Below are 65,787 nucleotides of genomic sequence, written 5' to 3' on the forward strand. Positions count from 1 at the left end.
CTGCGCATGCGTTATGGACGCAGCGCAGCACAGATGTTGAAACCAGTTTTCCCCCCAACGCTGGGGGAAATTTAGTGAAACGTTTGAACTCCGATTTCGCGGGCTTTTTTTTCATCGCGTTTTTTTTCAACTTTATAGGTTGAATTGGCATTTTATGATTTGTTTTTGGAAGTGCATACCAAAAGGTACCAGAATCTGCAAAGTTGTGTTTTACGTTGCATGTGACCTCTAAGTAATGGTTTAAAAAATCGTGAAAAATATGCATCGCTATTTTGACATAATAAAGAACATAGACAGAAGATAGACTAAGATTCAATACACACGTGTGTTTGTTTCCATAACGGCTGGCGTGTTTTCAGTTGAGTTGTTCCTCTAACGATATCACGCGCATGCTTTGGAGATTTGACGTGTGCTTTCAGACATACGTCAGCGCGATGTATTTATCACTTATTCATGACACATAATATACATTGCTGCTTTTAAAAAAACAAATAAACAAAATTAAAAGCGTACAATCGCGATTCAAAAGTGTTATATTTTGTACTTGGGCTTACTTTCCCCCGAAACGAAGCCCTCGGGAGACCGAACCCAGTCAAAGCGGGTGGATATGCACTCAAGTGTAACGACGGCTTCCGATTGGCTGTTTCATTTGCTGATATGCTGAGGGTTCATTGTGTGTACAGAAAGATGATCTGTTTGATGGGCATTTTAGAAGTATAGCCAGTCACAAGACAGTAAGATTCTTTATGGATAACAACTTCTTTTTGTATACTTGATGCGTTGTTTCAGTATGGATTCATATACTGTTGTCAAACAAAATCATATACACTAAAAGAAATCGTTATCCATGAAGAATGTATATAGAGATGTTGGGTTTGGAAAATACATGATCTCTGAATTTGCGCTCGATCCAATCAAAAATCAAGTCAGTAGAGATGGTAAACTACTGCGTGGCTGGAATCTGTCATTCGTCCAAGTACAAAGCAGGACTTGAAAGTGACAAGAATTTGCACCAGTTTCCGTCAGATCCAGTCATCCGAAAAAAATTAATGTAGTTTGTTTGCAACAGACATAAAAACATGTCATGTGTATCACACCTGCCTAATTACATAATGTGGCAGACACGGGACTCGGGTGCACGAGTCATAAATCAACTTATTTTCTCTATGTCGTATAGTCTGATAGGTGTTAAGTTCAAATTGCATGTGGTCAATGATTGAGGCTGTGTATTGCATGACAGGCAGGCAGACATATGTGTGTGAATAAACCAGACATTGAGCTTTCTCTGTGACAGAGGCTGCTTACCACAATTACGTATTTTTTTCGTAACGAGTAGATTATATACTTGTTTGTGTACACACTCAAGGTTAGACTACTGCTCACGACCTCTGACGCTGGGTTGTTTCTAGCTCCGCGAACCTATTCACTGCGCATGCGTTATGGACGCAGCGCAGCACAGATGTTGAAACCAGTTTTCCCCCCAACGCTGGGGGAAATTTAGTGAAACGTTTGAACTCCGATTTCGCGGGCTTTTTTTTCATCGCGTTTTTTTTCAACTTTATAGGTTGAATTGGCATTTTTATGATTTGTTTTTGGAAGTGCATACCAAAAGGTACCAGAATCTGCAAAGTTGTGTTTTACGTTGCATGTGACCTCTAAGTAATGGTTTAAAAAATCGTGAAAAATATGCATCGCTATTTTGACATAATAAAGAACATAGACAGAAGATAGACTAAGATTCAATACACACGTGTGTTTGTTTCCATAACGGCTGGCGTGTTTTCAGTTGAGTTGTTCCTCTAACGATATCACGCGCATGCTTTGGAGATTTGACGTGTGCTTTCAGACATACGTCAGCGCGATGTATTTATTGAATAACACACTGATATCACTGAATATCCGATGTTCCACCGTGACATGGATGGTACGGGTGATACAGGTGATACGGCCATGTCACTGATAGAAACCTTTGCAAAAACACATACAACACGCGTTTTTGTAAAATGTGTAATCTTGTTATATGGCAGAGGGTGTATATCATTTTGTTAGCAAAATATCAGAAAAGACAACGAAATATAACAAGTTTATTTGAATTGTTGAAAATACAGATCTTGCATGTTCATGTCAACTTGAAGCCCCCGGGTGCCTAAGAATGTATACACAGGGACATGGTCGATCTGTGCTACAGGTGTGGCATTATCTACGATATGTCAATCCTATACTACTGAGGTATGTACATAGGCACTTCAGGTCTAGGTTCTATCGGTACTGTATTGATTGACTGAGTTTAGTTTTACTCCCCTTTCAGCAATATCCCAGCAATATGACGGTGGGGGGTAGGGGGTGGGGGTGGCATACACTAAACGCCAAAAGACACGTTACCTCCCTATACTTACTGAGTTACTTCAAACTGTCAAAGATATGTTAGAAGGTATTAGTTTATATGAAAGCCTACAACACAGCTTTATGCAAACAGCGGAAAAAAATTATCAAATGCATAGGTGAAATGCATCTTTTGCAGAAGTTTTAATGTTCTATTTTCGACCATGCTGAAATAAACCAATAAAAGTGATTTGTATGCCCCAAAAACGTTGAAATAAAATTTTGCTTTCAGACAAAGATGAACCCTTTTCAAAGTCACCGTTTTTCAACTATTAGTAGAAACAACTGTAGTGGAGTGGGTACAATTGTAAAATCTTTCGTGTAAATTCAATCATGAACATTTTCTGCTGATTTGCATTCTGTGCATTTACACAAACACAACGTGCCTTTGATTTTGTGAAAAAGCGGTGAGGAACATCAAATGTTATTTTTGTTAACATTTTACTTGCAAAGCAACATTGTTTCATTTTGTTTTTACACATAGCAATATCTGTTTTTCTTTTTGCAAAACTGTCATGACAAACTGAACTCTATCACAGGCGTATAGGCAAGTATTGCCTCCTTTTGGCACGGACTTTTGGTAGAAGCAATAGCGGTAAGTTTATGTCCTAATAAATCTAATATCATGTAACATAACACCATAACATATAATGAGTTATTGAATAAAATATTGAATCTCTGTAACAATGTAACAGTAGCTATATAACTGTAAATAAACAAAACATTGCGAATAAACAGGACTCAAATGTCACAGTCAACCTATTCAAGTGCAAATTTCAATTTAAGGAAAATATCACATCATGAAGAAATGTAAAAGAAATAATGCTAGTAATGCTGTTCCTTCCGGGCAATACCGTGACAAAACGACTGGCGCGTCACATACATCAGTCTCCTCTGCAAGAAATGCTCGATGAGATTACAATGTTAAAACTGAAAACAAAAACACACTCACAAGATTATTCAATGTTAAAACTGAAAAAAACACATTCACAAGATTATTTATATAGGCATTGTCAATATGTAGACACGTCTGATTACAATGCTCCGATTATATAACTCCGCAGACGCAAAGACACGCACGCACCTGCCCGTGCTCACACATTCATACATGTACATACAAACATGCGATACTATATATACACGCTGCCTGGTTAATCGGTTTGACGAAAAGTACTTTCAGTATTTGTATCTTCCAAAATCAGTCCCAGATTTGCTGAAGCTCGGAATCAACTCAAACTGTGTCTGCACTCAAATGGCCGCCGAAAGGTTTTACAGTTTCATCAACCGATTCCTCATTAATCACCACTGGCAACCTGGGAGGACTCGATTCAACCTGATGTAACAGTTGTAACCTAGGACAGTACTAGAACTGTCACCTTGTACCCGGATTTTAAAACCTTTAACTGACATGAGGTTGGGCCGAGTTGGTTTATAAATTCAAAGTGACTTACACATGATTTTATACCCAGATTCTTATGCAAACTGCAGTAGCAGTTTGTTAAACACAAAGTAAACAGGTCATTAGAAAACGCGTTTTCATAAGATGCAGTTCCTTAGTTTGACCCAAATCGATGAAAAAATCTTAGCGAAGGCAATCTGTGTCACCTTGGGTGTTACCTTGGAAACATCAGGAGATTACAAAGCTGAGTTACTCAAGATGGGTTGACAAGTGTTTGGTGCTTGTCACAGCTTGGTTGACTCAGGCACTTGTTTTGACAACGATTGCCGCATTTCATAAAAACAATACACTAGCTCTATATATAGTCTGGTTCATAATTATTGAGAATTTTTCTTCTTACTTTGAGCTATCCTAACACCTCAACTGATTCACTGATACTTAAAACTAAGTAATGGTATAAGGGAGGTAACTCATCTTGGCCTACTGAGTATAGTACAATTAGAGTTACCTCCCCTGAATTTGTAGCAGACGTCATTTTCCTCAGCACTGTCAACAATGTCTGCTGAAGATAAAAGAAGGTTGATTTTTGAGTTGTGTAATCAAGGAATTGATGATGTAAATACACTGGCAGAGAGAACAGGAACTCCTCTTTCTACTGTGTATAGGATTAGGAAGAATTTTAAAGAGTGAAAGGATTTTGGGCATCAGAAAGGAGCAGGGAGACCCAGAAAATTGGACTTCTCAGATCGCGTCCGGCTGGGAATTTTAGCGTCTAAAAAGCAAAGGGCAAGCATCTCCAACATCAGGTATGAAATGATAGAAAGGGGATCAACAGTTGTATCAAAATCTACAGTTAGAAGAAATTTGATTGATCTTGGATGGGAGAAAAAGACTGGAATTCTTTCTCCTCTCATGAAACAAGAACATAAAGACAGGCGTGTTGAGTGGTGTTTGGCACATGAAAACTTTGACTGGGAAAATGTGATTTTTACTGATGAAAGCTCAATATGGGTATATCCCAATAATGTGAAAATATTGACAAAGTCTGCGTCAGCACCGTTGTATCGCCGACCTAAATACAGCCCAAAGTTTCATGTATGGGGAGGGATATCCTTATTAGGAACGACCCCACTGTGTGTGTTTGAGGGAAATCTGACAAGTCAACGCTACACTAACATATTAGATAATTTTCTGCTTCCAAGTGCACATGTGTTTTATGGAAATGACTGGATTTTGCAGCAAGATAATGATCCTAAACACACCGCAAAACATGCCAAGCAGTGGTTTCAGGAGAAAAATGTGACTGCATTACCATTTCCTGCATATAGTCCTGACTTAAATCCCATTGAGAACATTTGGGGGATGATGAAGGAATGTGTGAATCAAAAGGGGTTGACAAAAACTGAAGACATGAAGAGAGAAGTGGTCCGATACTGGGACAGCATAACTCACGAGACACTAACCTCTCTGATAGGAAGTATGCCTACCCGTCTTAGACTGTGCCGTGAAGCTCAAGGAGACTTGATAAAATATTAAATTGTTACCTACACAACATGAAAAGGTCAGTTCACTTTCACAATACATTCAATTTTATCTGATTTGTTCTCGTTTAATAATATGAAATGCTTTAGCTATTCTCAATAATTTTGAACCATACTGTAAATAAATGAAATCATGTATCTCCGAGGTAACATAAAAAATACATCGCCAAAATACTGAACTCGAGATACACATACCAAATGTTTTCATTGAAATTACTACAAACCTGAACCTTACTGAAAGTACTGACTCATAAACATGTTTTCTACCTCGGACACGACCTTGGCCTCTCGACCAGTTGCGTATGCAACGTCAGTGGTGGATCAGGGAACATTGTGATGCATTTCCTTCTGCCGTAGTCTGTGTCATCCTTCGTGAACTCGAGGTCACGCAACAGCAAGGCCAAGGTCACTTTCATCTCCATCATGGCGTACTTGTAGCCAAGGCACATCTTCTTTCCGGCTCCAAACGGACGCCATTTCTGGTTTTTCTCTGGACTATTATCCTGGAGTAAGAACCTTTCGGGCTGGAACTCATCAGGATCCTCCCAGTTGTCGGGGTTTCTGAAAAATACAAAATCACACACACACACAAAAATAAAAATGGAAGTCAAATCAGCATCGTAAGTTGGTCGTTGGGATTGATTTACATAAACAAACAACTGTCCAGAAACTTTGGGGCAGAAATACCAACATCGATGTAAAACTGAGATGCGAAAGTAGTACAATTTCTTCGGTGACGTCTGCGATAGGACATAAATTTCGAACCACATACGTGAAATGTTCAATGTGTCTACTTTTAATTTGCATTATGCAATCTATTTATTTTCTGTAAGTAATTTAAGTCAAATAATGTCATAACGACTAAAGCAATCTTGAGTGGTAGCCAAGCGCTGACTCATTTATTCATTCATTCTTTCACACACAGACCAGGACACAGACACAGGCACGGCAGATAGAACAGCTTTGGTGAAAATACATTTTGGAATTCTTTTAGACTATTGATGTTTATGATGATATTTGACGGCAGATTTAGTTTCTTGCCTTAGATGTGCTACCTAGACATCAAATAAATTGGAAATGCATATTTAATATCCAAAGTCAGGCTTCAAATGAAAACAAAAAAATTCAACATTTTAGAAATTGACAGAAATGCCTGAACATGGCTGGTATAACGTTTAATCATTGCCTCCGTAGTCACAGCGTAGGAACCCACCTATGTAGTGCCTCCACACATAGAGTGACGATGGTGCCAGCAGGAATGCTGTATCCGTTGATGGTGTCGTCTTTGACGGCCTGTTTGTTGTAGTTGGTGATGACAGGGTGGAACCTGGCAAAAACAGCGCCGACATTGTTACTTCTGTCACGTGACGTTGATCACGAGTGGTGGTCAGTAAGCTGTGGTAGGGTCAACGTAATAAGTATGGGAGTATCCTAATACAAATTGTGGTCATACTGCACGATGGACCCATGGAGGTCGTTACTAAACAGGCCTTGCTGTTAGTATCTGATGACTTGGATCACAGACCTCCTAATTTTGTTGGGTCACAGACCCTGCACCAATCTTGGAACACAGATCCTCTTGTGATGTTAGACTATAGGCTACCTGTCGCAGTATGATTGCAGACCTCTGCTAATGTGGTGTCACAGACCCTGTATCAATGTTTGTGTATAATTTGTCGATCATTAATCATATACTACACATCGATGTTAACTTGTAGACTAATCATCCAAATATGATGACAAACTATCATTTGCTGTCTGTAGCAATCTTTGATCAAAACCACTCCGCCAGTCTTGTATTACTGATTCTCTGACGTTTGATCACAGTATCTCTACCTATCGTGCATCAAAGATACTTTATCAAGTACATGACTGACTCACCTAAAACGTTTAACGCTGAGATAAAAGTACAGGAAGTTTGTAAAGAGTTATCGTTCTTCTCAGCAGTGTTGAGTATGAAAAAGGGTGAAACAAGAGACCATATAATCTGTGAAACCGATATCACCATTATTTCTTCCCAAAACACATTCAACCCCCACTGGCATATCATTATTTTTGCTTTCTCTTTGCTTTATAAGGGATCGCCTTACTCAGTTTTCCTACCTTCGCCTGCAACCCGTCGGCTATATAAAGCGTCAAGAAATGTCCGTAATTCTCACCTTAATGTCTCTCTAATTACACAGTCCAGATACTTCATCTCGTGAAGATGGGCGTCTATGATTGGCTCTCCTCTGGGAGGCAAGTGCTTGGTGACCTCTGACCTGACTCGTTCCTGTATTTCCGGTCTTGTGGCCAGTGCCAAGAGACACCAGGACATGCAAGTAGCTGTATTCTGGGTAAAAAATGGGAGGGGTTGTAGTTGTAACCTCAGTTATCGTATTGTTATTAATATTTAAAAGTCTATCAACAAAACGTTCATCCTCGATGATATCTAGGGTATGTGTTCCAATAAATCTCCACTAGAACACCGTATGCATCTACGGCTCGGCCCGATAAATGTATTATCTCCCTTTGTTAGAAGGCAATCAGATAAGCAGCTAACGTGCCAGTGTCAACAAAGATGGCGGCTACAGCCCCGAACGCTTATAGCTCTGCGACTCAGAAAAAGGTCACATATACTCTAATAGGGTACAAATGCAACATCACTTGCTGACATCGTTATAAATGAAACCCAGTCATTAAAAATGCTCATTTCGACATTTAATTACCTTAAATCGAACCTTTTTCTCAACAGTGCACAATTCTCAGCCGCAAACGAAATTTCAACCAATCTCCGTGGCGTAATAGTGGGTATAGAAATGAGGGTCTGTGCAGTAGTCATCTACATTTCAGGGGTAAAGTATTTTGTTTACAGGTTTGTACAAACCTGAAATCGCGAAAGCTGTTGAGAAAAATGAAAGCTGTATGTTCTCACAATCTACTATCATTTAGTTTTGTCTCCTGCTTTGCCTAGTTTTCGAGTTACAACCCTTGTTTTTATAGACGATTCTGTCAAAATCACTTGGTGTCGCTAGGCTGTAATCCGCGTTAGGTGGTATAAACCTACACGTTATTTGTTATCATTCACTTGATGCTCAGTTAATGAATTTATAACCGGTATAATTAGTGTTAACGCCACTTAGATTACCCGACAAAGGCCCCCATTTGGCATTTCTTTTGTCTGGATCGATCAAAGGATTAACCGATAACACGCTGATTGATTAATTAGTTTTATGGGGATTAAAATGGGGGATTTGTCAAAAGGTAGAGTTTATGTATGTACAATTACGAATCTATACTGAATACACTCTGTCGTGTCCGTGTCTATGTAAAACAACACCCTTCTTTCAAAGGATTAACCGCCGCTAACTAAATAACTTTCTTAAAAGAATGCCACACATTATGCAATTAGTTGCCAGGTGAACTATCTTGGGTAACCAGTGAAACTATACAGCAATGTGAAAAACCTGAAACGATACATCACGTTTTCGTATATTAGACTGTTAAAAGACACATCTGTTGGGAAATCTGTAGATGAATTATATATAACTTGTTTTTGTGGATATTGATGGATACATTCCTCGATGAAGGTAATAGCCTGACATTGCCCCTATGACTTTAATTTAAATATTTGCATATTTGTTTTTAATACGTTGTCGTAGCTTTCAACAGAATCATTGTTTTCTTCGTTAAGTGTAATGATGCAGACGACATACACTAGGGCGTGCGTGCGAATTATGATTCATATAGGAAAACTATGAAATCTCTACATATTACATTCCTGTTATACATTCGCAGATCGCTTCTTTTTGTTAAGTTTCAAAATGCATACAAGTATGATTATAAAGTAATTGGGATTAAGTATAAAGTATAAAGACGTATATTGAGTGAACGTTACAAACCAAGTAAATTTAGTCAGTGAAGAAATTTATCTCGCAGTATTTTGACTTCGACCCCGACCTCGCCTAGGTTATGTTACAGGTTGTGTCATGCAAACTCCTTTTAGTAATGATTCAAATACATAATTATGTAGTTTTGATTTTCTCACTTTATGAGAACAAACCATACATAATCGCATTAATTCAAATGGACTTGACTTCACGATTCTCAAAAATGGCGGAGCCCTGTCTTGGGATGAATGCTAGCTATTTAAGCTTGTTTTCACCGACTTACAAAAGGCCAGTTACTTTCTACTGGTAGTAAACTATGTACTTTATTGATGGACAGTAGGAGTTTGCATGACATTGCTTATAACATAACAATTTCAATCTTGGAAGTGAGGTGGAGGTCAATATAACATTGCTTGCAATATAAATGTCACTTCGACCCCCCACCTTGCTTCCTTGGAAAAAGTCCTTATGTTAAATGTTGTGTCATTCAAAATCCCTTTGGCCATGATTCAAATGCATCTTTAACTACCAGTAAAAAGTAGTTTTGATTTTCAAACTTGATGAGAACAAATCATAATCTCAATAATTCTAACGGACTTTAGCCCGTGACTTCACGTTTCAAAAATGGCGGCGCCTTGTGTGAGGATGAATGCTCATTTAAGTTTGTTTTCACCGACTTCCAAAATCAAAGTTACTTTCTACTGGTAGTAAAATATGTATTTTATTGATGGACATTAGGATTTTACATGACATTGCTTAATATTGTTAATACATAACAATTTCACTCTTGGAAGCGGTGAATATAAGGAGTCAATATAATATTGCTTACGATGATATTGTCACTTCGACCAAAACCTCGTTTCCGAGGAAGAAAGCGTTATATCCATACAAAATCCTTTTGGTCAACAATGTGTAGTATGCAGTCTTGATTTTATTAACTCGATGAAACTTAAACTCCATTTTCTATCCTGGGAGCGTGGCAGGGGGCGAACCATCCGATTTAGTATATACCACAGGCTTCCACAACGCTCACTTCGCACACACTAACAACCAATTTAAGCACAAACTACGGAGTCTGGTGGAAATCTGTGCATAGTGACACCATCACCCGATCCCAAGGAACAATTGACGGCAACACAACAAATCGACATGTCTTTGGTGGCGGGCGTTTGCGGGCGAGAGAGAAGCAAACGGCTTTTTAGCAACTTTTAAACGCTTGGTATTAATTAACCACAAGTTTTTTTAGAAAAAAAATGGTGTTTCGTTTATGACTAACCATAAGTCTTTCATATGCAGTGATAAAAAGAATACCAAAAAAATGAGTTTAGTGGTCCTTTAAGAGAAAATCAAGCTGACAGGTCTGAAACCTTAGAAAATATATGCGTGAGAACTCCTTCCACGGCTAAACATTTCTGTTTACCAGAGAACCTGAAATGAACCTGGTGAATATTACACTCAGCAATCCAGCGTTGACACCTGATGGATGAAGGTCAGCAATGGGAGGTATTACAATTAACGGGACGAACCGTAGATGCATCGAGGTTACTTATCGGAACGTATTCCAGTCCCTGGAGATTATCAAAGATGCAAACATTTCTCTAAGGTGGAAATGTTTTCTATGACAAGAACAAACAAATAAATATAACCGATTTAAAGCCGAATGAGTAGCGTACACAATTTAGAGCTATTATAATTTCGTTATATACTCCTGATTTTCCAACACATTACGTTTATCTTTATTCTACCATAACCGCATTAATCAGATTTTAAACAAATTCATAATGTGCTGGAAAATCAGAGGTACATAACCTTATTATATACCTCTCAATGACTTTGACTAACCAATCACAATCAAGTATTTGCTTAAGTCATGGTAGAATTAGTATTATAACTTGCATTCACTATTGCGCCCCCCGAACTTAAGTTTATATGCACCAGTAATTTACCTGAATCCCGGCAGCAAAGAAAAACATGGCGTGATCACGGAGCTGTTTCCTGGAGAGTGTTTGTCCCGTAACCTCATCCCTGGCGAGCATCAGGACACTCAGGATGTCCTTCAGACTACCCTCCTCCACTGGGGAGAAATCACTCACACTTCAATACATTTCGAACGTTTTGATAACTTTAGACTTACAACGGTCTTCGAAACAATGTGAACATATAGTCCACACTCAGCTCTAATTCGTGTATTAAATACATCACAATCGAATAAAGGTCATTATGTTTCATGTTTCAGCATGATGTGAGTATGTTGTGTGTTGTATATATGTGTAAATAGCAGGAAAAATGACGTCATCAAACACCTGAGTGACCTCATTTCACGGAAGTCGATAACCGCGTACCCACAGTGGGAATCGGTATCACACATCACACCATCACATCACGCCATTCATTTGGACCAATCACTGTACAGTATCGAACTCACTCAGGCGCTCAATGACCTAATTAAACACCTGGCTAGGCTGCATTTAAGCATGTGGTGACCCACATTGCTCTATCGAGGAGGGGCTATCATGTTTCTGTCGACTGTTACATTGGCGACAGACAGCATTGAGTGTATACGTACGAATCCGCTCATAGTGTTACTAGAACGGAATTATGAATTTGCTCTGGCTAAATAGGATTGAATGAGTGCCTCCCGATAACACATATTAAAACATACATAAATGAATAACTTGAATATGCTCATATACTAATGTATAGCTTTTGTTCTAACTTTACTCTGTCCTATAGCTGCTGTGTGCGTGCGCTTCCTTAGACTTCCATTAGAAAAGTGTCAGACAACGCATCAGTATAATTGGTGTAAATAGTTGTATGTTCCCATGCTCAATGGACAACTCTCTGGGGATCATCCACTTGGCACACACTTTGTGACTAATGGTGGGTACCACACATTAAGAAACATAAAAGATATATAGATTTCTGTTAATATTCCTTGTGTCTTTGGGCCCCACTGCATATGGTACCAACAAGTAATAAAGCGAGCACACGTCTCCTTAAACACGATCCAGGTTATTTTTTTTCAGTCTGGTTTGATTACGTCCTCACTAAAACCTCTCTTCGTATACAGCTGGCGTTTCTCATCCAGTACATCTCTATTCAGCTCACGTGTACGTGAATACATTTGCCGGATACCTTGCTCTTCGAGATAAGCCATCCTACTTTTCCTTTTGTTGACATTCCGTAATGATTCATCATCATCACAATCATCCTGTTCCATTTCAGGACACTTCTTGTCGTGTAAATGTCGTTGTAAGTTCTGGTTACTGCTAAACACTTGACCACAATAGTCACATTCTGACAGAGGACGTGGTTATTATTTTGAAATTTAGTTGAATTTAGTTTGTAGTTTATGAATAGGGAACAGAAGAGTTTGAATAATATTTTGAAATTTAGTTGAATTTTGTTAAATTTAGTGTGTGATCAGGTTATTATTGACATTATGGCTGAATCAGTGTCAGGGACACATAAAATGGAACCTCCAAAAGAAGGTCAAGTACTGGACCAACATATTCGCAGCCTTAAACAGGAAAAAGCAAAAGCTAAATGTGCCTTCACCAAAGGAAAACATAAGCTGAATACTCTAATTTAACAAAATATGTCAACACGAAATGCAATTAGGGAAGGTATTGACCAAGTTAGTTCACTACAGGTGAAAGCCATGGATATTATGGTCAAGCTTACACAAGTTTACACAAGCTTACACAAGCTTACACAGGCTTACACAAGCTTACACAAGCTTACACAAGCTTACACAGGCTTACACAGGCTTACACAGGCTTACACAAGCTTACACAAGCTTACACAGGCTTACACAAGCTTACACAGGCTTACACAAGCTTACACAAGCTTACACAAGCTTACACAGGCTTACACAGGCTTACACAAGCTTACACAAGCTTACACATGCTTACACAGGCTTACACAAGCTTACACAAGCTTACACAGATGCGCATGATATAGATAATGTGAAGAAGGTTGATGCTGAAATATCAAAACTTGAAGCTGAAACTTCTGAAGTGATAGAACTAGCACAGGATTACTCAGAGAGTGGTACAAGCACGTGCTCACTCTCTAGCCATAGATTGTCCATGTTTTTTAAAGGTGATGACAAGCCTGAAACCCCAAAAGGTCAAACTGTAGTTACTGATAAAAGAGACGAATGTCCAATAGAAATATGAAGGTAACAAGAGAGCAGAAATATAATTGTAAGAAAGGGTATTCTATGAAACAATTCCAAGTATGTGGAAATATGGGAAGTGCCGAGGCTTTGTGTGACACTGAAGATCAATATGAGTTTCCAAATCCCAATGAAGGTAGGTATGAAAATAGAGGAAATCAAAACATTGCAGTTGGTAATGACATGTGTAAACAGCTAAAACGTGTTTCAATACCAATGTTTCATGGGTATGTGAAAACATATGAAAGTTGGAAGGCCGCTTTCATGACGTGTACATCAGTCTCCAGCAACTTTGGTATATAAGCTTCTGCAGTTGGGACAGTATCTAGCAGGTGAAGCACTGTAGGTGTTTGAAAGTTTAGGCCTTAGTGCGGTTGCCTATGATGTTGCACTTGATAGGTTAGAGAGAAAACATGGTGGTAAAAGACGTCAGATAGCTATTCATATGGAAGAGTTGAACAATTTCAAACCTATTCGTGAAGGTGTTGCTAGAGATGTTGAACGGTTTGCAGACATCTTAGATGTTGCTGTTGTCAACCTGAGAGAAAATGACAGAATTGAAGAGTTGGGAAATGGTTTGTTCTACACTAGTCTCCTTAAGATGATGATGGAATCAATGGTTGCACGTTATCAGAGATGGGTTTTTGAAAATGACAGACAAGAGTCTGTGGGAGCTTTGAGAACGTGGGTTATACAGGAAGCAGAATTCCTCACCATCGCTTCAGAATCAATTCGTGGTGTTGTTAAAAAAAAGGTAAGTCAGAACCAAAGGTTCACCAGTCAGATCAAAAGAAAACGTTGTCATGTACATTCGTTAGTTCAAACATAGAATCAAGTAACACATCCCAGAGCAAGGAAAGAAGCTGTAGTCTTTGTAAAGAACATCATGAAATCTGGAGATGTAATATCTCTAGAGCCATGGACATTACTGACAGATGGGATGCTGCAAAGAAAGCAAACCTTTGCTTCCGCTGTCTGGGTAGAAACCATAGTAGTAAAACATGTAAACGGATGTTACAATGTGGAATTGGTGGATATAAGAACTACCACAACAGCTTGCTTCACAGCAAAAAAGGTGACACATATGGTAGGAATGACAAAATGTCAAAAGGGTCTAGGATAGAAAATGAATGCCCTGAGAATGTCAGTGATACTGAGGATGTTCAAAAGGATCAAAGTGAAAGGTCCCACACCACTTTACCAAATGTAGAGGGCAGCAATGGCACTTCGCACTGCACTAGTGATACTGTCAAGTGGCAACAAACGTGTCACTGTTAATGCCTTCTAGATGACACTAGTACACGATCTTACATAAATGCAGATGTAGCTGCAGAGTTAGGTCTGCAAGGACAGTTACAGAGAATATCTGTGAATGTATTGAATGGAAAAATGGAAACTTTTGAAACTAAACCTGTAGAAGTTAGACTTCAAAGTATGGATAGTTCTGTAAATACAACTCTAACAGCATTGACAACAACAAAGGTCACAGGGAACATGACAATCAGACAATCAGACAATCATTGATAGGGAAAAGTATAAGAACAAATGGCGTCATTTACAGCACACTGAATTCCCAAACAAAGGGAAAAATCCATCTGTTGATTTCTGCTGATTGATAGGTACTGACCACTTAGACTTGCATTGCTCATATGAAGAGGTTAAAGGAAACCCGGGAGAGCCAGTTGCAAGAAGGACTCCTTTAGGATGGGCATGTATTGGCACTATTGAGACAGGAAAGAATCCTCATACTGAGGTAGAAGTAGATCAAGATGTTGTTTTGAGATCTCTTGCAAATAGATGAGTAAAATGTTTCTTTAATCCTCCACACTCACCTCATTTTGGAGGGATATTTGAGACAATGATAAAAGCAGCAAAGCGGGCCATCTATGCCATCCTCAGCAAGGGTGATGTAACAAATGAGGATTTGATAACAGCATTGGCAGGAATAGAAGCTCTCATAAATTACAGGCCTCTCTCATACGAGTCAGCTCACCCTCAAGATGAACAACCACTGACACCAAACCACTTCATTCATGGACAAGCTGGGGGAATATTTGCCCCTGATTGTGTAGATACACCCGACTTCAACCCAAGAAGACGCTGGAGGAGGATTCAAGAACTTGTGCGACATTTCTGGAAAAGATGGATGCGGGTATGTTTGCCGAAGTGGAATAAACAAGGTCGAAACTTGCAAGAAAAAGATGTTGTACTGGTCATTTCAACAAACACTCCTGGAGGACAATGGAAGCTCGGGACAATAGTGAAGACCTACCCAGGACCTGATGCATATGTCAGAGTAATTCATGTCTGCTCCAAAATGTAATAACTAGGTCAATAAAAACATATGTCCACTGGAATGGAATGACGCAGATTGAGACTCGAAGGATTACAACACGGAATTCAAGGACGTGTAATTCAGGGATTTGTAATTCAGGGATCAAGCATTCTGGGATCAAGAACTGTGTCAGGAATAATCAAGAACGGTGTGAACTGTATTCATGGATTTATATCAAGAGGAACCAAGCACAAGACATGTTTGAAAGTGATAAAAATCATAACTTCATTGACACTCACCCGTGAAGGTTCCGGGGTAGAATAGGCCTTCAGCAACCCATGCTTACCATAAAAGGTGACTATGTCGTAAGAGGCGACTAGCGGGATCGACGCCATATAACTGGAATATTGCTGAGTGCGGCGTAAAACTAAACTCACTCATTGATAGGCTATAGACTATCAAGGAGGGGGGAAATGGACACGAGAACTGTTGACCAAACGCAGCAGAGAGAACTCTGCGCAAATACGCACCCAGAGACAAACTTTGCTTTTCATGTGCACAGAGAACGGCACACGTCAGTTCTTGTATGTCTTGAGTTAGCTGAGACTTTTATTTTCAAGGTAGCAACAGGTAATTCCATTAGCGGAATTTGTAGCAGAAACGTTACGTAAAAAGCAACATAGTAGTTTACTACTTAAAGAGAACGTCAAAGTATGTGTATACAAATAGTAAGAGTAAACTGTGTAGTTCAAAAGCTTTAATAAAATGTGAATTTGGCTTAGAGCTAATTGTGTTTTACATATTTGGAGTATCTTCACTCCAGACACATTTAGCCTTTTGTCTCTGTTTAAAAATCTGTTTTCATTCGTTTTGTGGGCACTGTTTCCATGGTGTTTTCCCTTTGGACGACACTTTTTTCCCTTCAAATTGGCTTTCGCCTGTTGAACGACTTGTTGGGTGGGAGACGTGAGAGCAAACGTGTCTGTAGCAGTGGGTAGGTCCATCTTGGCCCCTTGTTTCTTGTACTAGATCACATAATCGTCTACATTCGCAAAGGGACTGGGATAGCCCTTGGCCTGCAAGTAGTAATATTTGGTCCATTTCTTAGGATCGTCCAGATAGGGTCTCCAGTATCTCCTGTTCATTTTCTTGTTGCAGTTGAATACTGGCAGTTGCAGATGAAGTGTCACTTTTACAGGTCCATGGCTAAATGAAGCTAGATTGCCCTCGTAGCCCTTTATATAGAACTCCCCTCGTGTTCAAAAAGGAGCAGATCGTGGTTTCGATCCAAGGTCCTCTGGGTTATGAGCCCAGTGTGCTTCCACAGCGCCACTCTGCTGTACTTGCCTCTACCTTGTGTTAGGACCAGGGCCAGGTACGGACAGTTTGGAGACCATTTTTCATGTTCACTCCAAGTATTATCCTCTACGTCCTAATTCTTGAGAATGACACCACACTGAACACACTTGAAAGCATCTCCTCTGAGCATGTACACAAATCCTGCCCGTGCCATTTCTCAATAATCTCAGCTTTCATGAAGGTGGTAAGCACTCCAAACTGTGCCAGTCTGTCGACCACCTCTTCTACTCTTTGTATCGCTTGCACGAGGCCAGAATAATTCTTCCTAAGATGATCACGGTGAAGGGCTTCCATTTTCAAGAGGGAGAGAGAGACCTGAATGTGTTGTGTAATGAGGAATGAAACTGATGCATGATCCAAAATGAAAGGGGTTTCTATACAGGTAAAACATGAAACCGGATGAAACCAGTTGGTCTGTCTGTTTGGTTGCTATGCGTCTGACCTGAAAATACACCCATGACCGCGAGGACCGCTCAAGGTCGCGGTGAAAATGGGATCACCTGCATAGTGTTTTCCAAGGTCATTGACTTCCGCGAAATGAGGTCACGCAGGTGTTTGATGATTTTTTTCTGCTATTTCAACATACATACAACAGTTGTGTCTTCTACTAGGTAGTTTATGCGAGACACCAGTCAGCAATATATTCCGATCTGTGACGGACATTGGAATAATATTAATGTCGTTAAACATACATTTACACGGTATATTTATTAAATATGTTGTCAATCATATCACCTTAATGCCGAGTGACTGACATGGGCGGAACACGGCATTGAATATTATTCGAGTTTTAAATAAAGCGAGTCAGCTTAAAGCCCATTCATAGTCTTTAAGGCCTTAGATTTTTACCATGAAGGTTCGAACCGTGATGAGAAGATACGGACACGGTAAACTGGCGCAACTCTGACCATTGGGACCCTTGACGTCAGCTAGCTGACAAGATTCCACACTCTTGTTGTATACAAACCTGATTTTGTATCAATGGCGGCCTGTTTCATGCGCATGGCTTCTTCAATTATCTGGTCGCAAACTTTAAGATTTCTTGAATACGTCTTGTTTGCTTTAGTTGGCAATATCATCGCGAGCTTGGCCCAGACGAACCTCAGTTTCCTGTAGCAGATTGTTCCTTGTTAACATCGGGAACAAACTCGCTATTCAAGACAGACTACAAGTTTCATCAATATCACATAATTTTCTTTTACAATGTCGAGAAACTTACGTGCATATGACCTACCGCGCTTGTAGAGTTGATACCGTGAATGTCTTGTTGCTTGGTTGGTGTGTAATGCTGTACTAAGCCATATTCCAGCGTTATGACGGCGGTCTATGAATAATCGAGCTCTGGGCCATACAATCCAGTGATCAACCGCATGGTCATCAATTTGTGCAACTGAGATAATTGTCTACCAAGTCAGCGAGCATGACTACTAGATTCCGTTAGCGTCTTACAAAAACAGCAAGGGTTGCCATGTCTAAGGGGCATTGTTACCGTTACATTGAGTGAGTGACTTGATGCTGAAGACCTGCCTTCGACTCCTCACATGACCCATACCGTATATATACAGAGACGCGTACCCTGGCTTATATTTGGAAACACCGTTGAAAGCTCTTGCAACGTCTTCATGAGATACTGAGAGGTCACGCATTTCCATCCCGAACCCACACTGCGCAATGTTCTCCGTCGTCTGAAGGAGGGAGAGAATTATGAACAGTACTGTAATGTCCCTTCATATAATTAGACTGACCATGTAGTCAGGTTACAGTATTAGTACAGGGGTATGAAGCTCTGACTGCAGACATGATATTGACATCCAACGCCTAGCTATGGTAATATACGTACAGGAAGGTACTGAGCGTACTGTTTCATTAACCAACAGACATTCAAACAATCAATCTGTTCATGAGTGTAATGTTGAAAAAACAAGCTCTGTAACGCTAGTCACACTCGAGGATCAATTGTGTTAGACATATTCAAACCCGACAAAAATTATATTTTACGACAAAAGACACTATCAAACAATATCCGAAGAAATAATTACGTGTCATGCCAAAGATTTGCTTGCCAGTGATCTGAAGGGGTATAAAGCCATATTCCGGCTATATGGCGGCAGTCTGTAAATGACGGAGGCTGGACTAGACAATCAACAGCATGAGCATCGACCTACACATCTGGGATGACATGTGTCATCCAGTGAGCCTGACCACCCCGTTAGTCGCCATTGCGAAAAGCATGGGTTGCTGAAGAGCGATTCTAACCCGGATCTTCACAGGTCTCAGTGGAACGAATAACATAGTCCTTCTAGTAAGTGTTAATACCTTTTTTCACAGGAAGCATATTACTCACCAGTTTACTCAGATCCTCGGCCACTTCCACCAACCCGTTACTTTTATTCCTAGCCTTCTTTGTCCATGTGTCAACCAGTTCTTCCCCGTGTGCCTGCATAGCTGGGATCATGCCTTTATTACAAAACAACCGAGTCATTACAGTAGTCAGTCCATCACTAAAAATGCCTTACCAAGTACATTTCGGTTTGATACTATACATTATAGCAACAAAATTATAGCAACACTCATGATTTGTAACTCCCATATAGCCCTTCATATTCATCGATTGTATGGTTGTTTGTATTATTGAGACACTTCGTTGCGGCATACAGCGGTTTTAGACATACACATGCTCCGATCAAAGGTGACCATCACGTGTAATTATATGCATGTTACTACTATGCGAAATTCTGTCATCTGGGGCTACTGTAAGAGAATTGTAGGCCAGAATCTTTCAATTGACCGCATATATGTTCGCAATACAAAAATATTTAGCAAATGAGTGTGCCAGGCCTTTGTGATGCCGGCTTCAGTGAAAAGATTTCCCTGGTTCGAAACTGAGGTTTGGTAAAAGTTCCTGTGCTGTTGCTAACGGTAACATGTACTATGAAAATTAATGGGTGTTCCGGTACTTTTTTCCAAGTGTTTATGTGTGATCGTAAAATCGAGGTTCTTAATTTTCAATAATCTAACTATGGTTACCGATTAGTATGTTTCCTGTAGACCATTTATGCATAAGGATGTTCGGAAGGGAATCTAAGATAATTCAGAGACGACAGACGAGGAGAGCCTACATGAACCTACAACGATAACGTAGATTCTATAAAGAGTCTCTACCAGTATTTAGGACTTACTCTGTAGAACCTTCGTCTTGAACGCCTGGCCACACAGTCGGCGGTGAACCGAATGCTCCTCGTCGTTCATAAACAGCAGACTCATACCTATCCCGGGCTCCAGAACGCTGGAAATAAATCATGACTGTGACAACTGGTTATGCAAGACATACGCCTGATGACCAGAAAGTAGCTCAAGAGACATGACGGTATCCAATCAAGCCACATTCATAAATCAATATCAGGGATGGATCTGGGTTGCTTATTTGTTCCAACTAAGGTTCCCTTTCCTTCAATGAAAATACGAAAATACAGGCCAGTAACACACGCTGCCACCTTCGTATACACTCGTGAGGATGTCCGGTTGCAAGAACTTAAGTATGATTTTATGCCGCCTGTAGCAATATTCAAACAATAACATGATCAGGAACATCAGCAATGACCATCACACACTGTACCCATGGAGTCAAACGGTTCATCGGAAGGACGAGCGAGCACTTAAAGCACACGGTTACTCCACCACCTCTCAAGAACTTTGGATGGGCAGGGCATATTCCTTACCAGGACAGGAAGTGAACTCACGTTTTGACATAGCTGGGTCTGACGTAGTTAGTGCTGTTTGTGTACTGGATGTGGTACATGGCCTTGGGGTCAGCTATCATCACCCGCTGTTCGCCCATGCAGTGGAAGTAGCGGATGACGCCGGTCCCCATTTCTCGCATCCACCTGAAACAGTTCCACCACTGCATATATCCACACTTGCACCTCAAACTTCCACCTGAAACAGTTCCACCACTGCATGTATCCACACTTGCACCTCAAACTTCCACCTGAAACAGTTCCACCACTGCATGTATCCACACTTGCACCTCAAACTTCCATCTGAAACAGTTCCACCACTGCATGTATCCACACTTGCACCTCAAACTTCCATCTGAAACAGTTCCACCACTGCATGTATCCACACTTGCACCTCAAACTTCCACCTGAAACAGTTCCACCACTGCATGTATCCACACTTGCACCTCAAACTTCCACCTGAAACAGTTCCACCACTGCATGTATCCACACTTGCACCTCAAACTTCCATCTGAAACAGTTCCACCACTGCATGTATCCACACTTGCACCTCAAACTTCCACCTGAAACAGTTCCACCACTGCATGTATCCACACTTGCACCTCAAACTTCCATCTGAAACAGTTCCACCACTGCATGTATCCACACTTGCACCTCAAACTTCCATCTGAAACAGTTCCACCACTGCATGTATCCACACTTGCACCTCAAACTTCCATCTGAAACAGTTCCACCACTGCATGTATCCACACTTGCACCTCAAACTTCCACCTGAAACAGTTCCACCACTGCATGTATCCACACTTGCACCTCAAACTTCCATCTGAAACAGTTCCACCACTGCATGTATCCACACTTGCACCTCAAACTTCCATCTGAAACAGTTCCACCACTGCATGTATCCACACTTGCACCTCAAACTTCCATCTGAAACAGTTCCACCACTGCATGTATCCACACTTGCACCTCAAACTTCCATCTGAAACAGTTCCACCACTGCATGTATCCACACTTGCACCTCAAACTTCCACCTGAAACAGTTCCACCACTGCATGTATCCACACTTGCACCTCAAACTTCCACCTGAAACAGTTCCACCACTGCATGTATCCACACTTGCACCCCAAACTTCCACCTGAAACAGTTCCACCACTGCATGTATCCACACTTGCACCTCAAACTTCCATCTGAAACAGTTCCACCACTGCATGTATCCACACTTGCACCTCAAACTTCCATCTGAAACAGTTCCACCACTGCATGTATCCACACTTGCACCTCAAACTTCCACCTGAAACAGTTCCACCACTGCATGTATCCACACTTGCACCTCAAACTTCCATCTGAAACAGTTCCACCACTGCATGTATCCACACTTGCACCTCAAACTTCCACCTGAAACAGTTCCACCACTGCATGTATCCACACTTGCACCTCAAACTTCCATCTGAAACAGTTCCACCACTGCATGTATCCACACTTGCACCTCAAACTTCCATCTGAAACAGTTCCACCACTGCATGTATCCACACTTGCACCTCAAACTTCCATCTGAAACAGTTCCACCACTGCATGTATCCACACTTGCACCTCAAACTTCCATCTGAAACAGTTCCACCACTGCATGTATCCACACTTGCACCTCAAACTTCCACCTAAAGCACTTCCAACTATACACCTGACTCTGACAATTCCACTTGAATCGGTTCAAAATATACACTTGACTCTCGTCAAGCACCTCTGAAGTACTTCCAGCTATACACCCGATTGTCACACTCACACCTGCAACACCTTCAACTATACACCTCTTCCACCTGAAACACTTCCATCTAACTACACCTGGGTCTCTATTTCATTTACGTACTTGCATGTTTTTAGAAGAGAACATGATTTGGCTTCGATTTGGGAGCACTGGGCCGGCTACTTAATGTCCGGCTGCAAACAGATCGCATATACTCTAGTAGGGTACAAATACAAAATCACTTGCTCACATCGCTATAGATGAAACCCCGCCATTAAAACTATTCATTTCGACATCTAATCAAATCAAATCGACCGTTTGGTCAACAGTGAACAATTCTCGGTCGCAAACGAAATTTCAACCAATCAGAGCGGCGTCTCCGTGAAGTAATTGTAGGTATAGAAATGAGGGTCTGTGCAGTATTCATCTTCATTTCAGGGGTTAAACTATTTCGTTTACAGGTTTGTACAAACCTGAAATCGCGAAAGCTGTTGTGAAAAATAAAAGCTATATGTTTTCACAATCTACTATCATTTAGTTTTGTCTCCTGCTTTGCCTAGTTTTCGAGTTACAGCCCTTGTTTTCATAGACGATTCTGTCAAAATCACTTGTGTCGCTAGGTTGTAATCCGCGTTAGGTGGTATAAACCTACACGTTATCTGTCATCATTCACTTGATGCTCAGTTAATGAATTTATAACCGGTATAATTAGTGGTGACGCCACTAGATTACCCGACAAAGACCCCCATTTGGCATTTCTTGTGTCTGGATCGATCAAAGGATTAACCGATAACACGAGGATTGATTAATTAGTTTTATGGGGAATACACTCTGTCGAGTCTGGGCACCCGTGGCGAGCCACCTCCTCGTGGTGGGTGCTGGGTCACGCTAAGAGCTCGCCGACACCCCCGCAGTGGATCCGGGGGGATATTTGGTCCACCAACCCGTTTGCCGTGGGTTGCGGCCTGTGTCGGCTGAGGAGGGGATCCTGGTGGTTGAGGGCAATAGGGGCCTGCAATCGTGTTCCTGTTGCTCAATACACCACTTTGGCCCTGACTTCGCCTAGACGGGTGGTCGAATAGGCCCGGTTCGACCAATCGGCTGGTCACGCCAAGCCCTGTGCTACATTTGTTTACTGTTGTGAGAAAATTACGAAATTATAACATGTCTAAAGACTTGGCGAATGTTTTGATCTTAATGTTGTTTGTTTTTGCCTAGAGTCGTATGCCAGAAGGCGGTGGCTCATGGGCCAATCTGGTGGAACTATTAATCTTTTAATTTTTCTGCTGGAGTATATCATCCGGGTATCCTTGGTGCTGCAAGCTGGAGATCCGCTTGTTTTTAGCATTGTCCTTGTGATACTCCGTGGTGGGTGGGGAGCTCGGATGATGAAATCTCAACCCTAAATATGGCTTATGAAATCCCCACAAAAAAAACCAAACGTCCTCTTGAAAATGATGTTGATGATACTGACCTTCGACCGTCCAGATCAATTGAGTTTTGGCCACGCTTTATTGTGATCGAATCTGCTGATAAAACGCCTCTAAAATTGAACCCGTTCGCAGTTGCCAAAGGTATTCAAGGTATTGCCAGGGAAGTTAAGAACATTAAACGGCTACGTTCAGGTGCACTGCAGGTTGAGTGTGGGAAACGGCAGCAGTCAGTCAATTTGATGAGCATAGAATCGTTTGTTGGAATTCCGGTTACTGTATCTGCTCATAAGACGTTAAACACGAGCAAAGGAATCATCAGAGACCGTGATCGGTTGTTTTCTGACATGACAGAACTTGACATCATGACTGAAATGAAAGATCAAGGTGTGCTCGATGTCAAACGCTTTTCAGTCCGCAAAAACAATGAAAGTGTTCCAACCAATACTTATCTGTTCTCCTTTTCATCTCCGACAGCTCCAAAATCACTGAAGGCTGGTTACTGCAACATCAAGGTTGACGTGTACATTCCGAACCCGCTCAGATGTTTTAAATGTCAGAAGTACGGCCATGGTGTAAATACTTGTACATTGTCCGTTGTGTGTGCCCACTGTGGTGAGAAGACACACACAACGGAAGATTGTACCAGTGATTTTAAAAAATGCACCAACTGCTCAGGCGACCATTCCTCATTTTCTAAACAATGTCCTGTTTGGAAAGAACAAATGGAAATAAATAGAATCAAATTCACTTAAAATATCTCTTTTTCCGAGGCCAAAAATATAGTAAAAAGATCTGATCTTCCAGAAAGCTATGCTGCAGTAGCAAAAACAACATTGGAGTCATGCTCTAAAATAACAAAATCATCCACAGGCTGCCAAACTACCTTGACTTGGGTAAATTGCGATTCTCCACAGCTTTTGTACCCTGCTATATCATCACAGACTGAGGAACCACTCCCTAGTAGCTCAAAGTCGTCTTCTGATCACAAATCATCATCATCTCAGTCACATTCAAGGTCTCAATCAACATCTGATAGTCAGCAAACGGTGAAAAGTAAACCAAAGCCAAAGCCTGATGCTTTAAAACAACACAGTAGCTGAGCTCCTAAGGGGTCACAAAATAAAATTCAATTGTACAATAAATATGGGTCTCTTGAAGATATGGACGTTTCTGAAAACGTCCATTCTAGGGCACATAGCTTGTCGCCCTCCAAAAGAGTGCGGGGTAGATCCCCAATAAATCCCCCCAAAAGATAGTTTATTCCAATAATATTGTACAGTGGAACTGCAGAGGATTGAGGACTAATTTACATGAATTACAGCTATTAGTCCAAGATTTTATACCTTCAACGATATGTCTCCAAGAGACATATTTAAAACAAACAGATACATTTAATTTTCGTCAGTTTAATGCATATCATTGTTTTGCACCTCCGGGTGATCGGGCCACTGGCGGATCATCCATTCTAGTCAAACAAAACGTTATTCAAAGCCCTGTTTCACTTAATACTAATATGCAGACTGTTGCAGTGAGAATTACGTTACATGTAGCGTTTACGCTATGCTCTCTTTATATTTCTCCGTCTTCGACGTTTGCCAGAACTGATATTCAAGCTCTATATGATCAGCTCCCGAAGCCCTGTATTATAATGGGAGATTTAAATGGGCACAACCCACTCTGGGGTAGTGTAACTACAAACACTAAAGGGAAATTCTTGGAGGACTTTTGTTCTGACAATGATTTATGTATTTATAATGATGGTTCCAACACATATTTACACCCTGGTACAGGGACCTATTCTGCTCTTGACTTGTCATTGACAAATTCAGAACTACTTAATGAATTCGAATGGTCAGTCCACGATGACCTCTGTGGAAGTGACCATTTTCCTACTATGTTAAAAGCTGTAACTCCATCCGATGTTTCTCCATCATCAAGACGAAATTTTAAAAAGGCTAACTGGGCTTTATATGAAACACTGTGTGCTGAAAAACCTAAACCTGAAAGTTTTATTGACGTTCCCGATGCTATTAAATCTTTTTCTGATGAATTGAATTCCATAGCTGATGAGTGTATACCAAAGTCCTCTGTAGTTCCACACATAAGAAAACCATGGTTCAACGATGAGTGCAAACAAGCTAGGAAGGCAAGGAAGAAAGCTGAACATTATTTCCGTCGGCATCCTATGGTGCATAATTTAAATAAATTTAAAATTGTAAATGCTAAAGCACGGCGTACTTTTAAACAAAACAAACGCCAATCTTGGCAAAATTATGTGTCCAAAATAAATTCTCGGACACCTATGTCCAAGGTATGGAACATGGTCCAGAAAATCATAGGTAAAGGTACTAAATCTACGGTCCATCATCTTAAACATGGAGATCAATTGCTTACTGATAAATCAGATATTGCTGATAAACTAGGTGAAACCCTTGCTAAACACTCTTCCTCTTCAAATTATGTACCAAAATTCCAGCAATATCAAAAACAAGAAGAAAAGAAAACTATTAATTTCAATTCTGATAATGGTGAAGATTATAATGAAACGTTTTCTATTTATGAACTCCATACTGCTCTTGATCAAGCTCATGACACTGCTACAGGAGCTGATAACATACATTATCAACTCCTGAAGCACTTACCGGAATCCTGCCTAGAAACTCTTCTCAATATTTTTGACGATATTTGGACATCGGGTAACTTTCCTCCGTCATGGCGTGACGCCATAGTAGTACCAATACCTAAACCTGGACGTGATCATACGGATCCGTCCAATTATCGACCTATTTCACTAACTAGCTGTGTTTGCAAGACCATGGAACGCATGATAAATAATCGACTTGTTTGGTACTTGGAAACAAATAATCTTATCACAGATATACAGTGTGGTTTCCGTAAAAACAGAAGTACTGTCGATTACTTAGTGCGACTGGAATCATTTGTTAAAAACGCACTAATTAATAAACAACATGCTGTGTCTATCTTTTTTGATCTTGAAAAAGCATATGACACAACCTGGAAACATGGTATTTTGAGGGATTTACATGACTTTGGTTTGCGAGGTCGTTTGCCTCAATTTATTGCCAACTTTTTAAATGACAGACAATTCCAGGTCCGTGTGGGTTCTACCCTGTCTGATCATTACAATCAGGATCAGGGTGTTCCACAAGGCAGTATTTTATCTGTTACTCTTTTTAGCATCAATATCAACAGTCTATCAAAAGTTTTAAACGATTCAATAGATGGATCGCTTTTCGTGGATGATTTTAATATTTCTTGCCGAGGTAAAAATATGCATACTATTGAACGGCAACTGCAGTTGTGTTTAAACAAAATAAATAAATGGTGTCTTGAAAACGGCTTCAAATTTTCGAAGTCCAAAACTAATTGTATACATTTTTGCAGAACATATAAGCCACATAAGGACCCTGAACTATCTCTAGATGGCACTCCCATCAAAGTTGTAAAGGAGGCCAAGTTCTTGGGATTAATTTTTGACTCACATTTAACGTTTCTACCACATATCAAATCCCTCAAAACTAAATGCCTGAAGGCACTTGACTTGTTGAAAGTCGTTTCAAATTCTAAATGGGGAGGGGACCCTCCTGCAACTTTATCGATCACTGATCCGGTCAAAACTTGATTATGGCTCCATTGTATATGGTGGAGCCTGTAAAAGCAACCTGAAACTTTTAGATTCTGTTCACCATCAAGGTCTAAGACTTTGTCTTGGCTCCTTTCGGACTTCACCTGTTGACAGCCTGTACGTTGAGGCCGATGAGCCATCTCTTGAGCAGCGACGTATCAAATTAGCTTTACAGTATGTAACAAAATTATATTCCAGTGAGTCAAACCCTGCATATAACTGTGTTTTCAGTCCTCTGTGTGAGGACTTATACAATATGAAATCTTCGCTTGTACCGCCTCTTGGTTTAAGAATTAAACCATTTCTTGCTGCTGCCGGCATTGAGCTGGAAAATATAGCTCCTTCCCGTCTTCTTTCTTCTCCTCCTTGGCAGTTGGTTAGGCCCCAAGTGGACCTAACACTGACCACATTTAAAAAATCAGAAACTAGTGAATTACAGTATAAACAAGAATATAATGAATTGAAACATAAATATAGCAGTTATAAATCCTTATTTACAGATGGGTCCAAGGACGGTGGCGCAGTAGCTTGTGCCACTGTCATTGGATCCAGAACAATATCTTCTAGATTACCAGACAACAGTTCTATTTTTACCGCTGAGGCTAACGCCATATTAACAGCTCTTAAATATATTCAAAGACGCCATAAACATAAACAATATATAATCTATTCCGACTCTCTTTCTTGCCTTCAGGCTATTAAAAATCTTTCTTGTAAACATCCACTTTTAATTGAAATTATTGAATTATATAATGATCTTGCTACTGGCCAGTACGACATCGTCTTCTGTTGGTTACCCAGCCACGTTGGCATTTCCGGTAACGCAATGGCCGATCTTGCTGCTAAGGCAGCACTCAACAAATCTGTGACACCACTTCTTATTCCATACTCAGATTATAAAGCTACAATAAGATCTTATATCCGTGATCTGATGCAGAAGAAGTGGGACACCCAAGTAGGTATAAATAAATTACATGAAATAAAACCTTATATCGGTTATACTTACCTGGGTTGTCAGTCCAGATTTGAGGAGGTCATTATGCGACGATGTCGCATTGGCCATACGAGGTATACTCACGAGTATCTATTAAAAGGTGAAGATCCTCCGTTTTGTATCCCTTGTGATGAAAGAATCACAGTCAAGCATGTCCTGCTTGACTGTGTTGAATATTCCATCACAAGGGATAAATATTTTAATTCACGAACTTTGAAGGATCTTTTTAATTCTGTTAGTTCTCATTTAATTATTGCATTTTTAAAAGAATTAGATTTGCTAAATGAATTGTAAATAGATAAATATTTTATGCTTGGAAGTTTGAATTAGTAACTTAGAGTGTTAGTGGCTGTATCCTCGAGGGGGGTTAAAGCACTGTAAAATTATTGTCCTCCTGAGAGGGTACGTAAGTCCCAAAACATTTGAAGTCAAATTTGATCTTCCATTTTGTCTTAGCCGTAGAATATGTGTCATTTTAATTTGTGGCTAATCTTGCTTTACAATCACCATCACCTGAGGGGATGATGTAAATCCAGCTAGGGACCATGCAGGTAGCAGAAGTACTGTAAGTCCCCATGGCCCCTAATATGGTGATCTACCTTCAGTTGTTGGTGATCTATATAGCCTGTTTTTATATTGTATTGTCTGAATAGGAATATAAGTCTTAACATTTCACGCTGGTTTTATTTCTTATTGTGATATTCTAGTTGTTTTACTGTCCGTCGTCGACAGGTTTTTATCATATTCATATTTATCAAGATTCCTTTTTTAAGAATGCTCTCGTCACGATATGGCTGCAATACTGCCGATGTGACGTTAAATGTTAACTCACTCACTCACTGTCGTGTCTGTGTCTATGTAAAAACAATACCCTTCTTTCAAAGGATTAACCGCCAATACATTGATTGCTAATTATTGGCTAACTAAATAACTTTTTTAAGAGAATGACGCACATTATGCAATTAGTTGCCAGGTGTGCTACCTTGGGTAACCAATGAAACTATACAGCAATGTGAAAAACCTGACATTGCTCATATAACTTTGATTTTAATATTTGCATTTTTTGCTTTTATTAAGTTGTCGTAGCTTTCAACAGAATCATTGTTTTCGTTGTTAAGTGTAATGATGCAGACGAAACACACTAGGGCGTGCGTGCGAATTATGATTCATATAGGCAAACTATGAAATGTCTACATCCGATGTCTACATTGGTACATGATATTATACATTCGCAGATCGCTTCTTTTGATTATAAAGTAATTAGGATTATGGGACCAAGTATAAAGACGTATATTGACAAGTGTCTACATACTGGTGAGTGAACGTTACAAACCAAGTAAATTTAGTCAGTGAAGAAATTTATCGCGCAGTATTTTCACTTCGACCCCGACCTCGCCTAGGTTATGTTACAGGTTGTGTCATGCAAATTCCTTTCGGTAATGATTCAAATACATATTTATGTAGTTTTGATTTTCTAACTTGATGAGAACAAACCATACATAATCTCATTAATTCAAATGGATTTGACTTCAAATAGGACAAATTGTTTTGGATAACAACTTCTTTATTGCGTGATTGCGACGTTTCGATACAGATTTTTGTACCGTTGTCAAGTACAGTGCTTGACAAAACAATTGTTGCTATCCAAAACAATTTGTCCTGTTTGTACACCTCAGCTTCTTAAATGCCATTCAAACAAGTTATGGATTTGACTTCATTTTTTCAAAAATGGCGGCGCCCTGTCTTAGGATGAATGCTATTTAAGTTTGTTTTCACCGACTTACAAAGGCAAAGTTACTTTCTACTGATAGTAAAATATGTATTTTTTATGGACAATAGGATTTTGCATGACATTGCTTATAACATAACAATTTCACTCTTGGAAGTGAGGTACAGGTCAATATAATATTGAACTAAAAGGGCTTTATGATTCAACTTCTTTGTTATACAAGGTCACAACGTTTTGAGACAGATTCTAGTCTCTTCTTCAGGTCAAGTGAGGGTAAAACTGAAGGATTGTAGTATATATACACATAACAGAAACTCCCAAGTCAACTAAACCAGAACCTTCCCCCATCAGAATTAACATACCATACCATGGCCAGATAAGTCATCGCATCAGCCGTCTCATCAAGAAAACAACAGGAATAGACGTCACCTTCCTTAGCGACACCAACCTGAAAACGCTCTATCAGCTAATGGACGTGGGCCAACAACACCTAAATGCAACAACCCAGCAGGATGCATCTACCAGATCCAATGCAGTTGTAAAGAGACATATATTGGTGAAACTGGTCGACCACTGGCTATCAGGTTAAAAGAAGACAAAACATCAGTTCAAAATTTGGATCAGAAGTCTGCTGTATGTGAACACATCATGCACAACCCCAATCACACGATTGTTTGGGACAACACCAGGACATTAGTTAGGAACGCCAATGACTTAAAAAAAACGGAAGCTCCTAGAAGCCATTGCAATCAAGCGGAACAATCCCTCAATCAACAGAGACGGAGGTGTTTACTTACCCAATGCATGGAACCAGCTTATCCTCAGTGACTAATCTTTATCCAAACATGTTTACCTGTAACTCGTCGTTAACCTAATCAACACAAGCCTGCACACCAATCAGTTGAAGCCTGTACATCAGTTGAAGCCTGTACATCAATTAATAGAAACCTGTATATCTTGTCACCCATTGTTATCAGTCTACTGTTATGTGTATATATACAACCCTTTAGGTTTACCCTCACTTCACCTGAAGAAGAGACTAGAATCTGTCTCGAAACGTTGTGACCTTGTATAATAAAGAAGTTGAACCATAAAGCCATAGTTTGATTCCTCCAACTTCTAAATGCCTTTGAAACAACTAATATAATATTGCTTGCAATATAAATGTCACTTCGACCCCCACCTTGCTTTATTGGAAGAAGTCCTTGTGTTAAAAGTTGTGTCATGTAAAATCCTTTTGGTCATGATTCAAATGCATATTTAGCTACCAGTAAAAAGTAGTTTTGATTTTCAAACTTGATGAGAACAAATCATAATGTCAATAATTCTAACGGACTTTAGCCCGTGACTTCACGTTTCAAAAATGGCGGCGCCCTGTGTGAGGATGAATGTTATTTAAGTTTGTTTTCACCAACTTACAAAATCAAACTTACTTTTCACTGGTTGTAAAGTATGTATTTTATTGATGGACATTAGGATTAAACATGACACTGCGTATAACATAACAATTGCACTCTTGGAAGCAGTCAATATAAGGTGTCAATATAATATTACTTACGATAATATTGTCACTTCGACCAAAACCTCGTTTCCGAGGAAGAAAGCGTTATATTCATGCAAAATCCATTTGGCCAGCAATGTGTAGTAAGCAGTCTTGATTTTATAAATTCGATGAAAATTACACTCCATTTTCTATCCTGGAAGCGTGGCAGGGGGCGAACCATCCGATTTAGTATATACCACAGGCTTCCACAACGCTCACTTCGCACACACTAACAACCAATTTAAGCACAAACTACGAGGTTCGGTGGAAATCTGTGCATAGTGACACCATCACCCGACCCCAAGGAACAATTGACGGCAACACAACAAATGGACATGTCTTTGGTGACGTGGAGAAATCAGCAAAATGACGAGATTCCTACACGTTTTCTGTACATTTAACTGAAAATCGTTCTTTCTATGACGTCACTGTAGGGCTCTGGCGACAGAGTTACTTAACCTGTCTGCGGTTTCGTTTGCGGGCGACAGAGAAGCAGACGGTTTTTTAGCAACTTTTAAACGCTTGGTATTAATTAACCACAAGTTTTTTTTATGAAGAAAATGGTGTTTCGTTTATGACTAACCAGAAGTCTTTTATATGCAGTGATAAAAAGAGTACCAAAAGAATGAGTTTAGTTGTTTTTTAACACTTCCAAAGACTTGCTCTGTCTACAAGCATACTGCTACGAATACAAGCAGGAGTTTCGCAATACAATAACAGACTTACTCTGTGTAAACGTCCATCTTGTCCCCCTTGAAATACTCCTTCATGTTGCCATACAACAGGCTCCCTCTCGGTCGGCTGGGTATCTGTATGGAGATAGGGGTACATACAATAAAATACAGTTCTTCCTAACAAGTAAAATATACTGCTGGACTAATAAATTATTGTCTCCTTTGTTGTGCATACAATAATGCCCTTCTTACCACACCAATAAGTCAGCGCAAAATAACGCATTACAGATGTATATACTGTGTGTTGTGCTTTGTGAAAATCGACTGGATACAAGTGGCTGTTACAGGGATAAGTGCAGCTTCCCGAATCAGGGGAGGTAACTGACGACACCTGAAAATGGAAACTGGGCTTTTACGGTCAGTTAACTCCCATGAATAACTGGTACTTAATTTTGTTTCTTACTGTAAAAGTGCGTGCTGTATATCACATCACACATGAAAGTGATTTGCCACAACCACTGATCCTAATCGGATGCGCGGTGTTATCTTCAAATCGACTCACCCACTGAAACAGAAACCGCATTAAGCAAATTTAACCTCACCTTGTTCAGCGGGGAAAACCACTGTTTTTTCGTATATTTCCCAATGGCCCAGATAAGAGCTACCCCACTGACGCAGGCAACAGCAGCCTTGCAACGCCACCAGTCCCACAGGACGTTCAAACCAACAACAGACATCGTGAAATGATAGGATCTGAAGCATTAGATTAGTATAACCGTCAGGATAGTTAATGCCTTCAAAGATGTTTACCATGGCAGTGAAAATAATGTCTATAGCTACACAGGATGTTGATTATAAAAGTAAATATATAGTCTATGAATACAACAGGTGTTGATTATGAAAGTAGATGTACTGTCTGTAACTACAGCAGATGCTGATTATACTAGTAAATACATTATCTGTAAATACAACAGATGATGGCTGTACTTGTAAATGTATTGTCTGTCATTACAACAGACTATCATTGTATTGTCCGTAAATACAACAGATCTTGATTATACCAATTTAATGTGTTGTCTATAACTGCAACAGATGTTGATTATACCAATAAATGTATTGTGCATAACTACAACAGATCTTGATTATACCCATATATGTATTCTCTATAGCTACAAGAGATCTTGATTCTACCAATTTAATGTATTGTCTATAGCTACAACAGATGATGATTCTACCTGTAAATGTATTGTCTATAACTACAACAGATGATGATTCTACCTGTAAATGTATTGTCTATAACTACAACAGATGATGATTCTACCTGTAAATGTATTGTCCATAACTACAACAGATGATGATTCTACCTGTAAATGTATTGTCTATAACTACAACAGATGATGATTCTACCTGTAAATGTATTGTCTATAACTACAACAGATGATGATTCTACCTGTATATGTATTGTCTATAATTACAACAGATGATGATTCTACCTGTAAATGTATTGTCTATAACTACAACAGATGATGATTCTACCTGTAAATGTATTGTCTATAACTACAACAGATGATGATTCTACCTGTAAATGTATTGTCTATAATTACATCAGATGATGACAGGGACAGTAGAATATATACGTCCCCTTATAAGTCATCATATATTTGATTTCCAATTTCCAATGTCTGGCTATAACGGAATTATGTTCATGCTACAGTATTTTCATGCTACAGTACAACCATTACTGAATGATAACACGAATGTATGCCTCCGTATGCTATCAGGAAGTCGCCAAATGTTGTAGCAATACTAAAATGCCTCTGGTTAATTTTTCCCTGCTTTCCCTGGTTTTCATCATCTAAAAGTAAATAAATTGTTGAAAGGTGAATTTATACGTCGCATATGTACCACCTATTGTCATTACATATGTACCACCTATTGTCATTACATATGTACCACCTATTGTCATTACATATGTACCACCTATTGTCATTACATATGTACCACCTACTGTCATTACATATGTACCACCTACTGTCATTACATATGTACCACCTATTGTCATTACATATGTACCACCTACTGTCAATACATATGTACCACCTATTGTCATTACATATGTACCACCTATTGTCATTACATATGTACCACCTATTGTCATTACATATGTACCACCTATTGTCATTACATATGTACCACCTATTGTCATTACATATTCACAATTTCTATCATCGATCAACTGATCATTCGCTTCAAATCCTCAGTTCGAGTACTGTCAGTTATGTTTTCAAAATGCATGTTCCACGAGAAACAAGCATTTAAACCAGCACATATGCTTCATAAGTCTGCGACCTGATATAGCAAGCATGGCACTTTCGTCGACCGACCGTCCTATGCGTGTTCCGTTTGTTCTGCATCTCATCATACAAACAATAAAGGAAAGATCATTTGTGTTTGAGTGAAATGCTTAGATTATATTATTCCGAACCAGAGAGTATGACAACTAGCCTACGATGACCTGTGGGCCATGTCAAGTGCACAACGACATAACAACCATCGATCTACACAGACTCGATACTCACCTCCAACATACAACTCTCCAGCATTAACGCTGTCTTCCTAGTCTTGGTGCTACTGAAGGTGCTGTCAAATCACTGTGGCTTTTAACGTTTCGATAAATAGTAGGAAGAATCGACGTTATTCTTAGAACCGAAACGGTACGTGGAAACTGATTGGTTTTCCATGAAATGCACTCCGCTAAATATATAACTTCTACTTTCTGTTTCATGATGCAGGTTTCCTTCAGTTTCTGGGGTGAAGAGTTATCAACTTGTACACCTTTTATCTTATGTACTTATGATTTGTGCTGTGGATGGGCCAGTCAGGTGATTGGAAACGTGAAAGGTCACATGCAACGTGAAACACAACTTTGCAGATTCTGATACCTTTCGGTGCGATACAAGTCCCTGTGTTTCGGTGTGCACTTACCGAAACAAATCATCAAAAATGCCAATTCGACCTATAAAATTGAAAAAAAACGGGATAAAAATATAGCCCACGAAATCAGAGCTCAAACGATTCACTGGAAAAGCTGCGTGACACTTGAGTGCACACCCACCAGCTCTGACTGGGTTCGGTATCTCGGCTGCTTCGTTACAGGGGAGGTAAACCCACGTACCAAATATTGCACTTTTGATTTGCATTTATACCATTTTAATTTCGTTTCTTTGTTGTTGTTTTTCTTAATCAGCAATGCATTTTATGTTTCATAAATAAGTGATAACTGTGTTTCAATTATGTTTGATTTTTGGGGTTGCGCGTGACCTTCAAGTGTTAACAAATATTAACTGACCGGTAACTTAAAGCAGTCCTGGTATACTTCCATTGAAAATCCACACAAAACTCTTTATTGTTATCAGTATAAAACCCTATTAGATGTTGAAAAAGTACTTAAATTGAAGTATTTGTTTAAAGTTGTCATCTGCCCTTTCAAAATTCAGATGTGGACATTTCAACTTAGCAATACTGGCTGACAAATATTGACATATCGCTTCTAATGAAATATTTTGTTTATATTGTAAATCTAAAGGTATGAATGTTGTTGAGATGAGTGGCATATTTTGTACTTCAGAGTGAGTTAAGCGAGTTAATATTTAACGTCACATCGGCAATATCTCAGTCACATCGTGATGATGTCCAAGATAGTCACATTGTACATGCTACTTTATAAAAATCAACATCACATACACCACACCCTCTTCCTCCCCGTACCCGTATATTATAAACGGTCCCTTATTATGCGTACCGTATGATTTCGTAATGAATGGTTGGGAGTATGTCTTTTTTCGGTTTGATCATAATTAAGCTAAGCGCCGTCGAGCTCGGACAATCCTCGGATTAGCGACCCTGTGTGACAGCTTGACTCCTGAGAGTTTCAAGGACTTCGGTCCTGCCCCAACGAAGCACATGTGATACACGTGGTCTCCCCTTAGACAACCGATTTTGTTCAAAATTACCTCTGTTCACCCAGCAGAAAATGAGTACCCGACAGATCAAGTCATGTGACAACAACCTTCTAGCGCCTAACAGGCAGCTTTGTGTCTTCCTGGGTAATAATTATCAATGTGTTAGCGCTTTGAGGATGTTACTTGCGTGGAGGTAAGCACATTGTGAGACTTCTCATTATTATCAAATACTAGTATTATTATTCGTAAACCGACTCAACCACGAATGGTCGAAGGCCTATAACCCAAACCGTTTCGCGCAGCAAAATTTCAGCATTGTTTGATGGGCGAGTCTGTAATGAAGTAGATGTACACACCTCTACAGGTAGCAGTTTACAAGACCTTGTTATACGCTTCACTCATGTTCCTGCATTATAATAGTGAGGACCTCAAGCACGGATTCAAACATTAGTCACAGCAATAACCACCAGCTAGCTTTAACCGGAGATATAGGCGCATAGGTAGGGTACAACACCGGTTTTAGAAATTTTGCAGCAATATCACGTTTGATGACACCTATTTGACAATGGTATTGCCATGGTTCTAGCAATATTCCAGCAATATTAGTGTAGTGGTTTTAGTGTTTATATGCATGTGGACAATAAAAAGTTGAATGAGCTAAATGAGTTATCATGTGTTGAACCATGTTACTAGTGGTTATGTCTGTATGGTCAACAATGGCTGTTTATGAGGAAATGTTGCATTTATTGGGTGCTTATCACTTTGAAGAAAAGTTCATATCATTTTTCACTCTGATGGGATTTTATCCGCAGTGTTCAAACATTTTGTCCAGTGGGATTTTGTCCTACCTTCTGATAATCTGCTCCGAAACGCTGCTAAAGATGATTAACCAGAAGTTGTTGTCCACAAAATCATGTTTTTCATTCCCTCTCCAACTTCGAGAATGCAGATCAAACAGTACCTTACCCTGTGATATTAAACGGCAGTACATACCAACATGTTAATGTGCTTTCAGTTAAATGTCATATGCCCCTCTCGTCACTCTTCAGCCGAGTTAAATTAACTTAGTCATTGTTTGTAAAGGAATATTTTTCCACTGCGATGAAGCGTGCAGTACGAATTATATCAGTGGGCGTACATATACAATTATGCACTTGCTCTCAACACAGATTTAACAAACGATATGACAAACTTGTTTTGACTCCGCGTCCTAGGTCCCATGTCTTGGGGTCAACAAGTGCGAGCAGCTCTGACTATGTTCCGTCTCAATCGTTTTGACTGTAGTTAACTGTGTGTGTTCCGGCTGACTGTATTGTTGTATTCACATGACTGTAGTTAACTGTGTGTGTTCCGGCTGACTGTATTGTTGTATTCACATGACTGTAGTTAACTGTGTGTGTTCCGGCTGACTGTATTGTTGTATTCACATGACTGTAGTTAACTGTGTGTGTTCCGGCTGACTGTATTGTTGTATTCACATGACTGTAGTTAACTGTGTGCGTTCCGGCTGACTGTATTGTTGTATTCACATGACTGTAGTTAACTGTGTGTGTTCCGGCTGACTGTATTGTTGTATTCACATGACTGTAGTTAACTGTGCGTTCCGGCCGACTGTATTGTTGTATTCACATGACTGTAGTTAACTGTGTGTGTTCCGGCCGACTGTATTGTTGTATTCACATGACTGTAGTTAACTGTGTGTGTTCCGGCTGACTGTATTGTTGTATTCACATGACTGTAGTTAACTGTGTGTGTTCCGACCGACTGTATTGTTGTATTCACATGACTGTAGTTAACTGTGTGTGTTCCGACCGACTGTATTGTTGTATTCACATGACTGTAGTTAACTGTGTGCGTTCCGGCTGACTGTATTGTTGTATTCACATGACTGTAGTTAACTGTGTGTGTTCCGGCTGACTGTATTGTTGTATTCACATGACTGTAGTTAACTGTGTGTGTTCCGGCTGACTGTATTGTTGTATTCACATGACTGTAGTTAACTGTGTGTGTTCCGACCGACTGTATTGTTGTATTCACATGACTGTAGTTAACTGTGTGTGTTCCGGCTGACTGTATTGTTGTATTCACATGACTGTAGTTACAGTATTTACATCTCGCACGAGGGTGAGAGAGCTTGGTTTTATGCCGCTTTCACAAATATTCCAACAATATCACGACAGTCATCCCCGATTAAATTATCAGAAACCCCCAAAATTTGCATTGAATAACCTGTAATCAAACAGGCGTTTTGGAGCAGCTCCGCCATACCGAAGGTTTCTGAACTAATACGAAATTCTGGCAATAATTGATAGTGGCGTGACAGATATTTTCAGAACTTGTAACTCTGAGTCAACAGAACATTTGCGTCTTTTTTGTTGACGGATTCAAAATTTACGAAGTGACTGAAACTGTATATAACATGGACAAAGCCGCCGAGGCCGGGGTTAGTTTCACTGAATTGAATTCATCGGTTCGGCCTGTATTGGTTATATTCAGTATAAAACTAGGGCCCCTCATGAACTATGTCAAGTTTCTTTACCGCGTATTGATTTCCGACTTCGTTATCTAAATACGGCGAAACATGTTGTAGTTGAATGACGAAGTGGCTGAATGTAACCTTTATAAAGTGTACATACAATCACGATAACACCAACAACAGGCATGTAGGTTCGTTATCTGAATAGGCTGTATACCGATGAACCAGTGTCCTTCCATGAAGACGTCAGGTGCTTGTTGTTTACGAGGAAAGCGAAAGAGAAAGTGCACCCATATCCTTATATAGTTATCGTACCTGATATGACGGTATATGCACTGTGGACATATTCTTGTCTGATTGTCTCTAAGGCAATAATGAATACGTTTAAATTATAATTTCTGATTAGGGATTGATATTTATTTTAGTAGCTACGGGTGGGGTGATGATGATTTTTATGGAGTTGCTGCTTGTCATGTACAAAATACATGAGCCCACCCACCCTACTACTACCAATTCCAAGTATCCAATCAGGCAGCTACGTTCCGTTGAGAAGGACGACAGCGAGTCGATCTACATCTTGAAAAAAGACATTTCTAACCCTAAGTTAGTTTCACATCTTGACTCATCGACGGCAATACATAAACTCCCCTGCATAAAAAGCACAAAAGCTCCACGTCTTCCTTACAGCAACTGACACATGTGTAGCTACTGTGAGCTCTTTGCATCTAGGCGAACAGACACGTACATATGTGCTGCCCAACACCTGAAAAAAAAACCCAAACAAACACGAAGCTCTCGCAAAGCGCTTTCTAAAGCAGAGTATAAATTGTCAAAATGTCGCTGGTTTGAGGACACCTAACAGACTGGACCCCGTTCATTAAAATATGTTCGGTACCCAGAGAGGAAAAATAACACAGCCCAGCTAACATCACATTACTGGGCTTATGCTGGCATCGTTCTGGCCTGTACCGTTGGTACTGGCATAACGTACTCCAGTATAGAGCCAGTATTGTACAAGTGCTTGTTTTACTTTAGTGGCCCGTTACAGGAAAAACTGTACCGGGCCAGATATTGACGGTTACCGTAAACGCAACACCACAATGCTGTACTGGCCCTGTATTGGCCCAGTACACACAACGCACTTCCTGTCTGGGGAATTGTGGGAGATTATCTCAGGACCATGTCGTCTGCTCTAGAGAGGTGACCAAAGGGTAGAGGCTGACCCTTTCCATATTTCTGAGTGTAAACTGATGTAATGTGACTCTAAATAGTAACAATCATTGTTTTGAATTACTTGTAGAGACTACTTTTGCTACTCAAGTTAAGTGTTGAGCTAAATTACATAGCTAAATAATAACATGCAGCATAAATTTTGCTGAGACAAGAGCATTTTAAAGATTTTAAACATTCAGTCATTCATCATATATGCCATGTTTTTAGATCACGCAAAACCTCTTTGCTTATCTAATTCAAAAACATAAGTTCAGTTCATGAGGAATTAAACTCATATGGATAAACTTTTGTTTTGTTTTGTGTTTCTCCTTCAGATTATTTTTGTTTCGAATCAGCTTGTTTTAAACTGTAGAAATGGTATTAAACTTATAACCGGGCCAGTGCCGGTAAAATGTAAAGGGCCAATTAGGCAACCGTTATGGTTGTGAACTGGGCGAGAGTTCTCTGCCTGTACTGGGCCAGTTCAATACCGGTGTGCAAAATAGTACAGGCCCAGTTCCGGAATGCCTTAAATGGGCCGGATGCTCTGACTTCACTGGGCCAGTACTGGCCCAGTACTTTACGTGATGTTAGCTGAGAGGCCAGTACTGGGCCAGTACTGTACGTGATGTTAGCTGAGAGGCCAGTACTGTACGTGATGTTAGCTGAGAGGTCCCATGTTTAACACAACAAGGAATCAAACCATCAGTATCGGCGGATCATGTATACTGGACAAAAATAGTTTGGGATATATGTAAATCTTGAAATTATGAATAATGATGTATTTATTCACTGACATACTGATAAAATATCAATTATAAAAATACCAATATCCCTAACTTATTTTGTTCAGTATATATGAGCGTGTGCTTGCGTACAGGAGTCCGCAGATCACCCCAGCCCTCCCCTTTTTGTCTGAATGCTTCTTAAATTAATTACATGACCACTGAAACTTGAAAAAATTAATTGTGCACCCCACCCCCACAATCACCCCTTTCCACAAACAGAACAGAGTGACACACGCCCAATCTTAAAATCAATTACTGTATCCGCTCGAGCAAATCGATACGAGTTGATCACGCCTGTGGGCCACTTGCTCGCCACGAGTGGTAAACCACAGATACCCACGACTATAGGGCACTAGCTCACCAATAGCTGTCCGCCACATGTCTTCCGAAACGAATTAAAGAGTGTTATCTGGATACACGTGGATGATGATGATGATGATGATGATGATGATGATGATGATGATAACCACCCACTTTCTGCCACTCAATGGATCTATTTCGACCTTGTGAAAGTTAAACACCTTTTGTTTAGGTAATGCCGATTACCTGGTGTTGCTAAGCAACACAACGGGCTATAGGCACACCGCGGTTCTGTTTAATACCACTAATTAGAGCTAACAAATCTGCTAATTAGATGTAAAAAGTGTGTTGGGTGTCAAGTGAGAAAACAGGTGAATGTGTCGGATAACAAAATGAACTACAATCAACACTAACGAGTCATAACAAGTAATTAAATCTTTGTTATGGCACCTTTCCTTGCCATCGGAATACTTCATTCTCGCTCGGCAGCAACGGCAGCAGTTCATGCTGAACTTGCTTCATCGTCAAAATGTCACCATAATGGAGTTAACGCTTTTTCTGAAAGTCTGACCCTATTTATCGTGTTTTCCAACAACGCAAACACGATCTATCCGTTCCCATATACTGCTGCATTTCCTGCGTGCACAAAATCGTATGAAGCGTCTGTAAAAGCACATGTCGGAGATTACCGAAGTTTCCCGAATGAGAAATTACCTTGGATTCAAGATGGCGGAATAATGTTGTTTATATGTCGTGGACAAAATATTACCCTGTCTAACCGGTAACATGTTCGATATCTGACATCGGCACTTAAGTAAGTCTGTCTATTTTTCTATTAAGCGTAGGATTAGTTATCAATGGTCAATGGACAAGTATTTGAATCTACATGTGTTCCTTAGTCCATGTCACTGACACTGTTTTTACGGTCCTCTGCTTCAGTGCTTGTGTTTCTACACTGTCAATTTCATTTTAATTAGTTTCATCATTTCAAGCCATGGTAAACTTTATTGTATTGTTACGCTGTTTGAGATAGTATTTGTGCCTCATAATTTCGTTTCGCCGTATTGCTATCTTCATTTTGCCACAGCTGCTTGGATCGGTTGACCAGTATGACATTCTTGTAGATCTGTACAGTCCATTTGCGTCATGTCTCCCCAGTGAACTGCACTATAATAAACTCATAATCATAAATGACTCAAACTAAGGCCAAAATAAATAGGTAAAACACACCAACTCTGCAGGATTTTGTTATGATTTTTGTCAACAAAATATGAAAGTTGTTTAACAAACCATCATTATTTTCTTTTCATACTCCAAGATTTGTGACAAAGGTGTAGCAACAGCTCAGGTAACAGCCAGGTAAGCGACAGGCACGAGCAATGTTGATTTTATTGGAAGGGGATGATTTCAGTGGACAGGTATTCACACTGTGCTTCCGAATCGGATATGGGGTCACTGCTGTCAGAGTGCACTCATATGATAACAGGACTGATAGTCGCCTCTTGTAAACCCCTTTAAATCCAGAGCTCATGCTCTGCATCATTTTCAACTTTCTCAAATGATTTTTTCCTTATGTCTTTTGAAATATTAGGCATGGATTCGTAGATTACATTTTGAATGTCTGTCATTTTAAACATTTTGTTATCCCGGGCAATGTCATAAGACGTAAGACGTCATGACCTTGTGATTCCAGATAATGGTCAATTTTATACACAGGTGCTCTTTTACTGATTTTAGTGATTTCATGAAGTTTTGGTTTTCTTGTGTTTCATGGGAATGGTACAGTATGGTTTTCTAACCATGTTTTCATGTCTGACTTCCTTGAATTTGAAATTGGGGCTTTCGTATGAGGATCCTGGACACTATGATATGGAGCATGATTTAGATATGCCCCTCCCCTCCTTGGCACTGATGTTTGAAGATGAAGTTTGTCGTTGTTTTAATAATGTTTTCAATTGCTGCTGTGGAACCCCAACAGCACAAGTTGTACGTTTAAGAAATTTATTAAGTGCTTAAAATAGTCTGCCCCAGACTTGAAGAAGTTATAGACCTTGTAACGTAAAGCTTTAACATCAGCAGTAAACTTCAGTGTGTGAGATGAATCAATCGCTCAGTCAATGGAATAAACTGTCACGTGACAAATTTGCCCGTGCATCTCGCTTGCCTGGCTGTTACCTGAGCTGTTGCTACACCCTTGTCTCATATTTTGTTGTATCAAATAAAATTAATGATGGTTTGTCAAACAACTTTTATATTTTGTTGACAAAACTTATAACAAAATTTTGTAGAGTTGGTGTGTTTTTCGTATTTACTTTGGCGTTAGTTTGAGTCATTTATGATTACTTGCTTTTGAGTTAGACACAAATGGACTTTACTGTGGGTTGTATTGAACAGAATAATGATAGCCACGCTTTATGTGCCAAACTGTTTTGTGGAACATGTATTAATTAGTTTCTGCAGAGTTTAGTTCCGTCTTTATTTGATAGTTCATAGAGTAGAATCCTCTAGTGTTTTCCAGACAAAACTCACTCTCTCAAGACTAAAATTTGGTCAAAGACTGTAATCGTGATATTAAAAAAATGCTAGTACTTTATTTGATAACTTTTGACGGTTTATGATAAGGTGTACATGTCAATATTGATAACATCTTCCCCTTCAATATTTGTCATTATGAACTCTTTAACTATCCAGGATCAAACACTGTCGAATACATCACCACAACTTTACCTGAGGACGTTCACTGTCGTAGATCACATGTTACTGAGTCAAGTAACCAGTTTGCAAGGACCCCTGGGACATGAACCCACAACCTTCGGATTGTTAGCCCGACAGCTAACCGACTGAGCTATATCACACTGTTGCACAATGTGTAAATTTAGCAAGTTATTCCTGTGGTGTCATGCAAACAAACGTAAAGAGTCAAATAGGTTACCTACAATTTCGAAGGTTACGGGTAGACATGCTGTCTTGTAGTTTTAATCAACAGATGGTTGCCTAATGGCCCCATGCCGTTTGGCACCCTAGTCCTATTCTGTTATCTACAAGATAGCATGTGGTGTGGAATGAGCCGATATGGCTTGAACTAAAAGCAGTTGACGATATAGGGCGTCAGATGTTGATTTCACGGTGCTTGTATGAATGACTGTATAAAAATCATTGACAGAAAAGTGTTGTAGGGAACACAGTGATGATAATGTGGATCCTGCTAAGGAATGAAAGAGACATGAGCATGTCTAGTGACTTTGAATCATTACTGAATCTATGTAGCGTGTGATTCTTATGAAAGAGGCTTGAGTGCAGGTTCAAGGTCGATTTCCATTAGCCCAAAATTTCCACATTAAACGTTTCTTTGGGTATTTATCTTTTGACATTTTTGGTCTCCCGTTTTTGTGTGATAAAAACATTAAAAATGCAAAAGAAATAACATCAAATGGTACTCATGCATTACACAGGACATTTACCTACTATACTGGATTAGGCCCCTAACCCTAAACCTAAACCCTAAACCTAAACTCTAACCCTCACCCTAACCCTAACCCTAACCCTAACCCCTTGAGATAATTTTAATAAATAGAATACATTGATCAAACCAGCACGAAATTGGCTGACTTGCCCAGTGTAATGCAATCTTACCACTTCAAAAATTAAATATTAATAAACTCCATTTATGACCCGTTTTTAAAGTTAGTGGTGCTGTATTCTAAAGGTAGGCCACTATTCATGTGATTCCAGTGGTGTACCAAGACTTGCCACAAGAATCCATGCCCCAGTTAGGATCAGCTGGTTGCAATGTGTAACCTTGGTAGGTGGTATTTGCTTGACTGGGAATCACCCTAGCTTTCTGGGATGTTAGTCATTATATATATATCAAGTTATCAACCCTTTGTTTGTTCTAGCTATTTAGTGTATCTGTACTAACATATATATCAAGTTATCAACCCTTTGTTTGTTCTAGCTATTTAGTGTATCTGTACTAACATATACATCAAGTTATCAACCCTTAGTTTGTTTGTTCTAGCTATTCATTGTATCTGTACTAAAATGAGTTTTCAGTTAAAGCTCTTAAACTTTCACCTTTGGATTATTTTCAGGTGAAATTAGACTTGGTGCCAACAAAAATCCTGACTGTTTACTTGAAGCAGGATGGTGGGGTAGCCAAGTGGTTAAACCATTTGCCCATCATGCCAAAGACCCAGGTTCGACTCCCCACATGGGTACAATATGTGAAACCCATTTCTGGTGCCACCTGCTCTGATATTGCTGGAATGTTGCTAAAACTGGCATAAAACCTTTCTCTCTCACTCTTTATATACAAGTTTTATGCCTTGACCACTTTCCCTCTCTGACTCACTGTAATGCCTTTTATTGCTTCGTCTCACATTTCAGGAGGAGCAATGGAGCCAGAATATTACCAGGAGAGCAGCCGTCGGAATGGCTTGTCCCTCCCGCCGCACCCACTACAAGGCGTGGCCTGGCTGGTGGTTGTGTACTTCCTCATCATCTACTTCACCACCCTCGTCCCCGTCCTTCCCACGGAATGGCAGCCAGCTGGATATATCGTATCCTTCGGCCTGCACCAAATCCTAATGTTTTTACATCTTTAATGCTAAATGAGACTGGTGTTAGAAGCAGAGCGGTAGCCTAGTGGTTAAAGTGTTTGCTTGTCATGCCGAAGGCCCAGGTTTGATTCGCTACATGGGTACACTGTGTGAAGCCCATTCCTGGTGTCCCCCGCTGTGATACGAAATTAAACTTTGTTTGTTGTTTACGCCCCAGATTTTATATGCGTAATACCAGACTATACCAGGGTTATATTTTGTGTACATTATTTACATGAATTCGTAGCAAGAGGGAAGTATTTGGGTTCATGTGCACTTCTAATTACAAGGTCATTCACCCAGAAACAATATACAGTGACGTGCCATAAGTATTGCAACAAACATGGCTGACGTCACCGGTGTTGAGCCAAACGGGCTCAACAAAAATATGTCATAGAATAAAAACAGATGCAGTGACTTGCCGAAACTTGTTAATATTTGGTAATAAAACCCTTCTGGATTATGACACTTCAAATTCTCTTTGGGATCGGCCGGTATAAACTCCGAATGTACACTTGTGGAAGAGTGACCCAGATTTGCTGTACAGCAGCTATTAAGTCATCACGGGAGTTGATGTTTTCACAGCGTTTCTGAAGTTTAATTTTTACACATCTCCACACATTTTCTATTATATTAATGTCCGGGGATTGTGCAGGCCAGTCCATTCCTGGGATGTTATTATTAGTTTTCCAGGAAGTGGTCTTCCGAGATCGGTGTACAGGCGCATTCTCATCTTGAAATATCCAGGGGCCATCTCCGAATTCTTTAGCCATAACAGGCCACATATCGGTATCCAGTACATCAATATACTTGCCAGAGTTGATATTTCCTTCGACTGGAGTCAGTACGCCAACACCATTGTAACTAATACATCCCCAAAACATTACACTCGCCGTGACAGAACATTTCAAGACGTTTAGACATTCCGGTCGCCACATTTCGTCGGCCTTTCTCCAGACAGAAATAATTTTACTTTTTCCCCAAACAACTTGTGTTTCATCAGTGAACAACACTTTCTTCCACCTATCAAGTCTCCACATCAATTTACCCCTACACCATCTGACACGCTTGTGACGGTTGACCTGTGAAATGGTGATACCCTTTCTTATCTTTCTTAATGCTAACATGATGTAAATGTCGCTGAATTGTCCTGCTAGAAACTTGATTGTAATGTTGAGAATTAAATTGTTCAGTTATATCTGTCAGGGAACGTCTCCTATTCTGACGAACAACGCGATAGAGTCTCCTGTCACCCCTCAAACCAATCATACGCAGCCGACCATTTCGAGGCCTGTTTTCTAAGCTTTCAACGTTGCCAAACTTTTTCAAAATTCGTCCAATAGTAGACCTGTGAACAGCTAGCAATTCTGCAATCTTACTATTTTTCAAACCTTTCTGATGTAATTCAATTATCAATTCTTTTTGCCCTCCAGTCAATTCCTTCGCACTGCGAGCCATGTCGTCTGCTTGGCACGTGAAGGACGTAAACACAAACTGACGTCATAAATGGTGTCATACAAAGAAGCAGCCTCTCAAATATGATCACTTCAAATTTTACAAGAAAACATTCAGTGGTTTTCCAAACTGAGGCTTTTGTTTGCGGTAAATATTTCCGTGGTTTTTGCAGCTAATGTGTTTGTTGCACGTCACTGGATACCTTCATTTTCTAAGGAGTTATATCCCCTTGGAAATGTACATCTGATATCTACTAGTAGGTGGAGACACTTGTCTAGAAGTATCCCCAAAAGTTAGTATGCAGCATGGGAATCTCAGTTTATGCTAATTCCAAGGAGTTTATTTAATCTGCAAGAAGAAACTTAATTTGATTGTAGTGGTCATAGCCAGATATTTGGTGTGTTGCACCAAACCATTGCACATGGGAGGAAGATGGATGGATGCACATGACGTAATATCCTGAATAGGTTGACTGCTGTATTTGACACCCAACAAACAACATGATCAATTTCTAAGTGTTTTAGTATTTACGTGTATGTAAACAGTGTATGAAATAGCCACTGGCCAGCTAGCCCGTGGCTAGTAGAAATCCAGTCAGGCCAGTAAAATTGACAGGCTGGCGAATTTTCATGGAGTAGTTGGGTATATATAACACTCTCTCCAACTTATGACACATTTTTAAACCATGCAAGATTATGGCTTGCTAAAAATGTTTATCATATTATCAGGTTAATGATGAAACCCATGTCTACATTTAAATTACAGACAAGTGAATTATGTTGTGGGCAAGTAAATTTCAGGCATAACAAGCCCAAACTGGCTAGCAAAATTTGGAAACCATTTGGCACTCTTTATGTCAACTCTGGGAACTTATCCACAAAGCACTCGTAGCACTACGTCATTCACAAGCCAGTTATGTCGTACAGCATTAAGATAGGTCAAAATGTTACAAACACTTTGTGGATGGGCACAGTATTGCGCATTACCCTCTCACCTTGTTCCTTGACGACCTCAGATCAATGGTCTGGCATGTCTTGTGCATGTCTTCACACACTTCGTTGCCACCCTCATCAACCCAGCAGACGAAGCTGTCCTCAGAGCAAATTTCAAAGACAAGATGCCAAAATTTGACCGAAAGAAGCGGAGACATGTTATTGAGAACCAACACTGTTATTTGTGCCGTGTGAATGTGTAAGTGATGTGGTTGTCATGTCCAGAGTGGAAGTATCTGTGAAACTTGTTTAAAGAGACCATATATGACTACATATTGCAATGAAATAGAAAATATGTATTTCAGGATGTGATTTGCTCTTAGATATCAATGTTTGATTGGATACTTCATGGTATATTCATACTTGTGTTAAACGTTTTACTTTGGTTTGGTGAACCACATGATTAAGTTACTTTAAAGTTTACGGAACTTGATAAGTAATATCCTTTACTACTGAACACCCACTGTTGATCAGATGGTCAGGTTTGGTGGCATGGTGGATAGTGTGTCTCTAAGATCATTGGTCATAACTTCAGCTCAAAGCTCACATTCAACGTAAAACACAACTTTGCAGATTCTGATACCTTTCAGTATGCACATATCGAAACAAATCATCAAAAATTCCATTTCAACCTATAAAGTTAAAAAAAACTATGTGTTTGTGTTTCAGCCAGATCATGCCTATTCTGTGTAGCTCCCATGTATTTGTGTTTCAGTGGGTCCAAGTCCAAACACTGCAGTGCCTGCAACAAGTGTGTGTCAGACTTTGATCACCACTGTAAGTGGCTCAACAACTGTGTTGGAGGCAGGAACTACAGGTCAGTTTCATGGACAGTGAGAGAATGTTGTGTTATGCCACAGTCAGCAATATTCCTGCAATGTCGTGGTGGTGGTACATCAGCCAGCCAGCTGACTGGTGACTGAGAGAGAGCATGCTCCCTGACAGAGGCTGTAAAGCAGCTGGTACCCAGAACCCATGTCATGACACCTGTGAAGATCCATCCGGGTTAGGAGCCCATGCTTCAGTAGCCCATGCTTGTCGTAAGAGGAGAATAATGGGATCACATGGCCAGACTCGCAGACTTGACACACAACATAGTGTCCCAGTTAAGTTGATCAAATCTCATGCTGATGATCACTGTATTGTTTGATCCAGACTCAGTTGTATATAGACAGCTGGAATAATGCTAAATGTGGCGTTAAACAACCAACCATCAACCCTACCAGCAAACAAATCACTCAGTCTCACAACCTGGAGCCTGTGTCTCAAAGTGAGCATAGTTGTGAAGTGTGTGTCTTGAAGTAGTATCTGTATGTGAAGTGTGTGTCTTGAAGTAGTATCTGTATGTGAAGTGTGTGTCTTGAAGTAGTATCTGTATGTGAAGTGTGTGTCTTGAAGTAGTATCTATATGTGAAGTGTGTGTCTTGAAGTAGTATCTATATGTGAAGTGTGTGTCTTGAAGTAGTATCTATATGTGAAGTGTGTGTCTTGAAATAGTATCTATATGTGAAGTATGTGTCTTGAAGTAGTATCTATATGTGAAGTGTGTCTTGAAATAGTATCTATATGTGAAGTGTGTGTCTTGAAGTAGTATCTATATGTGAAGTGTGTGTCTTGAAGTAGTATCTATATGTGAAGTGTGTCTTGAAATAGTATCTATATGTGAAGTGTGTGTCATGAAGTAGTATCTGTATGTGAAGTGTGTGTCTTGAAGTAGTATCTATATGTGAAGTGTGTGTCTTGAAGTAGTATCTATATGTGAAGTATGTGTCTTGAAGTAGTATCTATATGTGAAGTGTGTGTCTTGAAGTAGTATCTATATGTGAAGTGTGTGTCTTGAAGTAGTATCTATATGTGAAGTGTGTCTTGAAATAGTATCTATATGTGAAGTGTGTGTCATGAAGTAGTATCTGTATGTGAAGTGTGTCTCTTGAAGTAGTATCTGTATGTGAAGTGTGTGTCATGAAATATCTGCATGTGAAGTAGGTGTCTTGAAGTAATATCTGTATGTGAAGTAGGTGTCATGAAGTAGTATCAGTTTGTGAACAAGGCATCATAAAGAACTTGTGGAGTGTGAAACAGCTGTCTTGAAGTAGTATCCTACTAAACTGAAGTAGTTGCCATGTAGTTTTACTGTGTGAAGTAGTCATCAAGAAGTATTGTTTCATGTACAGATGGTTCCTAGCGACGTTGGTCAGTGGGGGAGTGGGATGTCTGCTGATTCTGTGTGTGTGTCTGGTACAGTTCATCGGATTCTTCACAGACGAAAAAGATGGACGTCTCCTGCAGCCGTATAGAGGTACACAGTGACGTTCTATTACTGAACATTTTGAAGATGTTGATATTTGTTTTGGGTAAATGACCTGTGAAGATCAGGGCTAGAATGGATCTTCAGTAACTCACTGTATTGCCTGGTCCAGTCTTGATTATTTACACACCAGTGTAAAATAGCTAGAATATTGCTGGCTTCTGCATAAAACTGAAGTCACTGACTCACTAACGTCTTGCTAAATGCATGTTTACCTCATTGAATCAATAGTAAAACTTTGTGTTTTCTTTAGCTACACTTTAATCATATGTCTAAATAGCACCATTTCCTTCTTTTTTGCCTTGAATGTAATGAAAGAGGTTCCATATTGAAGATTGAAATGTCATTATTCTCAGTGCTTCAGCTTAATGGACATTCTGGAGTCCACTGTTAATTCCATTCTAATTTCCTTTTGAAGATCCAAATTCAAATTCGAACTGCACAGATCGATGCTCATGTTGTTGATCACTGGATTGTCTGGTCCAGACTAGATTATTTACAGACCACCGCCATATAGGTGGAATATTGCTGAGTGCGGCGTAAAACTAAACTCACTCACTCACTCTTGGGAAAAACAAATGATAATTCTCTTTATTTTATTTCCAGGCAACCATTCAACAGCAGGTATGTCATTGTTCACTTTGAAACATTACCAGAGAGGTATTGTGTTGTTATTGGAAACAGTAATACTCACGTGACATTTTGCAGTGCATGAACGTTTTTTTAAGAGTCATTTTAGTAGCAGTAAAAATGTTGGAAAACCAAGTTCTATGGCTAGTCAACTTTATCACAGTGAGTGCGACATTTCAATGTAGTACATCACTTGCTTGATAACATTGCTAGTACATGTACTTCACCGAAACATCGCACTCATTGAAATGCAGAAGTTGAATGTCCATAGCGCTTGGTTTTCCTTCAGTGAGTGAAAAGTTTGTATCATAATGATAGGAATGAAAGGATTTAATAAATATGTTGTGATTTGTGTAATGCCTTCTTTGTAAATATGAAAGTTTCAAGACAAAGTTGGATACAGATCTTTTTTTTGCTAGAATAATCAATGTTAATTGTTCAGCTGAAGTTCAAAGTTGGGTTGGTTGAACAACATCCTCAATATCTCTAGGGTATACATTCCGATGAGTCTCCACTATACCCTGGATGCATCTACAAGTCAGCCTCATAATTTTATTGCTTCCCTTTGCTGACTCCACATTCTCACAGTAGCCAGTCAGCTATTCCGCCCTTACAACCGAACTGCTCAGTGTCAACAAAGATAGCAGTCACAGCTGGGAAGGTTTGGTCGCAGTGTGAATCAGATATGGGGGACATCATGCACTACAGACAAATTGATAGGTTCGAAAAATATATCCATGAACTCCTACCTCTTTCAGAGAACCTATGCATGATTTGTGTTGCCAAGTTTAATCAGTTAGGTAATTAAAACAGCGAAAGTGAGTTGTGATTGGTTCACTCAACCTCCCAACACAGACACCTGATTGAATAAAAAGCCAACCAAGGAAGGTAATACATTTATCGGGCAGAGTCGTAGATGCATCCAGGATGCAATGGAGATTCATCAGAGTGTATATCCTGGAGATGTCATGGATGGTTAAATAAGTGAGCCTTGCTCACATTTCGTGGCTCGTTTCTGTTCTGTTTGGTAAAATCTTAAAAACAATGGAAATCAGAGTAGATTCTATTACTTGTAACATCTGAATGTTTCATTACAGAGTTCCAGATCCTGCACCAAACAGTGGGCAAAGAAGGTTGGCTTGCTCTTGTTGGGATCACTGGGGTCCTGGCTCTTATTGCTGTTGCACTGCTTGCTCATCTGTTCAGCTTCCATGTCTACCTCAGTGAGTGTCCAGTCACCATACCAACTGCAGAAGTCAATGCTCATGATGTTGATCACTGGATTGTTTGGTCAAGACTGTTATTTACAGACTGTTGTCATATAGCTGGAATATGAGTCAATGTGCCCCTATGATGCAGTGTGCAAGGGTCTGAGTGTATATAACTACATGCATGTTTTCACTATGTGTTGCAGTGTGCAAGGGTCTGCGTGTATATAACTACATGCATGTTTTCACTTTGCGTTGCAGTGTGCAAGGGTCTGAGTGTATATGACTACATGCATGTTTTCACTATGTGTTGCAGTGTGCAAGGGTCTGAGTGTATATAACTACATGCATGTTTTCACTGTGTGTTGCAGTGTGCAAGGGTCTGAGTATATATGACTACATGCATGTTTTCACTATGTGTTGCAGTGTGCAAGGGTCTGAGTGTGTATGACTACATGCATGTTTTCACTATGTGTTGCAGTGTGCAAGGGTCTGAGTGTGTATAACTACATGCATGTTTTCACTATGTGTTGCAGTGTGCAAGGGTCTGAGTGTGTATAACTACATGCATGTTTTCACTGTGTGTTGCAGTGTGCAAGGGTCTGAGTATATATAACTACATGCATGTTTTCACTATGTGTTGCAGTGTGCAAGGGTCTGAGTGTGTATGACTACATGCATGTTTTCACTGTGTGTTGCAGTGTGCAAGGGTCTGAGTGTATATGACTACATGCATGTTTTCACTGTGTGTTGCAGTGTGCAAGGGTCTGAGTGTGTATGACTACATGCATGTTTTCACTGTGTGTTGCAGTGTGCAAGGGTCTGAGTGTATATAACTACATGCATGTTTTCACTATGTGTTGCAGTGTGCAAGGGTCTGAGTGTATATAACTACATGCATGTTTTCACTGTGTGTTGCAGTGTGCAAGGGTCTGAGTGTGTATGACTACATGCATGTTTTCAATGTATGTTACAGTGTGTAAGGGCCTGAGTACATACGACTACATCGTGATGCAGCGAGAGGACCTGAAGGATGTGGAGGAGTACCAGGAGTACACCAGCAACAAGCGTCTCCAGCAGCAGCAGCAGGCCAGCAAGACACCCAAGAAGGTAGCATCTGCCAGGTTGATATAGACCATCAGACAAGTTAATATAGACTTTTTGATGGGTTGATATAAACCATCTCATGGGTTGATATGGACCATCTGATGGGTTCATGTAGACCATCTGATGGGTAGAAATAGACCATGTGACAGGTTGATATAGTTTACAACATCGGTTGATATAAATTACAACACGGGTTGATATAGATTACAACATGGGTTGATACAGATTGAATCATGGATTGATACAGATTACAACATGGGTTGATATAGATTACAACATGGGTTGATACAGATTACACCATGGGTTGATACAGATTGAATCATGGATTGATACAGATTACAACATGGGTTGATACAGATTAAATCATGGATTGATGCAGATTGAATCATGGATTGATACAGATTACAACATGGGTTGATATAGACTACAACATGGGTTGATATAGATTACAACATGGGTTGATACACATTACACCATGGGTTGATATAGATTACAACATGGGTTGACACAGATTACACCATGGGTTGATACAGATTGAATCATGGATTGATACAGATTACAACATGGGTTGATACAGATTGAATCATGGATTGATATAGATTACACCATGGGTTGATATAGATTGAATCATGGATTGATACAGATTACACCATGGGTTGATACAGATTGAATCATGGATTGATACAGATTACACCATGGGTTGATACACATTGAATCATGGATTGATACAGATTACAACATGGGTTGATACAGATTGAATCATGGATTGATGTAGATTACAACATGGGTTGATACAGATTGAATCATGGATTGATACAGATTACAACATGGGTTGATATAGATTACAACATGGGTTGATACAGATTACACCATGGGTTGATGCAGATTGAATCATGGATTGATACAGATTACAACATGGGTTGATACAGATTGAATCATGGATTGATGCAGATTGAATCATGGATTGATACAGATTACAACATGGGTTGATATAGATTACAACATGGGTTGATACAGATTACACCATGGGTTGATACAGATTACAACATGGGTTGATATAGATTGAATCATGGATTAATGCAGATTGAATCATGGATTGATACAGATTACAACATGGGTTGATACAGATTACACCATGGGTTGATATAGATTACAACATGGATTGATACAAATTGAATCATGTATTGATGCAGATTGAATCATGGGTTGATACAGATTACAACATGGGTTGATACAACTTACAACATGGGTTGATAGAGGTTACATCATGGGTTGATATAGATTACAACATGGGTTGATACAGATTACAACATGGGTTGATACAGATTACACCATGGGTTGATACAGATTACAACATGGGTTGATGTAGATTGAATCATGGATTGATACAGATTACAACATGGGTTGATACAGATTGAATCATGGATTGATACAGATTACAACATGGGTTGATACAGATTACACCATGGGTTGATACAGATTACAACATGGGTTGATACAGATTGAATCATGGATTGATGCAGATTACAACATGGGTTGATGCACATTGAATCATGGATTGATACAAATTGAATCATGGATTGATGCAGATTGAATCATGGGTTGATAGAGGTTACATCATGGGTTGATATAAATTACAACATGGGTTTATATAGATTACAACATGGGTTGATATAGATTACAACATGGGTTGATACAGATTACAACATGGGTTGATATAGATTACAACATGGGTTGATATAGATTGAATCATGGATTGATACAGATTGAATCATGGATTGATGCAGATTGAATCATGGATTGATACAGATTACAACATGGGGTGATACAGATTACACCATTGATTGATACAGATTACAACATGGGTTGATATAGATTACAACATGGGTTGATATAGATTGAATCATGGATTGATACAGATTACAACATGGGTTGATACAGATTACACCATGGATTGATACAGATTACACCATGGGTTGATATAGATTACAACATGGATTGATACAAATTGAATCATGTATTGATGCAGATTGAATCATGGGTTGATACAGATTACAACATGGGTTGATACAACTTACAACATGGGTTGATACAGATTACACCATGGGTTGATATAGATTACAATATGGGTTGATACAGATTACAACATGGGTTGATACAGATTACACCATGGGTTGATACAGATTACAACATGGGTTGATATAGATTGAATCATGGATTGATACAGATTACAACATGGGTTGATACGGATTGAATCATGGATTGATACAGATTACAACATGGGTTGATACAGATTACAACATGGGTTGATATAGATTGAATCATGGATTGATACAGATTACAACATGGGTTGATACAGATTACAGCATAGATTGATACAAATTGCATCATGGGTAGATATAGATCTAGATTACAGAATTATCCAGGTACTGTATGTGGTTGGTCAGATACTTATCAACTTAAAAAGGAAGCATTTATTCCAACATATACATCCTAAATTATGGTTGCATGCAAGAGAAGAGGATTGTCTGGGCATCCTATTTGTGCATGTGCCAAGGGAGGTAATAAGATGTACATGAGATTGGATAGGTTGCCATTGACTGTTCTTTGTGTGCAGAGTAATCGAGTGACTCCGACAAAGCCGAAGCCTGTGACAACAATAGACACTGTTGATGGCCACCTCCACAAGCAACACAGGTATGTATTCAGGGCTTAGTTTGAGGCACAAATTGATACTCTGATCAATATTCGGGCTATATGGTGGCAGTCAGTAAATAAACGAGTCTGGACCAGACAGTCCATTGACCGACAGCATAATCATCGATCTAAGCAATGGGATAACAGAATACCAGTTCTAACCTGGATCTTCATGGGTCACTGAGTGTGTATATTGATGTGACCTCAGTAACATTCTAGGTTATCTCATGCAGCTTGCCTCGTGTGGGGAGGATTTTGGTGGTAGATAGTAATCATACGTTCTTACTACAGATTTATGTGTCCATGAACTCTAGGTCTGTAGCTTTGGCTTGTATTTCCTACAGGAAACTGTCATATGACAAGGCTATGAGGAACCACCACGACGAGGAGGGGGAGACTCCACCCCCTACAGCCAGTCCAATACACAAGCATGATGACCATCACAGTAAAGTATGTACTCTTTGTAGGGTACATGAAGTCTCTACCAGTTTTCCTTGCTTTAGTAAAATCTCACGATTGTGGTTTGTTTGTTTGTTGTTAAATGCAGCTCTCAGCAATATTCCAGCTGTATGATAGAGTCTGTGTGTAATTAAAGTCTGAACAAGAAAATGAAGTGATCAACATCATGAGCATCAATCTACATGGTTGGGTCATGTGACATGTCAGAAGGTCTGATCACCCAGTCCCGTTAGATATCTCTTATACAAGCAGCTGCTGTTGAAGAGCAGTTGTAACCCGTCGTTGTGGGTAGAGGATTATGGATCATGTGACATGTCAGAAGGTCTGATCACCCAGTCCCGTTAGATATCTCTTATACAAGCAGCTGCTGTTGAAGAGCAGTTGTAACCCAAGTCGTTATGGGTAGAGGATTGTGGATCATGTGACATGTCAGAAGGTCTGATCACCCAGTCCCGTTAGATATCTCTTATACAAGCAGCTGCTGTTGAAGAGCAGTTGTAACCTGTCGTTGTGGGTAGAGGATTGTGGATCATGTGACATGTCAGAAGGTCTGATCACCCAGTCCCGTTAGATATCTCTTATACAAGCAGCTGCTGTTGAAGAGCAGTTGTAACCCAAGTCGTTATGGGTAGAGGATTGTGGATCATGGACATTGTGTGGCTTTGTACCCCACTGAAATGGATAGTTGCTCATTTTATTGACCACTAGTTGGTGTGGCTGAAGGCAGTCAAAAGATAAAAATGATATGGTGCAGAACATCATCAACTGACTATGGACTTCTTAGTTTTGTGTAAAGCTGGAATTCCTCCTGATCTTAGAGTTCTTAGAGTTATTCTTTTGGGTAAATTGGAATGCTTCCATTTACCTATGATTATTTCTTTGGAATATTTTGTTGTCTTCATAATAATACCAAGGCAATGAGGTATCTATGTGATTGATGCCTTTGAGTGGTTTTAATTCCCTACATTGAAGCTCATTTTTTATGTACCCCACCGTCATATTGCTGAATATTGCTAACAGTGGTGTTAACTCATTCACGCTGGTTTGAGAGCCACAACTGAAGTGAAAAATATATTCCTGAATATCCATTTCTAAATATCACATGATATTGTTCATAGAGATAAATATGGTTGAATATCTTTTCAAACATTTTGAGAGTCAGGAAACATATCTGGAAATCTCACAGCTATATATAAAACAATTTCTTTGCGGAAATTGCCTGTTCACTCAAGATTTTATTAATATATTTTTAGGAATGATGAAGTGTGCTATTTCTCCATCATTGTTTTTGATGGCAGGCAATGCCTTACTTGTCTACAGTGGCATGATGTCTGATTTTCTTCTTTCAGAAAAACATCCGACCAGATGACAATATGACACCCATTAAAAAGATGAAAAAGAAGAAAAAGAAAGTTGTAAAGCAGGGTATAAGCACTGTTGGTATGTTCCCATTCTTACATGTTGGCCAGGTATAAGCACTGTTGGTATGCTCCCATTGTTACTTGTTGGAGAGGTATAAGCACTGTTGGTATGTTCCCATTCTTACATGTTGGCCAGGTATAAGCACTGTTGGTATGCTCCCATTGTTACTTGTTGGCCAGGTATAAGCACTGTTGGTATGTTCCCATTCTTACATGTTGGCCAGGTATAAGCACTGTTGGTATGCTCCCATTGTTACTTGTTGGAGAGGTATAAGCACTGTTGGTTTGTTCCCATTGTTACTTGTTGGCCAGGTATAAGCACTGTTGGTATGTTCCCATTGTTACATGTTGGCCAGGTATAAGCACTGTTGGTATGCTCCCATTGTTACTTGTTGGAGAGGTATAAGCACTGTTGGTTTGTTCCCATTGTTACTTGTTGGCCAGGTATAAGCACTGTTGGTATGTTCCCATTGTTACATGTTGGCCAGGTATAAGCACTGTTGGTATGCTCCCATTGTTACTTGTTGGAGAGGTATAAGCACTGTTGGTTTGTTCCCATTGTTATTTGTTGGCCAGGTATAAGCACTGTTGGTATGCTCCCATTGTTACTTGTTGGAGAGGTATAAGCACTGTTGGTATGTTCCCATTGTTACTTGTTGGCCAGGCATAAGCACTGTTGTTATATTCTCATTGTTACTTGTTGAACGGGTATAAGCGGTGTTGGTATGTTCCCATTGTATCTTGTTGGCCAGGTGTAAGCACAGTTGGCATGTTCCCATTGTTACTTATTGACCAGGTATAATCACTGTTGGTATGTTCCCATTGTTTCTTGTTTACCGGGAATAAGCACTGTTCGTATGTTCCCATTGTTTCTTGTTAACCGGGAATAAGTATTGTTGGTATGTTCCCATTGTAATTTGTTGACCAGGTATAAGCACTGTTGGCATGTTCCCGTTGTTACTTATTGACCAGGTATAATCACTGTTGGTATGTTCCCATTGTATCTTGTTGGCCAGGTATAAGCACTGTTCATATGTTCCCATTGTTTCTTGTTCACCGGGAATAAGTACTGTTGGTATGTTTCCATTGTTACTTGTTGTCTGGGTATAAGCACTGTTGGTATGTTCCCGTTGTTACTTATTGACCAGGTATAAGCAAAGTTGGCATGTTCCCATTGTTTCTTGTTTACCGAGAAAAGCGCTGTTGGTATGTTCCCATTGTTACTTGTTGGCCAGGTATAATCACTGTTGGTATGTTCCCATTGTTACTTGTTGGCCAGGTATGAGCACTGTTGGCATGTTCCCATTGTTACTTGTTGGGGAGGTATAATCACTGTTGGCATGTTCCCATTGTTACTTGTTGACCAGGTATAATCACTTTTGGTATGTTCCCGTTGTTACTTGTTGACCAGGTATAAGCACTGTTGGCATGTTCCCATTGTATCTTGTTGGCCAGGTATAAGCACTGTTCATATGTTCCCATTGTTTCTTGTTCACCGGGAATAAGTACTGTTGGTATGTTTCCATTGTTACTTGTTGTCTGGGTATAAGCACTGTTGGTATGTTCCCATTGTTACTTATTGAGCAGGTATAAGCAAAGTTGGCATGTTCCCATTGTTTCTTGTTTACCGAGAAAAGCGCTGTTGGTATGTTCCCATTGTTACTTGTTGGCCAGGTATAAGCACTGTTGGTATGTTCCAATTGTTACTTGTTGGGTAGGTATAGCACTGTTGGTGCGTTACCATTGTTACACGTTGACTAAGTTACTTGTTACTTGTCATCATTTATATTTTGTCAAAAAATTCCAATTGGAATATTTCCCTGGTTTCCATTGCTTGTTAAATGTGGTGATGAAATATGTCTTTGATAGTGAAGATCATTCTCATATCATACAGTGGTTTGTGTGTTCACAATGCTTAAAGCCAGTTTCATATAAATTGAAATAGATATTGAAATAAATTAAGATGATCATGCTTAGCAAACAAATCTTTTGTTCCAGACAACCCTGACTTATATAGCTCGAGTCGGACACGGCACTCCGATTACCACTCTGATTCAGGAGAGTCCTTAAAAGAAGTCCACCACAGGCACCCAGATGCTGAGTCCTATGACAGCGCCGTGCTAATGAACTATGACCAGCACTCCTCGCAGGCTAGTCTGTTGTCAGGAAGCTCACACCGGCGCCATGAACCCAGGAAACGCAGGACAAAAGTCATCGGTGCCGTCAACTCAGAAGAAGACAATGATGACCTCAATGCAACTCACATGTTTTCTATCAACGAAAATGCCAAGTTTAGGAAGGATGGTAGCTTAGATTATTCCAATGGTGGTGCGTCCCTCCCTCTCACCCCCGTGATGTTGAGAAAGAGGCAGGATGTGCCGCCACTTGATCTGACCATGCTGCGGTCAAGCGCTGAAAGTACAGCATCTACCACATTCAGGCCATATAGTGGAACTGTCCGTTCTACAGACACATATGGTTTAACAGACAGACCTCTTCCCAGACTAAAGGCGGTTCCAGAAGGAGGGTTGGATACCGAAGTTTGATCATCAGTGGTTGAGACCTGATCCACAGGCCCTTGTGTCTTTTGCGAAGATTAAAGATTAAGAAAAATGTTTTTAGATGACCGTCAACTCCAAATGCTTCACGGTAAAATATATCTTAACAAGGCCGACACACACCTCACTCGTCTGCTTTGTCGATCGCTATGCAACCATTGCATGCAATCAATCAACACTTACTGTAAACATAATCATGTATGACTGGCCTATCAAGCACCACTCATGACACCTACCAATTCTTTGTTGTTATTGCTGCAAGTCCACTGAAACACCTCAACTAAACGATCTTGGTGGATTGGGTACACCTAAGTGTCTGGCCTAGATGAATTGTTCTGTTTGGCATTTCGAGTCGGGGTTCATCTCAAAACAATATTTTTGAAATCTTTAATCCTCACAAAGACACAAAGGCCTGTGACCTTAGTGGGCAGGTACTAGAGACCATCATCCTTTGTTGAACATCGCCACTATGTTTCATGTATATGTGAAGCAGACACATTTTGAGAGGAATATATTTTGTTGTACACTTGTCCAGGAAGATGAAAATTGCTCAGTCAAATACAGTCTACATCATGTTTCAAGTTTTGTAACACTTCTCTGATGTGAGAGGTCAAGACATGCCAGTAGCTGATGTTTAATGTTTGACATTTACTTTCAGTAGTTACTCAGGAACACATTTGTAGCATCTGTTCCAACATATCAGTGTCACTATACTAGAAACCAGAGTAAATATTCATGATACCATTATAACTACAGGAGTAACTGGTATATGTGACACTATGACTGATAGACACCTAAATATAGCCATAGTCTATGTAAATAATATTTATTGACATATTTATCAGCAACAGCTATGTTGTGGCATGTTAAATTAATGTTTGTTTTTTGTTGGTTATTTATAATAATTTATCTTACTTGTCCAATCCGATCCAGCGCTGTTTTAATTGTTACTAGTCGTGATACTGTGATGCAGAAAACATAAGACATTGTTACTTCTAGAATCTCTCTCTTGACCAACATGCACTGACACCATATTAATCAGAACAAATTGAAAGACTTCCTTTGTATCATCCTCGCCCGTCCGGGGAATAATATCCCCTGTCCGTGTTATTAGATGGCTTGAACCCATGCACCTCCTTATATGGAGTCCAGTCCAACATACCTGCTGTTACACCGTCTAATCTCCCAAGTCTTTTCAACCAAGAGTTGGTTCAAACATAATAATGGTTTCACTGCAGTTATAACAATGCTTTCACTACAATCATATTAGTGGTTTCACTGCACACATGAAAATGTTTTTACTACACATAACTGCAAATATAAAAAGGATTTCGCCACACACGTTACAGTGGTATCACCACACACAGACATGCAGATGCACACTCACAATCACATACACTCATAACAATGGTTCCACCACACAACAATGCTTTTAATGTACACAAGGGTTTCACATTAAGCCCATTCACTGTAGTTTAATATGTAAAAACACTGTTCTTTGAATATACATATATGTTTTAATCTAATTTTATATGTGATAATTTGTAAGGAATATAGTGTAGTTCATCATGTCAAATTTTCTACTTTAAACGCTCAAACAACAATGAATGCTTTGTTAAGTTTGATAAACTGTTACATGATCTGTTTCTGAGTATGGAATGATATTTAAGGATTTATTAGACTGGAAACAGCTTGTTCTCAGCTCACTTGTTGCTGTGACAGCCTTTTTGTGTGTTGGGCACATTATGGTTAAGCTATTGTATTTTTGGTCAAAAGCAAAGATGTATTACTGCTGGTTTGTTACTGATGACAAGCCCAAGAACCAAGTATTATTTTCACGAAGCCTGACTGTGTAAATAGACCTGTGATAGAGTATTCTCATCCCTGACTGTTAATTGTGCTCCTTGATGTGTATACTTACATCCCTGTCTTTGTACCATGTCTGTTACTGTTGCTGTTACTGTTACTGTACCCGTCTGTTACTGTAAGTGGTACATTGTTGTTGCTGTACAGGAAACTTGTGATACCAAAAACAATGTGACTTACCTGACCGAGTTACAATCTCAATATGCAGGAGTTACCATTGTCACCTGTATTCCCTGAGTTGAGAGTAGGTGATAGACAGCTGTATCCAAGCAGATCATAGTAGCTGTACCGAGTTACCTCCCTTGATTAACTGCAATGTTCTGTTTCTGGATTCGAGTCTTGGTTGGTCTGAAGTAAGCTGTGTTGTAAGCATTATGACTGTGCCTGCAGGTGCATAAAAGTGGTGAAGGTCAGGGCCCCATTTCACAAATCTCTTGTAAACCTAAGATCTCGCAACTGTTCTCATAGCATTCATACCTCCTATACTTTAACATAGGAGGTACGAATACTACAAGAAACGTTACAAGAAGTTAGACTTACATGAGCTTTGTGAAATTGGTCCCTGACCTGCATCCCTTTGGGTCTTTTTCCCACATTATGCAGTCAGGCTAGCTATTCTCAAAACGTTTGTAGCTGTACGAACTTCTTAAGCCCATTTTTAACACATTGGTTACGATAAAAGTTCTTAGGGCTATGGACATTTCGAGAATAAGGGCCCAGGTCTTTAAACGATCAATCTCTCAGGTCACATCAATTCTAGCCAAGTTATCTCGTAGCTATATCAGTGGTATTTTATAACAATTTCCACATGTTAGCAAACAGACACAGGAAAATACCACTGATGTATCAACAAGATAACTTGTAGTGGCAAATTCAACCAGAATTGATGGTGCGAGTATGCTTGTGAGAAGCAGTCAATGTGTTAAGTAGCTGAAAAAATCATTTAAAATAGGCTCAGCCAAACTCATTGTCATCTTTGAGACATATGGGAAGAGTTGGTAAGCCATGTTTGTAAGAAGTTTATGACAGTGTCCAGATTGTCAGTGTAATAAGAGAGTAATCATTGCTTATGAATCTGATAAAATGACACTTGTTCAGAGCTTTCTTTCTCTGTGTCTTTCATGTCCACCTGAAATGCTGTGTGCAGATACAGAAAAATGCTCACACACACCTTTCTGAAAAGAATGCAAGGTAAGCTTCAGGTCCTGGGTTTTGAAGGAACATGGCACAGTGTTTTCCCCACAGGCTGTTGTGTATTATGACTGTCTCATCCACACTTGCCTCTCCTTACACAGCAGACTATGAAGAGTGACACTGCTGAAGAGTATGGGTTGAAACCATTATGGTGTTAAAATTGGTTCGTATACCTGCATGAATGGACTCAGTGCTACTTGTTACTAGTACATTAGCACTGGCTGCATTGACAACATGTGCTATGATACAAGAGCATGTGTTATTTACAGGTTTCAGGATATTATATTGTTTTACTTTGTTCTGTTGATGTGTGATACCAGGTTGTAGTGATGCGTTAGATGAGAGGGTGCATACATAATATAACCCAGATAGTGGTACACAAATATTAAACATGTCAGCACTTCAGCTAGACTAACACTCAGTCTCTGAATATATATAATTTGATAGAAACAAGCAAACAGATTTATATTGTAAAGGAGGCCCAGGGCGACCAGAGATTCTGAGGAAATCTAGACTTGCTTTTTAGGACTTTGGCATTGCAGCAAGGGCTTGGGCTGTGAGACAGACTATACTTTAGCTTGAGGAACTCAGTATGGATTGTATTATGATAAATAAATGTCTGATTATTATCATACATCTGTATGATACAGCCAAGGACCACCCTCCCTCGGATCATGGTAGTGTCCACAGAGACAAGGAGGGACATCACGTTTCTCTGCTGTATGATGCGGCCAATGACCACCCTCCCTCAGATCATGGTATTGTCCACAGAGGCAATGAGGGGAATCACATTATCTGCTGTATGATACAGCCAGTGACCACCCTCCCTCATGTCATGGTATTGTCCACAGAGGCAATGAGGGTCATCACGTTTCTCTGCTGTGTGGTACAGCCATTGACCACCCTCCCTCAGATCATGGTATTGTCCATAGATCCAATGAGGGTCATCATGTTTCTCTGCTGTATGATACAGCCATTGACCACCCTCCCTCAGATCATGGTATTATCCGCAGAGGCAATGAGGGACATCACGTTTCTCTGCTGTATGATACAGCCATTGACCACCCTCCCACAGATCATGGTATTGTCCATAGAGGCAATGAGGGGCATCACGTTTCTCTGCTGTATGATACAGCCATCGACCACCCTCCCTCAGATCATGGTATTGTCTGCAGAGGCAATGAGGGGCATCACGTTTCTCTGCTGTATGATACAGCCATTGACCACCCTCCCTCAGATCATGGTATTGTCCATAGAGGCAATGAGGGTCATCACGTTTCTCTGCTGTGTGGTACAGCCATTGACCACCCTCCCTCAGATCATGGTATTGTCCATAGAGGCAATGAGAGGCATCACGTTTCTCTGCTGTATGATACAGCCATTGACCACCTTCCCTCAGATCATGGTAGTGTCCACAGAGGCAATGAGTCACATCATGTTTTTCCCACACTACGCACACATGTAGTGATGCAACTGAAATACTGTTCAAACCTGCATTAAAACAAATTCTTCTCTTTTGTCCCAGTTTAAGGTGCTGTAAATAACATACAGCACCTGATTGAATAACTCTGCCTTCATGATGCCAGAAACCAATTATTCTCTGTTCAAATCTCAGTTTGGCCTGATTGTGGTTTTAGGAATGTGTCCACCCTTGCTATTGGGTTGAAGCAAAGTGGTTAATATAAAAAACTGCATCACTTGAGAATTTTCTCTTTTAAAGGTTGACAAGTGAAGTCAAGTAAAGTAAGCTGTGAAGTGGTGTTACGCCCAACATTCTTATTTCCATGGTTATCCGTGATCAAAAAGTGTGCTTAGTTTCACAAAGTAATGGTATTGCTGTCTAATGGACCCACATAACTCACATCGACTATGGAAGAGCTCTCCCTCTGTGCCAAGGTATCACATATCTAGGTTAATGTTGAAGCCTTGTGGAAGCAACAGCTGTACAGCTATTAGGTACTAACCAGAGCAGTAGGCTACGTCGAGGTACAAACTTGGTTTGGGGCAATCTGCTGATAATGCAAAAATCTCATTCAGAAAATTATGTGATATAT

At 39.8% G+C, this 65,787-nt stretch overlaps 2 protein-coding genes across 4 annotated transcripts; one reads left to right on the forward strand and one right to left on the reverse strand.

The window, feature by feature from the left end:
- Nucleotides 1–2,077: 2,077 nt before the first annotated feature.
- LOC137258131 (uncharacterized) lies at nucleotides 2,078–35,215 on the reverse strand. Its single transcript, XM_067795695.1, has 13 exons — nucleotides 35,082–35,215; nucleotides 33,105–33,255; nucleotides 32,555–32,637; nucleotides 20,746–20,889; nucleotides 20,185–20,291; nucleotides 19,350–19,462; nucleotides 18,581–18,690; nucleotides 17,973–18,115; nucleotides 11,138–11,265; nucleotides 7,482–7,654; nucleotides 6,536–6,649; nucleotides 5,590–5,883; nucleotides 2,078–3,276 (listed from the first exon to the last, which is right to left on the reverse strand). Exons 2-13 carry the CDS (start codon nucleotides 33,237–33,239, stop codon nucleotides 3,267–3,269), a joined length of 1,554 nt encoding a protein of 517 aa, XP_067651796.1. The 5' UTR covers nucleotides 33,240–33,255; nucleotides 35,082–35,215; the 3' UTR covers nucleotides 2,078–3,266.
- An 88-nt stretch (nucleotides 35,216–35,303) lies between these two features.
- On the forward strand, nucleotides 35,304–60,661 carry LOC137258039 (palmitoyltransferase ZDHHC11-like). Of its 3 annotated transcripts, none has more exons than XM_067795581.1 (12): nucleotides 35,304–35,663; nucleotides 45,627–45,799; nucleotides 48,309–48,484; nucleotides 49,001–49,102; nucleotides 50,460–50,584; nucleotides 51,200–51,217; nucleotides 52,321–52,446; nucleotides 53,408–53,541; nucleotides 56,156–56,235; nucleotides 56,580–56,685; nucleotides 58,044–58,134; nucleotides 60,114–60,661. In XM_067795581.1, the coding sequence occupies exons 2-12, from the start codon at nucleotides 45,635–45,637 to the stop codon at nucleotides 60,659–60,661; spliced, it is 1,671 nt and encodes a 556-aa protein (XP_067651682.1). In that variant the 5' UTR covers nucleotides 35,304–35,663; nucleotides 45,627–45,634. The 3 variants fall into 3 exon arrangements, with proteins under 3 accessions (XP_067651682.1, XP_067651681.1, XP_067651683.1); XM_067795580.1 differs by lacking the exon at nucleotides 35,304–35,663 and adding an exon at nucleotides 41,941–42,054; XM_067795582.1 differs by lacking the exon at nucleotides 35,304–35,663 and adding an exon at nucleotides 42,559–42,599.
- The last annotated feature ends 5,126 nt before the right edge of the window (nucleotides 60,662–65,787 follow it).

Source organism: Haliotis asinina, chromosome 12, assembly GCF_037392515.1.
Source record: "Haliotis asinina isolate JCU_RB_2024 chromosome 12, JCU_Hal_asi_v2, whole genome shotgun sequence".
Classification (NCBI taxonomy): domain Eukaryota; kingdom Metazoa; phylum Mollusca; class Gastropoda; order Lepetellida; family Haliotidae; genus Haliotis; species Haliotis asinina.

Bases quoted from the DNA above. Each gene is read 5' to 3' on its own strand.
- LOC137258039 (XM_067795581.1), top strand. From the start codon at position 45,635: ATGGAGCCAGAATATTACCAGGAGAGCAGCCGTCGGAATGGCTTGTCC. The intron at 49,103-50,459 runs GTCAGTTTCATG...TTTCATGTACAG, and splicing joins GTTGGAGGCAGGAACTACAG to ATGGTTCCTAGCGACGTTGG. The intron at 58,135-60,113 runs GTATGTTCCCAT...CTTTTGTTCCAG, and splicing joins GCAGGGTATAAGCACTGTTG to ACAACCCTGACTTATATAGC.
- LOC137258131 (XM_067795695.1), bottom strand. From the start codon at position 33,239: ATGTCTGTTGTTGGTTTGAACGTCCTGTGGGACTGGTGGCGTTGCAAG. The intron at 20,890-32,554 runs GTAAGTCTGTTA...GAACTGTTTCAG, and splicing joins AAGATGGACGTTTACACAGA to GTGGATGCGAGAAATGGGGA. The intron at 11,266-17,972 runs GTTTGTATACAA...ATTTCTCCCCAG, and splicing joins CGCCATTGATACAAAATCAG to TGGAGGAGGGTAGTCTGAAG.